Source organism: Onychomys torridus, chromosome 12, assembly GCF_903995425.1.
Source record: "Onychomys torridus chromosome 12, mOncTor1.1, whole genome shotgun sequence".
NCBI lineage: Eukaryota > Metazoa > Chordata > Mammalia > Rodentia > Cricetidae > Onychomys > Onychomys torridus.
Window position 1 is genome coordinate 35,824,552 of NC_050454.1, and position 72,089 is coordinate 35,896,640.

At 40.5% G+C, this 72,089-nt stretch overlaps 1 protein-coding gene across 1 annotated transcript; it reads right to left on the reverse strand.

Moving 5' to 3' along the window:
- Positions 1 to 278: 278 nt before the first annotated feature.
- On the reverse strand, positions 279 to 40,029 carry LOC118593847 (transmembrane protein 45A-like). The gene is made up of 6 exons (XM_036203436.1): positions 39,988 to 40,029; positions 9,580 to 9,772; positions 8,170 to 8,376; positions 6,565 to 6,749; positions 1,930 to 2,075; positions 279 to 372 (listed from the first exon to the last, which is right to left on the reverse strand). The coding sequence occupies exons 1-6, from the start codon at positions 40,027 to 40,029 to the stop codon at positions 279 to 281; spliced, it is 867 nt and encodes a 288-aa protein (XP_036059329.1).
- Positions 40,030 to 72,089: the final 32,060 nt, after the last annotated feature.

A 72,089-nucleotide genomic window follows, 5' to 3' on the forward strand; every position in this document is an offset into this window, starting at 1 on the left:
AAAAAAAAAAAAAAGAAGAAGAACAAGAAGAAGAAGAAGAAGAAGAAGAAGAAGAAGAAGAAGAAGAAGAAGAAGAACAAGAAGAAGAAGAACAAGAAGAAGAAGAACAAGAAGAACAAGAACAAGAACAAGAACAAGAACAAGAACAAGAACAAGAACAAGAACAAGAACAAGAACAAGAACAAGAACAAGAGCAAGAGCAAGAACAAGAACAAGAACAAGAACAAGAACAAGAAGAAGAAGGTTTATTTAGAGAGACTAGATGCCAGTCAAAAAAATCACATTTCATCTTCTGATTCTTCTTGCTGTTCATGATTTTTCAGAAGTTGAGTTTCTGAGGTGCATAGCTTACTAAGTCTCCACTTAACCAACCTGAGTAGAAAAAAAATGATCTCTGGTTAGGTGAAATCTAAAATTAAACCTTAAGGCAATGTAAATCTACAGTAAAAACAACTTCAGATTATTTGTATACCTGGAAACACAACTCTAAAAGGAAAATAATTTCTTTTTAGCTTTGAGCTATTGAAAAATTATATAGATTAAAGTAAGGTATAAGTAAACAGATAAAATATGGGTTTTCAAATTTATCACATCAGAATATAATTTTGATTATTTCTAAAACAAACAGGAGAATCTATAATCTGTGCAAGTCCAGATGAATCTGATATCAGTGGAGTTCCCATATTAGGACCACAACAGTCTGTATATTACAAGAAGATGGCTTTTTCTCCAAAGAATGTACATGGAGCCATTAGCTTCCATATAGCTGATAGCCCAAGTTAACTTAAACTCCACAACAAGTCTGGGCTGGATTTCAGCTCTTCCTTGTAACTTCAAAGAAGTAATTTTGTAAGCAGGGCACTCATATACATAATAAATCAAGAAGTTGAGAGAGATGGCAAGCTCCTTTCCAGTAGATGGCCAATCATCTAATCCATGGGCACATGAAGCAATAATTAGACTCAGTGGTGATTTAAAAAAAGAAGAAGAAGAGGAGGACATGGGATTGGGAGAGGGATGTGTCTGAAGAGGTTTTGGAAGAATTAGAAAAGTGGGGGTGGCGATAATCAAAATGTATTATATATACATATGAAATTCTCCAAGAATCAATCTGTTTTTCAAGTACACAGAAGTGCTCTCCAACCTATGCCTATTGGAATACTTTGAAACAAACTCAAATGGAGGCTCAGAAGTGGTGAATGCAATGACCAACTCTAGAAGAGCTAAAGCTTCTTAGTGGCCAGAGCTGAGCAAGTTCTCTACATTTATGATGTCAGATATATTTATGTGAACCACACACAGTTTTTTCCTATATATGATTACCATAAGGGCATTGTATACTGTGACCATGTAAGTAAAACATAATTTCCATAAATTAGGAGATATATGCAAACAAATTTGGTAAATGAAATTACCAAAATTATTCTCACTTTATGAGAAACTTCTCTAACAACCTACATTTTTATTTTAACTTTCTGCCTTCCATCTTTAGGTGAAGTTTGGGTCTGTCTCAAACAGAATCCCATCAGGAAGACAGACAGGAAAAAGATGTTTTAGTGGATGAATGTACTTTTCACTTAAATATTTAAGATGAAAGACTTCCTATTGTTTTCTCCTTCTCCAAGACAAAGACTTGGTGGGCCTTTTTCCATCAGAGGGAACTGTTTGAGGCCTTTCAAATCTCGTACTAGGGAGGTGCAGGTGAATGTGCTGCAGGATAATACATGTGTCAGAGGGACATCACAGACAGCGAATCACCATTTACTGTTTCACTGGCAATCCCTGTGTTTCCAGATAATTTTATACTATACTACTTTGTCTTGTGGGACAGTGGTAGAAGAAATTAATTCATGAAAAGGATTTGAACTTTAAGATTAACTCAGTTGAGTCTTGATGATCATAGTTGATGAATGAAAGTCATTAACTTACCAGGTAACAAGAGCATAATTAATTCCAATGATGGCATAGGTCAATGCATAGTACAAGCAAAAGCATACGGTGAGAAACATAGCATTGCTATGATCAGACAGGTCCCATGCATGGTCTCTATTTTTAGGATACAGGACGAAAGCAATCTGTTTCCAAAAAAAAAAAAGCACATAGAATAACCAGACACATTATCAAAAACATTTATTCAGAGTACTTGATAACTAGATGATTGCCAGTGTCAGAGATAGCAAACATAAATCATATTTTCTACCTATTTTAATAACATAGACAATATTTACCTAGTTGCCTTTCTAAACTGTCTCAAAAGAGTGCTAAATGTACCATTGTTATTAACCTCCTCACTTGTACCAGTTCCAAGGCTCAGGGAACATCTCCGAAGAGGAGGCAGAAGGAATATAAGAGCCAGAGGCTAGGAAGGAATGCTATGAAATGCTGTCATCTGAATATGACATGGCTGTCCCACTCATAAACTCACAAAAGATGTGGTGGTTTGTCCAAAACTAGCCACAAAATCAAGCCAAACAAAAGTCTGGTGTATATGGAGGAAGTGCTTCCAGGCCCTAACATTTACTGAGGAGTTGATAGTTGTAAAAGAAGAATCATTGTCTTTAGAGGGTGTGGCCACCAGTAGATTCCCCACATGGCAGTGGATGATCCCATGCCTGTACACTTAAAATGGGAAGCACTAATTTGACTCAGTAAGTTTTCAAAAGGGAAAATGTGAAGTTGGGAGAAAGATGGGCTGGGGAGGGACTCAGGGACTAAGAGGGATGAAATAGGATAATGATATGAATATATGATGAATTATATGATAATCATTGTATACATAAATGAAATTCTCTCTCTTTTTTTTGGGGGGGGGGCACGGTTCAAGACAGGGTTTCTCTGTGTAACTTTGCGCCTGTCCTGGAACTCACTCTGTAGCCCAGGCTGGCCTCGAACACTGCCTCTGCCTCCCGAGTGCTGGGATTAAAGGCGTGTGCCACCACCGCCCTCGAATGGAGAAAGTTGTTTTTAATATGTAAATGATCAATAAACAAATGGAAGATGAATGTCATCATTGAAGAAAGTCAATCAATGGCAGTGGGATATAACTTGCTGCTCACTAGAAGGGCAATCATAATAGTAAATTTTAAAAAATAGCAAATATTGGTGAGAATGCAGAGGAACTAGAATCCTTAAGCCTGTAAAATGAAACTGGTGAAAAAGATTGACAGTTTCTCAGAAAGTCAAATTTCAAATTGCCATATTACTAGCATTCTACCACTAGGAATGCCTCCAAATATGAAAAAAAAGTGTGCATAAATGTCCATAACAGCATTATGACTTCCAAAGATGAAAAAGAAACGAAATATTAATATATGTGATAACATGGATAAAACTTGAAGATATTATTTTGAGTGGCAGTGAGCAGAAACAATAGGCCATGTACTGTCCCATTCTCTTTCATATAAAACATTCATAATAGGTGGGGTTAGAAAACAAATTAGTAGTTGGCAGAGCCTGGCACCGAAGAGAAGGAGAATGACTGCTAGTTGGGTGCAGAATTTTCTGTGGTGGTATTGTGTTCCCCAAAATATTGTGCACCCTAATAAACTTATCTGGGGTCAGAGAACAGAAAAGCCACTAGATATAGAAGCCAGAAAATGGTGGCACACACACCTTTAATCCTAGCATTCCAGAGGCAGAGATCCCTCTGAATCTCTGTGAGTTCAAAGCCACACTGGAAACAGCTAGGCATGGTAACAAGAGCCTTTAATCCCAGGAAGTGATGGCAGGAAGCAGAAAGGTATTTAAGTTGTAAGGATGAGGACCTAGATCCTGGTTAGGCTTTCAGGCTTTTGAGTAGCAGTTCAGCTGAGATTGATTTGGATGGCAGAGGCTTCCAGTCTGAGGAAACAGGATCAGCTGAGGAATTGGTGAGGTGAGGAAACTGTGGCTTGTTCTGTTTCTCTGATCTTCCAGCATTCACCCCAATACCTGACTCTGGGTTTGTTTTTATTAATAAGAACTTTTAAGATTCCTGCTACAGTTTTCTTTGCATGAATGAGAATGTTTGAGAGGTCATTAGAGGTAGTAATGCGTGACAGTATAAATAGAATAAATACTGCTGAATTTTATCCTTTAAAGTTGTGTGTTCTGTGAACTTTATCCCAATAAAATGATGGGTGAGAGACCGATTGAATAATTTCAGGTCTCTAGAGTAAAATGAAATATAGGTATTTGGATAATTATACAAATGATATGGTAAGTTGGTCATGTATCCATTGCAGTGCCTACAAGTCCCTTCCAAGGGCCTTTTCAGAATTCATTATCACCTTTAATCTATTATCTTCATTTCCCAAATAATGAATTTTTTTACAGAAAAAATAGGCACAGTCTATATTGAGTAAAGCCTTAATTTCATTTCTTCCTTAAATTTCAAATAGTCTGTAGAAACTGAGATTTTTTTATTTTTTGCTTTAATTAGTTGTCCCATGTATAGATTCCCCGAGGTTGGAATGAGAACTACGATTTTTGTTATCTCATATATCTGATCAAATGACTTATACCATGTGCTAGGCAGTTTATCCTCATTTATACATGAGCTCTTTGCAATAATCTTTAGTCTTAAAAAAAACTTCATTAGGGAAGTTTAATTACCTCTCCTAATATAAAGGGAAGTCTGGAGTTCAGAAACTTCCATAATTTTGACAATGATCAAAAACTTGTGAATGACCCAGGCAGTATTCCTCAGTGGGAGTGTGTGCCTTCTGTCTCTACTGCACACTCTCCATCAGTATCCATCCTCTGTATATTGGTCAATATGGAAACATAGTGGACTGAACAACCAGGTCAGTCTGAGGCATTTCAGCACTTTGAACAATCACAGCTAAAAAGGAAGTTGGTCCCATGAAGACATGTTACTATATTACCCCTAAAACACATATTTCCTACACTGTTGACCATGATACTTGAAATACTTGAAATAGCCTCACTACCCAAATACCTGCTTTCTGGTGGCTAAAAATCACTAGACCACCCTATTTAAACAACATACTGCTTCTATCCCAAATACTATTTAAATCTTTTAGTGCATATCAAAGTACAATTTATCAGACATCATAAAATATGTAATCATTGATTGAAATTCTGCTTTCAACATAAAATTGATGTTAGAGAGTTGATATCATCAAATTGAAAGAAGTGAGAGTTGAGATCAAACAAATCCAGACTTAGATCCTTGTTCGAGTTTTTTGTTTGTTTATTTTTGGTCTTTTGTGAAATAATGTAAGCCCTAAAGCAGTGATTCTCAATCTGTGGGTTACAACCCCTTTGGGGTCAAATGACTTTTGCACAGGGGTCACCTAAGACCATCCTGCAGATCAGATATTTACATTATCATTTATAACAGCAGCAAAATTACAGTTATGAGGTAGCAATGGAAATAATTTTATGGTTAGGAGTCACCACAGCCTGAGGAACTATATTAAAGGGTCATAGCATTAGGAAGAAGAATTAGGAGAACCACTGCTGCGGATGAATGAGAGCAGTAATACGACATGAGGACTTGCATTAAAGTGTTGCAGCATTAGGAAGATTGGGAACCACTGTCCTAGAGCCAGTAATTAATCTTAGGTAGAGATAAGAGGCTGCTTGACTTTCCCATTAGTCTGATGGCCAAAGTCTGAGTCTGGTACAGATTTCATTCAAAACAGAAAAATGCATGTCAGTGCTTTTGTCTTCAGCATTTAACAGTTTTCCAGGCCCCACATATATCGATGGAATTGGCAAATAGATAGAGTGAAGATGCTGGTTTTGGTAGGGGGCATATGTGTTGTTTCTACCATGTGTCAAGCATATTCACCTCTTGGTCTGTGCTCATCCAGGATTCCTGTTTGAATTCCCATAATGTCCTGTATGTTGTGGCATTATCTTCACTAAGCCTGTTAAGCTAAGTTTATATGGAAATACTTAGCAGAGAATTGCCTAGTTACGTTATTGTGTGAGCCTTGCAAAATAATTTAATCTTTTAGAGTCTTCCTATTGATAAGTTAGAGATGATAATACCTAACTTACATTATCATAAACAAAGTGAAATACAATGTTCATAGAAATCCAATAAAAGATAAACATGGCATATACGTATAATCACAGCACTAAGGATGCTGAAGCCTTAAATTCTAGGATGTTGAGTTCAAGGCCAACCTGGGATAACTAGTGAGACACTCTCTCAAAAGAGTTTTTTTTTTTCCAGTACAATGGCAACTATATACTTGTTTCTCAATAAATAATAGGTTCCTCCCTTGCTTGCTTTCCATATGTTTCTGGAGCTTACTACTGATAAGGCTACTAGCCATTTTATTATCAAGAACTGATGATGACGAACACCAATTCAGAGTTTCTACATAGTGGATAACCAGATGTGATAACAGTAACATTCTACTTCCTGCTCAGCTGCTCTACCAGTGTTCCCACTAGGAAGCCTGAGGTCACATTACCTCTTAAAGACCAACAGTTTCACTATAGACAGCATGTCATAGGAAAGTCTCTGGACTCCATAAGAAACTACCTCATCAACAAAGGAGAGAAGCCACAGGTAGAAACAAAATAGAGCTGGAGGCTTCAACTCACCTGACAGAACCACATCCCCTGTAGCATGGTGAGGCTTGACCTCAGGAGCTCCAGAACTACATTGTTCTTTGTGAGGAATTCTATGAAGGCAACCAGACCTGCCAAAAATACTGCAAAGCTCAACAGTTGGTGCCCAAAGATGTCCACCAATAACCGGCCATGTGTGTGATTGTGGAAAATGAAAGCTGATAGGGTAGGAAAAAAAAAAGGGTATTTTTAAATAAAAAAACAAAGATAACCAACTCACTAGTTCTCTCTCCCACCTTCTTTCCCTCTGGAGCCACAGAATTTTATACACCTATACAACTGATTAAAGGATGAGGTCCCAGTGAGTCTCACAAATGCAACTTTGCAGCTTTTGTCCATTATTACCGTCTATTTAGAATGGAATCATTGAAATTCAATCTTCCTTTCCCTTCTCCAAACTTTATTTTCTCCTCTAACGTGACACTTTCAACTAACTGTATTTAAAGGCATTATTATGCAGGCTGGTGAATAATAAACATGACAGGTCAGGGAGCTACAATTCACATGAATATGCAGATAAATAAACTGAAGCCAAAGCCTTGCCTTAAGGAATTCAGTGCCCTAAACTAAGTAAACACACCCATAATTCACACCAGAGAAATGTGTCAGTGCTGTCTTCCAGAACTGATGACTAATATCAATTCAGTTTCTACATAATAGATAACCAGATGTCATAACAGTCACATTCTGTTATCTATATAGGAAATGTATATAATAACTGTAATGTTTCATTCCATAAACACATTCCAGTTTCACCTTAATAGTTTTCACTAAACTAAAAGAGAAGGATGCTCATTAAAGATATAAGAACCAGACTATTAGTTGTTGCAATTCTTTTTTTTTTTTTTCCTGGCCCTTGTCTTAAAAAGCGACCATCAAGCACTACTTTCTTCACATGGGACTAAAGGGGAAGGTACCCCTAACCACTTGTAGCTCTCAGAGGTCCATAATTAATCTACTTTTTCACGTGTATAATAAATGAAGAAAAACCATTAAAGACCTTTTTCTCACCCACCTCGGTAATCTTGGAGAAAAAAAATGAACAAAACATAGGATTTATTTTTCATTAATTTCTCAAAATTAGGACTTCTACTTCTAACGTGATTGAAATTTGCAGACTCGGCAAAGTGTCACTGTATCAGTCATTTAAGAGCTGGTTGTCAGGAGGCGGGGTCTAGTCTGCTGCCAATAGCTAGCTATCCCATGTAGCTACCCCAGTTGAGCATTCACACTCCCATTCCTCTCCAAGTTTAATTTTCATTATTAAAAGTATAAAGAAGATAATTGCTAAGAAAACAAAGAAAGGAGGTGATTCTTCAGGACAGATATGAAACATGAATAAATCACATTAAATGGTTGTTGTATCTGCCCAGTCTTGAGAATGAGTCAGAGAAGAATGATCCTTGGCATCCAACAGAGAATAGCCAGGTGTCTCAGTATTCCCCAGATACTTTGCCTTGTCAACCAGGACTGCACTAAGAAAGCAAAGATATTTTATTTTACAGGGCTACTCAGATGCTTACTATGAGATAAATACAGAGAGAAAAAGAAAAGAAAACTCTACTCCCCACTACTTACCTTCCACAAAGAAGGCACTTGATAACGTTAACTTGACCAAAGAGACTGGAAGTGAACTAATGATGAAACATAAGATCTTGGTCCCACCTAGTATTGCAAAGAAGACATACATGGCAAGATGATGCCAGTGCAGGATTAGGGCCAACTTGTATTCTTTATCTGAGAACTGATATTTCTTCACAAGCATAGTATATAGACCAATTATTCCTGTAGAAAATCATAACACAGTTTTAGCAACACTCTACATGGTTTTACTTAGCACACACATTCAGGAAGATATGACCATTGCTTATTCAATCTACTATGTCCTCTTACAACATTACTTCCTCTATGGGTGGTTCCCTACAGTTTTGCAGTGACACTTTAGACTTTCTTAGAGGTTCAAATGCTAGTTGACATAACCAATTTTATACTCACAATCAATGCTGATCATTTTGGTTCAAGTATCTATTCCAACCTAAATGTCCAAGGCTTATGAGACTGACCTCTAGAGGCTGACTTTTCATTTCCTAGCTACCAGACCTTTGGATAGCCACTAGGTAAAGGATTGGCCTTGGTTCCTGGGTTCAAAACAAAAATTCTTAAGATTCTGTTTCCTCCAGCTAAGGATAAACAAGGATCCCCAATGGATGCAGCATGTGGTATAGTCAGTTTAACAAGCACTTGAACTTTCATAGAGATGTTGGCTTACTTACTAATATATAGAAGTTTGCAGATAAATTCTTTTCTTTGGAAAGAATTAGTGTGAGTCCTATCAAAAACCTCAGTCCATGAATAAAGTACAAAAAACTTAATTGAAAAACAGAAAGCTTTATCTTTTATAAGAGGCTACAGTGAAACTAAAAACAGACCATTTTAATGGAATCCTCTAAAGCAATGGAAAGGCTTTGTAAATTATCTAGCCAAACTGCTTTCTTTAATTCAGGAAATTAGAAAAAAAAAAAAAAAAAAAAGGATGAGATCATAAAGCAAGGCGTTCCTCAGCCCTGACCCTCCTCCATAACCTCCTTGTAATGATTTATTGAAACTTTCCAATAATCACTTGATTATTTTGCAAAACCTACAAATAGTTTCTAATAGGGTTTATTCTCTCAAGGATCAGAAAAAAAACTGATATGAAATTATTTCAGAAGATCCAACCAATTCCACAAAGGAAATTCATCATGATTGAGTAGGTAAATTAAATACTACAATTAATTTATTAAGAAATAGGCCTTCATATATACCTAAAATACCATATTGCTAACAAATTATATCATATGGAAATTGAAATCAAAATATTTAATAAATATTTGAATAAAATATTCAGCTCTGGGATTTCTTGATTTTGTAAAAAAAGAAAAAGAAAAAACTTGTCTATGCATATAAAAATACCAAATTGAGAAAATACAACACAGTAAGTCAACTCACCTAATGATGCCATGCCAATAATCATAATTCCCTCCAAAAGTTCTGCTCGAGAGAAGAATTCTTTGGTAATAAGGGAGGAAGACCTCTTTTGCTGTTTACAAACATGCTTCAGAATACTCTCTATACTCCACCAAAGAGCCACGATAAGGAAAAATGTTCCAGCAAGGACATGACCTGAGAAATCCCCCGGGACCTACAAAGAAAAGAATATTCAGATGATACTTATTTCATTTCTGGAACATCACCAAATCATTTCTCATCCCCAAACAGCAGACTAGCTAGAGTCTGGTGGTTATTAGCATATAGTAGATCATATTATAGTATCAGCCAAGCCAATGAAATTAAAATTCACCTTGACACTTGATAGTGTACATTGTGTGAGATGTTTTAAACGCCATCTCTAGCCTAACCTTCACAGAATACCCATGAATAAGGGATTAATATTCCATTTTTCAGTTGAGGTATGTGTTTACAGGAGTTAAATGATGTTCCCAGATCTCACAACTATTAGGCAAAAAAAAAAAAAATTGTTTTTTTTTTTTTTGTTTTGTTTTTCGAGACAGGGTTTCTCTGTGTAGCTTTGTGCCTTTCCTGGAACTCACTTGGTAGCCCAGGCTAGCCTCGAACTCACAGAGATCCACCTGGCTCCGCCTCCCGAGTGCTGGGATTAAAGGCATGTGCCACCACCGCCGGTCCCAATTCTGTTGGTTTTCAACACAAATCTCAAAATGGTTTCTTAAGAAGACAGTATGCACTTCATTAACCACTTGTTCTTTAAATACAGAAGAAAGAAACCCTGACCTGATTGTTTAGAGTTTGAAATGATGTGAAATTGCCCATGAATTTTTCCCACATATGTGATTTCAAAGTATCAAGGACCAAGTGTGTGAGAGAGATTTTTAGCATTCATTTAACATTTGTGTGTTTTTCCACACACCTTCTCACCCTCTCATGTGGGTGGATGGAAACTATTGTTCTAGTTCTAGCTAGCTGACTGAGTAAGGAATTGGCACGTATCACTTCTAGGTTGAGTCACTGAAGTCTACATGATTCCCTCAGCTCTCTCTTCTGCATTGGCAACTTTGGCATGCCCTGACTGTAACACAGAAGATTGTGAACATACAACTTCAGATTTCCAAAGAAATACCCTTTCATTGGTCAATGCTATAGGAAAGATGGTCTTGAACAGTGGGATTTTCTTTTCATTTTGTGTGCAGCCCTTTGTTCAAATGTATTTTGCCCTCAACGGAACAGTGATGACACAATCTAGAATCATTCTATGGGCCTAATACTAGGTAAGAGCTAAGCACAATTATGGAAGAGGATTTTAGGATATCCTCTGATCAGAAAACGAGGATTCCCCAGTTCAGGGCAGACCTTGTGGGTTATTCCTCTGTGATTTAAAGGAAGCTCTGGGAGAAACTGTAAAGCTGACACAAATACTGTGAAGTATCATATCTCCAATTGCCATGGTCCACAGCATATTATAGCAGATGGCAATTAATAATTCAGACATCAACCCATCAGATGAATAACTCTTTGATGGAGGACGCTTATCAAGCAAGGCTTATGAGGCCATAGAACCTGAAAACTGGTTGTTTCTGTCTGTAATTTTTTCATGTGCTATTCTAACTCAGCCTAGATTGGTAGTGTATTTTCTCCATGAATATACTGGGTACATTTATCTGTGGATGGTCAGGAAGATGATTTCTTTTTAAGCTCTATAATTTTGATGAATAGAATACTAGGATATTTCTTATAGCTCAGTCTGACATAGGAAAGCAATAGTATTCTCAGTTATAAAGACAGCTTTTTATACAATTAATTGACGTAAGACCTCAGAGCAAATTCAAAGTAGATTAGTTGTCTCTACAAATTACCCTCAAAAACAGCTTTCTGTTGTAATATGCCATGGACCATGGCATCTTGTGATTTCTTTTTTACTTCATCTTGAAAATTCTCTCTTCCTTTTTTTTTTCCTTTCTCTTTACACAGTTATATACACTCCCAGCAGAAAGCTCTTTTTGAGGGTCACATTACATTTCTTGAGGAATCAATAAGAAACAGAATCATTCTGATAACACACATGAAATCACACAATTTCTCTCAGATTTGGAATGTTATGTTGACCGGGTAGCCAGTATGGCTGGGAATGGCTGTCACCAGCTAAGCTACCTGGTGAGCAGACGAAAGGCACATAGCACTTTAGTGCCTCACACCTTCTCAGGGGACAATGACCTTGAAAGCATCCTAGGACCTAACATAAAGTTAGTTAGCTGAACCTTGAGTCTTGTATCATAAAACTGAGATTAGAGGTTTGGAATCCACAAGGTTGACCCCACCTGGGAGTGCTGGCAGTGGTCCAGAGAGTGCCTGGACTGGTCTACTCTGTTGACCAGTCTAGTGAATACGCTAACCATCATCATAGAGCTTTTGTCCAGTGACTGACGGAGGTAGATGCAGAGATCCATGGCCAGGCGCCAGGCTGAGCTCCAGGAATCCAATCGATGAGAGAGAGGAGGGATTCTGCAGGTGGGGGATGTTGAGATCATGATGGAAAGACATGCAGAGATGACTGGCCACACTGGTAGAAGCCCATGAACTGTAGACTAGTGGCTATGGAGCCCCCATGGGACTGGACTAGACCCTCTAGATATGGACGATGGTTGTTTGGCTCAAACTGTTTGGGGGGCACCCAGACAGGGGAATCAGGATCCATCCCTGGTGCATGGGCAGGGTTTTGGGAGCCTAGTGCTGGTGGTGTGATGCCTTGTGCAGCCTTGGTGCAGTGGGGAGAGGCTTGGACCTGCCTAGGCTCAGTGTGCCTGGCTCTGCTGACTCCCCATGGGAGACCTTGATTTGGGGGATGTGGGGTGGCTTGGGAGGGAGGGCCGGGGATGGAAGGAGGGAGGAGATAGGATCTGTGGGTGTTATGTAAAGTGAGTAGAACATTTCTTAATAAAAATGAAAAAAATTTAATTAAAAAAAAAGAGGAGACCAACCCCCAGCTCCCATCCACCCTAGAACTCCCATCTGGACCAGAGGTGAGTGCCTGGGGTTATAGCCAGAAAGGCAACTGCCCTTGGGTCCCACTGCTGGACACAGGCCACTTTGGGAGGACCTGACCAACTTGGCCCCAGTTTCCTGCCAATCTGCGGGCCCTGTGGGAAGGCTCCCCTTTTCCAAGACTGCAGGCAGACACTACAGTCTCCACACCCTGCCCCCACACCCATCTGCCCTAGACCCCAGCCACTTCCTGAGAATCAGAGACCAGCTCCAAGCTTCCATCTTGCCCTGGAACTCCCATCTGGACCAGAGACCAGAGGAACTCCCATCTGGACAAGAGGAGCTCCTATCTGGACAAAATAAGGAGACATCAGGGACTTCTGGAGACATCAGGGACTTCCCGAGACTCAGAGTCCAGCTCCCCAGCTCCAAGTACACTGATAAGACCAAGAATGAACACAAGAGGAGATGGGCAGACGTCAAGGCAGAAGTACATACAACAAAATAACGAGCAATGCAGCATCACCAGAACCTAGCCCTTCTCCAACAGCTAGACCTGAACATCACAGAATGGAAGAAGAAGAAGAAGAAGGAGAAGGAGAAGGAGAAGGAGAAGGAGAAGGAGAAGGAGAAGGAGAAGAAAACAACCTTATAAGTAACATCATGAAGAGGCTAGAGCCTTATATAGAAGAAATCAAAAATAAAGTAGAGGAACAGACAAACAAAAAATGGGAAGAACGCTAGAAAAAAAACTAGAGGAAAGGACAATTAAAGCAGAAGAAAACAAAAAATCATTGAATGAAAATCATGAAAAAGCAAGGGAGACAATCCAAGACCTGAAGAGGGAAATAGAAAAAATGAAGAAGACACTAGCAGAAGGAATGTTGGAAATAGAAAATCTGAGTAAACAAGCAGGAACTTCAGAGGCAAGTATAACCAACAAAATGCAAGAGATGGAAGAGAAGATCTCTGGTGTTGAAGATATGGTAGAAGAAATAGATTCATCAGTCAAAGAAAACACTAAAACCAACAAAGTCATGACCCAAAATGTCCAAGAAATTTGGGACACCATGAAAAGACCAAACCTATGAATAATAGGGATAGAGGAAGGAGAAGAATACCAACGCAAAGGCACAGAAAATATATTTAACAACATCATAGAAGAAAACGTTCCCAACTTAAAGAAGGAAATGCCTATGAAGATACAAGAAGCCTATAGAACACAAAACAGACTAGACCCCCCAAAAAAGTCCCATCACCACATAATAATTAAACAACTAAACGTACAGAATAAAGAAAGAATATTAAGGGCAGCAAAGGAAAAAAGGCCAATTGACTTATAAAGGCAAACCCATCAGAATAACACCCGATTTTTCAATGGAGACTTTGAAAGCCAGAAGGATCTGGGCAGATATAATGCAGACACTAAGAGATCATGGATGCCAGCCTAGAATAATATACCCAGCAAAATTTACAATCATCATAGATGGAGTGAACAAGACCTTCCAAGACAAAACCAGATTTAAACAATACTTATCCACAAACCCAGCCCTACAGAAAGCACTAGAAGGAAAATACCAACCTACAGAAGACAGATACACCCTCGAAAACACAGGCAATAGATAACACCACAGCAGTAAACCCCAAAGAAGAGAAGTATACACATGCTACCACTAAAAAATAAAAATAACAACAGGAACGAACAATCACTGGTCATTAATATCCCTTAATATCAATGGACTTAATTCACCTATAAAAAGACACAGACTAACAGAATGGATACGAAAACAGGACCCATCTTTCTGCTGCATACAAGAAACACACCTCAAATTCAAAGACAGATACCTCCTAAGAATAAAAGGCTGGGAAAAGACTTTCCAATCAAATGGTCTTAAGAAGCAAGCTGGTGTAGCCATTCTAATATCCAGCAAAATAGACTTCAAACTAAAATCAATCAAAAGAGATGATGAAGGACATTACATACTCATAGCAGGAAAGATTCACCAAGATGAAGTTTCAATTCTGAACATTTAGGCCCCAAACACAAGGGCACCCACATATGTAAAAGAAACATTACTAAAGCTTAAATCACATATAAAACCCCACACATTAATAGTGGGAGACTTCAACACCCCACTTTCACCTCTGGACAGATCAGCCAAATTGAAACTTAACAGAGAAATAAAGGACTTAACTGATGTTATGGGTCAAATGGACTTAATCGATATCTACAGAACATTCCACCCAAACAAAAAGAAATACACCTTCTTCTGAGCACCCCATGGAACCTTCTCTAAAATCGACTACATACTTGGCCACAAAGCAAATCTCAACAGATACAAAACAATTGGAATAACCTCCTGTGTTCTATCAGACCACCATGGTTTAAAGTTAGATTTCAAGAACAGAAAAAAACTACAGAAATCCTACAATCTCATGGAAACTGAATAATGCTCAACTGAATCAACAATGGGTTAAGGAAGAAATAAAGAAAGAAATTAAAGACTTCCTAGAGATCAATGAAAATGAATACACCACATACCCAAACTTATGGGATACTATGAAAGCAATGCTAAGAGGGAAATTCATAGCACTGAATGTCCACATAAAGAAGCTGGAGAAATCTCATGCTAGTGACTTGACAGCACACCCGAAAGCCCTTGAACAGGAAGAAGCAAAGTCTCCCAGGAGGAACAGATGCCAGGAAATTATCAAATTGAGAGCTGAAATCAATAAAATAGAAATAAAGAGAACAATACAAAAGATTAATGAAACAAAGAGTTGGTTCTTTGAGAAGATCAACAAGATAGACAAGCCCTTATCCAAACTAACAAAAAGAGAGAGAGCATCCAAATTAACAAAATCAGAAATGAAAAGGGCGACATAACAACAGACAATGAGGAAATCCAGAGAATCATCAGGTCATACTTCAAAAACCTCTACTTCACAAAACTGGGAAATCTAAAAGAAATGGATAATTTTCTGGGTAAGTACCACATACCTAAGTTAAATCAAGACCAGATAAACCATTTAAATAGTCCAATAACCCCTAAGGAAATAGAATCAGTCATTAAAAGTCTCCCAACCAAAAAAAGCCCTGGACCTGATGGTTTCACTGCAGAATTCTACCAGATCTTCAAAGAAGACTTAATACCAATACTCTTTAAATTGTTCCACACAATAGAAGCAGAAGGTATATTACCAAACTCCTTCTATGAGGCTAAAATTACCCTGATTCCTAAACCAAACAAAGATGCAACAAAGAAAGAGAACTACAGACTGATCTCCCTCATGAACATTGATGCAAAAATACTCAATAAAATTCTGGTGAACAGACTCCAAGAACACATCAAAACAATTATCCACCATGATCAAGTAGGCTTCATCCTAGGGATGCAAGGGTGGTTCAACATACGAAAGACCATCAGTGTAATACACCATATAAACAAACTCAAAGAAAAAACCACATGATCATCTCACTAGATGCAGAAAAGGAATTTGACAAAATCCAACACCCCTTCATGATAAAGGTCTTGGAGCAATCAGGAATACAGGGAACATACCTAAACATAATAAAGGCAATCTACAGCAAACCAACAGCCAACATCAAATTAAATGGAGAGAAACTCAAAGAAATACCACTAAAATCAGGAACAAGGCAAGGCTGTCCCCTCTCCCCCTACTTATTCAATATAGTTCTTGAAGTTCTAGCCAGAGCTATAAGACAACATAAAGAGATTAAGGGGATACAAATTGGAAAGGAAGAAGTCAAGCTCTCCCTATTTGCAGATGACATGTTAGTATACATGAGTGACCCCAAAAATTCAACCAAGGAACTGATACAGCTAATAAAAACCTTCAGCAACATTGCAGGATACAAGATCAACTCAAAAAAATCAGTAGCCCTCCTACATACAGTAGACAAACAGGCTGAGAAGGAAATCAAAGATACATCACCCTTTAAAATAGCCACAAATGATATAAAATACCTTGGGGTTACGCTAACTAAGCATGTGAAGGACCTATATGACAAGAACTTTAAGTCCCTGAAAAAAGAAATTGAAGAAGATGTCATAAAATGGAAAGATCTCCCATGCTCATGGATAGGCAGGATTAACATAGTAAAAATGGCGATCTTACCAAAAGCAATCTACAAATTCAACGCAATTCCCATCAAATTACCAACACAATTCTTCACAGATCTGGAAAGAATAATACTCAACTTCATATGGAAAAACAAAAAACCCACGATAGCCAGAAGAATCCTGTACAATAAAACAACCCCTGGAGGCATCACAATCCCCGACCTCAAGCTCTACTATAGAGCTACTGTAATAAAAACAGCTTGGTACTGGCATAAAAACTGACATGTGGACCAATGGAATCGAATTGAAGACCCTGACATTAACCTGCACACCTATGAACATACGATTTTTGACAAAAAAGCCAAAAATGTACAATGGAAAAAAGAAAGCATCTTCAACAAATGGTGCTGGCATAACTGGATGTCAATGTGTAGAAGGCTGCAAATAGATCCATATCTGTCACCGTGCACAAAACTTAAATCCAAGTGGATCAAAGACCTCAACATAAATCCAGCTCCTCTGAACCTGACAGTAGAGAAAGTAGGAAGTACTCTTGAACGCATTGGCAACAGAGATCACTTTCTAACTATAACACCAGTAGCACAGACACTGAGAGAAACAATCAATCAATGGGACCTGTTGAAACTGAGACGCTTTTGTAGAGCAAAGGACACGGTCAACAAGACAAAGCAACAGCCTACAGAATGGGAAAAGGTCTTCACCAACCCCACATCTGACAGAGGGCTGATATCCAGAATATATAAAGAACTCAAGAAATTAGACATCAAAATGCCCAACAGTCCAATTAAGAAATGGGCTATAGAACTAAACAGAGAATTCTCCACAGAGGAAGTTCAAATGGCTGAAAGACATTTAAGGAATTGCTCAACATCCCTAATTATCTGGGAAATGCAAATCAAAACAACTCTGAGATACCACCTTACACCTGGCAGAATGGCTAAGATCAAAAGTACAGAAGACAGCTTATGCTGGAGAGGATATGGAGCAAGGGGAACTCTCCTCCACTGCTGGTGTGAATGCAAGCTTGTACAGCCACTTTGGAAATCAATATGGCACTTCCTTAGAAAATTGGGAATCCATCTCCCACAAGACCCAGCTATAGCAATCTTGGGAATATTCCCAAGGAATGCTCAATCATACCACAAGGGCATTTGCTCAGCTATGTTCGTATCAGCTTTGTTTGTAATAGCCAGAATCTGGAAACAATCTAGATGCCCTTCAACTGAAGAATGGATAAAGAAAATATGGTACATACACACAATGAAGTACTACTCAGCAGAGAAAAACAATGACATCATGAGGTTTGCAGGCAAATGGATGGATCTAGAAAAAATCATCCTGAGTGAGGTAACCCAGACTCAGAAGGACAAACATGGTATGTACTCACTCATAGGAGGATACTAGATGTAAAACAAAGATGACTAGACTGCTACACAACTCCAGGGAGGCTACCTAGAAAACAGGACCCTAGGAAAGACCCAAGGATCACCCAATGACAGAGAAATGGATGAGATCTACATGAACACCTTGGACGACAGTGGGAGTAATGAAGGACAAGGTTTGAGGGAAAGAAAGCTTAGTGGAGCAGGAGATCCCAGCTGGATCAAGAACAGAAAGGGAGAACAAGGAATAACAGACCATGATAAATGAAGACCACATGAGAACACGAATAGGCAGAGTGCTCGAGAGGTCCCCAGAAATCCACAATGATATATCCTCTGTAGTCTGCTGGCAATGGTCTAGAGAAAGCCTGATCTGACCTAGTCTGGTGATCAGATGACTAAACACCCTAACAGTCGCCTTGGAACTCTCCTCCAATAACTGATGGAAGTGGATGCAGAGATCCTCAGCCAGGCCCCAGGTGGAGCTCCAGGTGTCCAACTGTCGAGAAAAAGGAAGGTCTGAAAGAGCGTGAATTGTTGAATCCAAGATTGCAAAAAGCACAGGGACAAATAGCCAAATGAATGGAAGCACATGAATTATGAACCAAAGGCTATGGAGCCCCCAGCTGGATCAGGCCCTCTGGATAAGTGAGACAATTGAATAGCTTGATCTTCTTGGGAGGCACCCAGTCTGTGGGACCAGGATCTGTCCTTAGTGCATGAGCTGGCTGTTTGAAACCTTGGGTTTACACAGGGACACTTTGCTCAGTCTGGAAGGAGGTGACAGGACCTGCCTGTACTGAATCCACCAGATTTAAATGAATCCCCAGGGGTGCCTTGATCCTGGAGGACATGGGAATGGAGGGGAGGGACTGGGGGGAAGGTGAGGGTGGGGGCGGGAGGGGGGAGGACAGGGGAACCCATGGCTGATGTATAAAATTTAAAACACATAATAATAAAGAAAAAAAAGGAAAAAAAAGATTCTTAAAAATAAATAAATAAAACAAATTTAAAAAAAAAGAAAAAGAAAAAAGTTTATGCAGAGTCAGTTGGTGAGAGAATCTGTGCAGGGAGTTATGTCTTTAACGTTATCAGCCAGACTTTTGCAAGTGAAGAACTTGCACTAAAGTTGCTTCATGCCTGACCTTGGTTCAACAACCAGACACCTGGGAATGTGTCCTTGTGTGGTTCATCTTCAGGGGTAACTGGTCTGCTTTGAGTTTGCTGAGGTCTTAAGTCAGCTAATTATAACTGCCTTTATAACTGAAAATACTGTTATTTTCCTATGTCAGCCTGAGCTATGAAAAATATCATCATACTATTCCTATTCATCAAAATTATACAGTTTAAGAAGAAATCATCTTCCTGACTATCCACAGATAAATATGCCCAATATACCATGGCAAAAATACACTACCAATCCAGACTGAGTTGTAATAGTACATGAAAAAATCACAGACAGAAACAACCAGTTTCTAGATTCTGTGGCCTCATAAGCCTTGCTTGACAAGGTTCCTCCATCAGAGTCTTACTCATCTGATGGGTCGACATCTGAATTAATTGCCATCTGCTGTAATATGTCATGGACCGTAGCATCCAATAAAGACCCCAGATGCTTCAGTCCACCCTTAAATCATCCAAATCATCTAAGAGTCAGATTCAGTGTATCTCACATCAGTAAGCATAGGTTCTTGTCCTAACTCTATGGAATGGTTTGGATCCCATCTTTTGGCTTCTCTGAGCACTAGTTTTTAATAAATAAAAAGAGAAGTTATCCCCTGATAATATAAGTGAAAATTGGCATCATTTCTTTGCCCATTAATTTGACAGTTAATAGAATAGTTGAGAGTCCACTCATCCCACAGTACACATATTATGTTTGTAGCACATGCCCTAGAAATTATACAGGTCCACTTCTCTTGCGTATATGTGAAAAAACAGCATCACTACATGAACAGTGGAAAATGAAACCACAACTAACCTTAATTTAACTCACCCATACATGAATTAATAAATAATATGCTATAACATAGATACACTGTGATTATGGTTCAAGTATTTTTTAGACAAATGAATGGCCCCTTCAAACTTTGGCAGTTGTGAATATAACTGCTATTAACACTCATGTACAAGTTATAGTATGACTAAAATTTCTTAATTTATTTCAGTAAATAATCACAACTGTTAATATATAGTGATTCTTCATTTTAAGTGTTTTATATTTTTAATATAATTTTTAATTTATTATTTGAGATTTTTATATATGCACATAATGCATTTTGATCATATTCGCTCCCCAATGCCCCTCCAAATTCTCCCAGACACTTCTATATCCCCTTGGCAACTTCAGGTTCCTGTTTTCAAATAGCTCATTGAGTCCAGTTGACGAAGCCCATAAATGCATGGGCCATGCACTAGAGCATGGCCAGCTCACCAAGGCAGATAAACTAAAAAAAATTGGCTTTTTTACCTGGCAGCATTGACTGTCAATACCCTCTACAGGTAGGGTGGAGCTCATGTGCTTCCCTACCCTCATGCAGAGATTTTTTTTTTAATTATTAAGATGGAAGGAAAATTCAAGTTTCAAATAATGGTATACTTTGGTGTAATTTACATACCATTAAAACACCTGAAATATAATATGATTTCTTTATAGCAGTTTTCCTACAAAGTAATCTACATATTCATTGTAATCACCATGAAAATTCTAATACAATTCTTCACAGAAATCAAAAAGATAAAAAGTGGAAATATATGGGCAGCAGTGGTGCATGCCTTTAATCCTAACATTCAGGAGGCAGAACCAGGTAGATCTCTGTGAGTTCGAGGCCAGCCTGGTCTACAGAGCGAGATCCAAGACAGGCACCCAAAACTACATAGAGAAACCCTGTTTTCAAAAAAACCAAGTCTGAATAACAAAAACAAAAACGAAAAAACAGCTGGAGGTATTACCATCCCCAATTTCAAGTCATAGCATAGAATTATAGTAATAGAAACAGCATAGTACTTGCTGGCATCACAAAAAGAGGTTCATTGATCAATTGGATATAATCAAGGACCTACATATAAACCCACACTCCTTTTGCCACTTGAGTTTTGACAAAGAAGACAACAATATGCATTTGAGAAAAATCTTTAATAAATGGTGCTGGCCATACTAGATGTCTGCTTATAGGAAAATGAAATAGATCCATATCTATCACCCTTCACAAAACTCAACTCCAAATGGGTAAAGGACCCCCACATAATACCTGATCCTTGACTCCCATAGAAGAGAAAGAAGGGAATAGGCTTGAACTCACTGGTACAAGAAATGACTTTCTGAATAGGACCCCAATAACATAGCAGTTAAGACAATAAGCTAGACCTTAGAAAAAAAAAGTTTCTGTACAGCAAAGGACACCATCACTCAAGTGAAGAGACAGCACACAGAATGAAAAATAATCTTGACCAGCTTTACATCTGATAGAGACTTAGTATCTACAATACATAAAGAATTCAAAAAATTTAAAAATGAAGAAACAAATATCTCAGTTTAAAACTGTAACATAGAACTAAACAGAGTTCTCAAAAGATTAAATACAAATGTCTGAGAAATATTTTTTAAATGTTCAATATCCTTAAACAGCAATGAAATACAAATTGAAACTTCCTTGAGACATTCATAAAAATAAAATATTTTACACTTGTCAATACAGGGTGAAAAATAACAAAAATGGAAGTAATACTCTAGTTTAGACTCTTGGATTCTAAATTACTGTAGCAGGCAGAAGAATTGTGTTGTCTGGTCTTAAAGGCCAGCTGCTCCATTAGGAACCCTTGAAGAGCTCATTAAAAACAACCAATATCATTGCCTACTAGACCATACCCTGACCATGCAACATCTAAACTCCAGGCCTAGCCAAATTGCATATACTGTCCTCTGGTCCAGTCTGGTGAGCTTCCTGAACCCTAACATGCCTTCACCTGCCCCAACCCCCAGGTCACATGACCTTCGAACCAGCTCAGTCCCACCCTCAACCTTCCCACCCTACAGGCTTGAACCTAGTCTCATATCCTGCGCACCATGCCAGTCCAGTGAGTCCCAGACACTAACATACCTGACAGATACGCAACGTCCAGACCTAGCCCAGGACACACTTTTGTGTGCCTGCCCAACCTGGTGAATCCCTAGAACCAAACCTACCCTGAGTATCCCCAACCCAAAGGCCTAGCCTAAGTTGCATAGCCTGTACGCTGGCCTACCCTGCTGAGTGCCAAACAGGCTGGCCCACTCAAGTCATCCTCATACCACCAGGTAAAATTTGTACACTTGTCCCATTTGTATGCCTTCTGGCTTACCACTGAACTGGAATCACCCCCATTCCTCCAATCCAAAGTAAACAAAGTATCTGAAGAATTGATCTACCAACTCCTCACACTTATCTGAAATTAACTAAGCTTGGTCAACAAAATAAGCAAATTTCCTCTCAATAGAGTCATCCTAGAATCTCAAATCGGACATCCCAGTGAAAGAGGTCCACATGTCCAGGTCTCATCACAAAAACACAAACAGTATGAAAGACCAAAGCACTATGTCTCCCCCTCAAATTCACCATCCTATAGAAATGTTTTCCAATGAGAATTAACTAGGTGAACCTGAGTGTAGTAATATCTTTTTCTGAAAATACCTTTTACTTCCAAGTAGACTGAACTTCTACCAGACCTTACAATTAACTTAATAAAATGCTTTGAGATCATTTAAAGCTATTCACTCCATCTTTGATCCTGCTGTGTTCCCAGCCTGTTTGTGTTCAACCTACTTTGAAGAAAATGCAATAAATTGTCCTATGCTTTGCATTTCCCATGTAACCAGCTTTTACAACCTACGTGGCAGCAGTGCAGCCTTTAATCCCAGCAGTCAGGAGGCAGAGACAGGAAGATCTCTGTGAGTTTGAGGCCAGCTTGGTCTACAGAGTGAGAGCCAGGGCTGTTACACAGAGAAACCCTGTATTAAAACAAAAACAAAAACAAAAACACAGAAAATGCATAACTCTATAGTGGATACTTGTTCCATCTATGACCTTGGGGTACCAGGCCCTAGGGTGTGGCCTCTTGGCTAGCTTAAGACCTGAAGAGCACATACTCTTGGATAGTGGTCACACTGAATCTGGTTTCATGAAGTAATGCGAGACCAGTCCTCAGCCTTCCAGGACCCTGTGACAGATTAGCCTTATTCTGCGTTAGTGAATATCTCCATATAATTTCTGGAAATAAGCCTAACCAAGAAGGTGAAGGACTCTACAAGAAAAACTTTAAATGTCTGGGGAAAGAAATTAAGGCATATACCAGAAGATAGAAAGACTCCCCAGTGCTCATGGATTGTGAACTAATATTGTGAAAATGGCCAATGTACAAAAAGCAACTTACAGCTTCAGCCACAATCCAAATCAAAATCACCATGACATTCTGCTCAGAAACAGAAAAAAAAAAGTCTTAAAATTCATATAGAACCACAAAATACCTCAGAGAGTCAAACCAATCCTGAACAGAAATAACAATACTCTAGAGATTACTATACCAGATTTCAAGTTATATTACAGTTATAGTAGGAATAACATGATACTGGCAAAAGCACAGACAACAGAACAAAATAGAAGACCCAGAGAGGAGTGCATATATCTATAGCAATCATATTTTTATTTTTATTTTTTTGGTTTTTCGAGACAGGGTTTCTCTGTGTAGCTTTGGACCTTTCCTGGATCTCGCTTGGTAGACCAGGCAATCAGATATTTAACAAAGATGCCAAAACAAACACTGGGAAAAAGATAATATCAAATGGTGTTGGGAAAACTGTAATATAGTGAAATTTGTCCTGAATCTATCACCATGCACAGTAATTAACTCCAAATGGATCAAAGACCTCACTATGAAACCTGCAATGCTAAAACTCCTAGAAGAAAATACAGGTAATACCCTACAAGATGTGGGTATAGGAAAGAGCTTTCTAAGAAGGACTCCATTTGTCAAAGAATTAAAGTCAGCAATTGGCAAGTGGAGTTGATAAAACTAAAAAACTTTGTACAGCAAAGGAAATAGTCCACCAAATGAAAAGGAAGCCCACAGAATAGGAGAGAATCTTTGCCAGCTATATATCTGACAGGGGATTAATATCCAGAATATACTAAGAAACCTAAATAAATAAATAAATAAATAGTTAAAACAAATGACCCAACATATCTGAACATAGAGTTCTCAAAAGAAAAAGTGTCCAACAGAAGTCTTTAAAAGTGTCTGCCATGCCCTGCAATTGAGAAAGTGCAAATGAAAACTCTGTATCATCTCACCCTAGTCAGCATGGATAAGGTCAAGAAAACTACTGACAACAGATGCTGGAGGAGATGGGGGAAAGAAGAGCCTACATTCACTGTTGGTGGAATTACAAACTGCCACAGCCACTCTGGAACTCCGTGTATTGAATTCTCAAATGGCTAAAAATCAAGCTACCATATGACCCAGCTGTACCACCCCTTGGCCTGTGCCCAAAGGACTCAACATCCTGTTCCATAGATACTTGCTCAACTATGTTTGTTGGTACTCTATTCACAATAGCTGGGGAGTGGAAACAACCTAAACATCATTCAGCTGATGCCTGGATAATGAAATGTGCTACATATATACAATGGAATAGTATTAAGCTGTAGAAAATGAAATAATGATATTTGTAGGTAAGTGGACCTAGAAGATATTATACTGATTGAGGTAACCCAGACCCAGAATTGCAAATGCCATGTGTTTTCTTTTATTTGTGGATCCTAGCTATGAATCTTGATACATGAGTATACCAACTGGAATAATCACAGAAAAATGGAAATTAAAAAGAACCAATGAGTGGAATAAGAGACTCTAAAGAGATGGATAGTGGAACATAGCTGCTCTGAAGAGGGAAATGGAAAAAGGGGGTAGAATTTTCTGGGGATGGAGGAGGAAAAATAGTACTGAGGAAGGAGAAAGGGACAAGGAACACTAAGGATGACTGAAAAATCCATAGGGGAACATATTACTTTCTGTTGACTTAAAGAAATATAAATATGTATGTACATGTGCATAAATAATTTAAGTGAAGTTATGCCACTTGAGGTGATAGTATGCTCCAGAAGACATAGACTATCTAAAATTATCTCCAGTACCAGGCTTGGGGAAACTCCCCATTGAGTTGTTGGCCAGGAGAGTCCAAGAGATTCCCCCCAAACAACATAAGCTTCTGTCAGTGCCCTTGGTTGCCTCCAAGAACTTGAAAGTAAGACCCTATTGCTGAAGACACCACACACTTCAGACACAGGACTTAGAGGAATGGAACTGTAACTGATCTGAAAGCCCCCTCCCCAAAGACTAATTCACAAAGTATCCCAAGATGCTATGCATGCTTCCAAGGGAGAAACGCACTCAATAATCCTACCCACCAGTAAAACCTACAAACCAAAACAATGACAAGCATGGCAGGATATCCCCAAAAGTATAGAAGTAGCATGTAGTATATCTTAGAGTAGCCAAAAAGCCATCTAATTGGACTTAAAACACACTAACTAGGAATAAATTCATGTACAGTACTGTAAACCTAGGCAGGTACCAGTGACTGATGAGGTCACAGATTCCAGAAGAGAACCTACTGCTTCCACCATGATAAACCAGTTTAATTCCTACTTGCATTCTAAATAACTATCCTTATATCGACAGATAAGTGCAGCACTCACCCCTCATTGAAGAAGCTTCTTTCTATAGCAGATGGAGATAACAACAGAAAGCGACAACTGATTGAAATGCAGAGAACTGTCCTTGGGAGGCCCCCACTAATTGATGCATATACAACACAATTCCTACACCTAAGGCTCATGGAACGTTGTGGAAAATTGTAAGAGCTGAAATGTCCCAAGAGCCAGAGGATCTGGAGGTCTGCTTTTAGAAAGTGTTTTCTGTGTACAGCACAGTAGGTATACTCAGAAAATCTTAACAATATGGTCACCAAAAGAACACCACCACAGTGACAACACCGGTTGACATGCCAATGTAGCTGAGGGAAATCTCACAAGGTCCATCCCACCCCAGATGAAGAGCTACAGGAAATAAATGGCTGCCAAGAGAGGAAGAATCAGTCTTCTCCAGGGAGGGGCCACCTGATGGGTTATCCAATCCCAAGTGTATAGGGGGCTCAGAGGTCTCTGCGCTCACAGACATGCACCAGGGGAACCTGGAATGTTAAGCACACATGGTTGTTCCTTCAAGGGAAGGAATGCAAAATCTGCTTTCCACCCAGAAGGCTGGAGCTGATGTGCCTTCTAGCCTGGTGACCCTTGTGTAACCTGGGTAGCTGGAGAGACTTTCTGGCACCAGACCCTCCTCTAGACCCTTCTAGTAAGCTTGTTTTGATCAGTCCATCTCTAGAACCTACCTTTACAAAGACTTTGGATGTAGTCACATCTGATCTGTGTTTAGCTTACAAATACAAAGATTAGGCATGCTTTGTTGTGCATGCAGGATTGAGTTCATCATTACAAGAATAGTTTCCATCCGATGGTGCTGTGTTTAAATATATCTAAAATAAGCCACCTGGGGTCAGACTCCCCAAGTTTGAACCAACACTGGGCACCAAGTCGTGTGGTGCTGAATCACCTTTTCAACTCCCACTCTGCTGCCCGGGAAGGTCACAGAGACCCCTGCACAAGTGGTCAGACTGAAACACATACACGAATGAGTGACAATAAACGTCATTGAGAAGGTTGAAGTTATGTATACATATGTATCAATATATATGTAATAATAATAACAAAGCAGACATAGGAAGAGTTGGAGAAGAGGAAGGAAGAGAAATGATATAAGTATACTACTCATGTATGAAACTCTCAGCCAAAAATGTTAATGGTTAGCATTAATACACACACACACACACACACACACACACACGCACACGCACACGCACACGCACACGCACACACACACACACATCAAGACCACAATCCTCAAAGATTCTGCTTCAGTCTAGACAGGCACAAACATGAACACCGCCAAATCCTTCCAAGGAATCTGTTAAGGTGCTGTCTAGAATAATATGTATATACTAGGGTCATCTCTTCCTCAGTTACAAAGCTAAAGACAAGCAGGCATAACACACAGTCTTGCACCATAGGAGAGACTGCCAACCATCAGAGGTGCTTTCTGCTTCAAACCCAAAACTCTCCAGGAGGCTGCCTCATTCATTCTCAGGCAAAGATCGAGGTGGTTTCTGTGTCTAGGGTACAACTGGAGGATCTGAGAGACACTGAGGGCAACCTACTCCGCTGAGCCTCATTGAGGTAGGGCACAGCATGGTTTCCCCAGTGTGGACAGGGGAGAGGGTAGCATTGTGAGCAAAGCTGTAATTCTAGAGTCAACAAATCAGAAGACTGGTAAGAAACTGGAAAGGCTGGAACTGCCAGTGGAAAGTTCTGGTGTGTTGTGTAGTTTAATACTGATCAGAGCACTGGTTCTCAGCCTGGAAAAACTATATTTTGAGGCCATGCACAAAATATCCAGAAAGCCATAAAAGTACCTATGATATCTAATCTTCACCCACATCCTAGTAAATCAATTTCTAGGAGTGAAACCTAGGACTGACTAACTTACTCACTCTGTCTGCCTTCCTTCCTCCCTTCCTTCCTTCCTTTCTTTCTTCTCCCAGTCCAAGTCCTCCAGTACTAATACTTTTGCAACTTTTTCTTCAGACAGTTTTGTAGAGCCCAGGCTTTCCTCCAACTTGCTGTATAGCCAATATTGGCCTTGAACTCTTAGTCCTCCTTCTTCCACCTTCCAACAGCTTAGATTATAGGTATGCAGCACCAATACCTATATTACCCCTCTTTTCTAAGTTTGGTTGGGTTTACCAGCTGCATCACTAAATGAGGGGAGACAAGATAACTACATAGCAATTGTCTTGGTTTGTTTTCTATTGATGTGATAAACACCACAGCCCAAAGCAAGGGGAGGAGAAAAGCATATATTTAGCTCATCCATCCTGATCATAATCCATCATTGAGGAAAGTTAGGGCAGGAACTCAAGACAGAAATCAAAGCAGAGCCCACGGAGGAACATTGCTTCCTGACTTGCTTCTCAAAACTTGTGCTCAGCTCACTGTTTTTATAACTCAGGACTATTTGCACCATTCCAGGTGGGCTGGGCCCTCCCAAATCAATCATTAATTTTAAAAATGCCACACAGACTTTCTTACAGGCCATTCTGATGGAGGCCATTTCTCATTTGAGGTTCCCTCTTCCCATATGATTGTAGCTTGTGGTAACTTGACAGAAAATTCACTAGCACACAAGGCTCTTATTGCCAACAGGTTTTACATGTACTAATTAATTTCATCCTTATAACTATTGTCCTTACCTTAAAGATAATGATGCAGGCCTGCATATCATATATTTCACCACATATCTCACAAGTCTTGTTGTGACAAAACTAAGTGACAACCTAAGTGTGTGTCCAAAATGGATAAAGGAAGGAAATTGGTATTTTTGAGCACCTACCACCCAATTCCATGAGGTTACAATTTTTCTCTCCATTTTTACATTTGACATGAGAAATTCAGATAGACTAAGCAACCTGCTCAGGTCAACTGACTAATTGCCTGCAAGACAGAGATGTGTCTGTCTTTAGATCCTCATAATCTCTCCCGTCATTTTACCCTTTCTTCAGAAACTCATTGTCATAATTATAGTGAATACCTATTGAATGCTACCTCTATAGCAGACACATCACTGAGCTTATTCTATAAAATATCTAAAGAAAAATTCAATATGAGGTTTTGTGTCATAAAGACAAAACATCTAGTTGTTTAGACTGCAAGGACTCAATGCCCCATGTGGCTGGGGATCCATAGAAACATCCTCAAATAACGAGCCACATGGCAACTTACAGACTAATAGAAATGGGTTAATTTAAGATATAAGAACAGATAGCAAGAAGCCTGCCATAGCCATACAGTTTATAAGTAATGTAAGTCTCTGTGTGACTGGTGGGTGAGAGAGATTTGTCCTGACCATGGGCCAGGCAGAACCAGAAAAACTCTAGCTACAAATGGCGCCCAACAGGTTGGCAAGAGTTTCCACCTAAAACCTGAGAAAAAAGATTCTAAAACAGAGTTAAAAACAGCTTCCTAGTTGTCTCTCTCAAGTTAGCAGCAGCCTGCAGGTTTGAGCTACTATGGCGGGTTCCTGGCATTTGAGCTTGACCAGGAGTATGGCAGGAATGAGGTGTCTACAAGCAGCACATTACGCTGCATGGTGGATTTAGTCTTTGCTAGTACAAAAAAAAAAAAAAAAAAAAAAAAGAGAGAGAGAGATTTCTGGGCTACACACTGCTTTGATAGAAGCATAGAACCATTGTTTCTAAGAGTTGATGGCTCCCAGAGCTGGCGGTAAACTGTACCACCACCATGTTGGGAAGCTGAGGTAGGCGGAGGCAGCAGCCACAGCAGCTGTTTCAGTCTTAGAAAGCTGCAGTTTAAAGCAATAGATTCACAATAAGACAGATTCATATGGAACAAGACTTTAAATGCTTTACAATGTGTGTAAAAATGTATGTAGGCTCGGAAGAGGAAAGTATATATTATATATACAGTTATATAAAGAAATATATAGTTTTTAAAAACAAAGTCTTTAAAGAGATAGTAAAGGTAGTATAAAAAATAAGCCACATAAAGATGGATATTACACAGAGAATCTGGATTGTGTTGTCTTTGGGATTTTTAACTGCAGAAAAACATTTAATCATAAAAACTGTTGAGTTAAACCAATATGTATATTTTAAAGGTACCTTGACTTCAAAATTTGGATGTAAGGATGTGTTGCTTTGGAAAGGAGGCTCTGCTTTTGTTTCCACAGAAAGCCAGAGACTATGGATTTGTTCCAGATTAAGATACATCAGGTTTGACCAGCCAAGATCCCCTGAAAGTTCTCCAATGACACCATGGCCCAGATGATCCAACATCCAAAATGGTTTCAAGACAACAGGCTCAGACAATACACCCTCATGGACTACTCCATAATCCTAAAATTTTCTTTGTGTCCCCATAAGATACAGTGCCCCCTCCAGCAGGAAGTAGTAAGAGAAGCTATGCCCAAATTCCCAAATATACCAAGCTGGCTTTGGAGATGGAATTGGTCAGCTCCTTCTCTAAACCCAAGCATATTCCTAAAAGAAAGGGTTAAGAGATTCTTATGTCCCATATCAGAAGAGCCCTCTGGTGTGGGACAGAGAGTTTGCATTTTCCTTTTAACAATATGCTTTCTCCATGCCAACCTGTTGGGCGCCATTTACTACACAGTGCCTTGTCTGGTCGTCATCCAAGAGGCTTCTTCTGGTAGCAGATGGAAGCTTGTGCAGAAACCCACAGCCAGACATTATGTGGAGAGAGAGTCTCAGTTGAAGGCCTCTATCCAGTCCCTCTCCTAGGAGATAGGGGAACCCCAAGGAAGAGGTGGGGAACAAATTGTAGGAGTCAGAGGAGTGAGGACACCAGAAGAACACCACCCTCAAAATCAACTAAGCAGGCAGGGCTCACACGAGCTCACAGAGACTGAAGCTGCAATCACTGGGCCTCCATGGGTCTGCACCAGGTCTTCTGCATGTATGTTATGGCTGTTAGCTTAGTGGTTTTGTGGGATTTCTAACAATGGGAGCAGATGTGTCTCTGTCTCTTTTGCCTACTCTCGGGACTCTTTTCCTCCTATTGGGTTGGTTGCCTTGTCTAGCCTCAATAGGAGGGCTTTTATTCAAACCAAAATCCACTGAATTGTTACCTGGTACATTGTGCTATTTCCTCTAATTAACCTTGTTAATTAAAGCAGCACAATTTGCACCTATCATGGTGCTAAATACAAATGCTAATTGTAGCACAGATTATTGGTTGAACTCCAAGAACATAAGAATCCCATCTAAATGAACTAGATGTCATCTAAGTGAACTAGACATGCCTATAATATTTCTTAATCATTGTTTAAGTACTAATACAGAGTTTTTTTTATCATAATTAAAACCCTGTAGATATCTGCCACCCATAATGTAAGACCATATCAGCAGACTCCCTGGAAATTATTGACTTCAATTTGGGAAACACTGAGATAAAAACATTAGGAAGAAATGTGTCCAGATAACTAATGAGAGAAAATTCCTTTTATAGGAATATTTCAACTAATAAATATGAGACAAAATGGTAGAATATAGAACTTAACAAATCTTTAATTTGTGACAATGTTAATCAACAGTTGTCAGGCTATAAGAGAGATACAATCAAACAAAATGTGGACAAAAGTATTCTTCCAGGAAGGAACTTAACCTCAGACCCAATCTGTCTAGATAACTATGAGTTTATAGGAATTAGAGAGACTGAGAATACTATTGAATAAAACAAAAATCATTCAATATTTTATTTTATGGAGATAACCATACATATTCTGTTTAAATTTTTTAAAGTAATCTGTTTTCTTTTGTTATGATGAAGTAAAGAGAAGCAGTTACTCAGCTCGTTATGGACTGCTGGCTTTTATGTATGGTGTGGCCTTCTCACTTATGGTTACCCAACAGATACCTGAACAAGATTTGGCCCATCCATGGAAGGGGTGGGATATCCTAGTCCTCTCTGTCCCCAAGGATACATAGACAGTTAACAGTTGGTAGGAATCATTTCTTTGATTTTTTTTTTTTTTGCCAGGCCTGATGGGGCTATCCAGACTCCAGTTCCTGGCCATCCAGGAAGTGTTAGGAATGGATCCCTCTCAGGGTGTGGACCTCAAGTTAAAATACACGTTGTTGGGCCGCTCCCAAAAGTTCTGTGGTCACAATCCCAAAGTTATTGTGGGGAGAAAGAAAGATGTTTTCTCTGTTGGTATTGCCACTCATAAGTTGCCAATCCTCCTGTAAGTAACTCCAATTAAACTCTTTGGTTCACAGGCTACACAGGTAAACTTGTTTCTATAATCCTTTTGGTACCCTATATGAGGTAAATAGATGTCTGTTTATGTCTCCTCAGAAAGAGTTCATGTGGTGGTATTATGATCCCCCAAATATTGTGTGACCCTAATAAACTTATCTGGGGTCAGAGAACAGAACAGCCACTAGATACAGAGGCTAGAAAATGGTGGCACTCACACCTTTAATCCTAGCATTCCAGAGGTAGAGATCCAGGCGAGTTCAAGGCCACACTGGAAACAGCTAGGCATGGTGACTCACACCTTTAATCCCAGGAACTGATGGCAGAAAGCAGAAAGGTGTATAAGGCATGAAAAACTAGGAACTAGAGCTGGTTAAGCTTTTAGGCTTTTGAGTAACAGTTGAGCTGAGATTCATTTGGGTGAGAACACAGAGGCTTCCAGTCTGAGGAAACAGAATCAGCTGAGGAACTGGCGAGGTAAAGTTGGCTGTGGCTTGTTCTGCTTCTCTGGTCTTCCAGCATTCACCCCAATTACTGGCCTCAGGTTTGATTCCATTAATAAGACCTCTAAGATTCCTGCTACAAGTCCACACAAGCTCACATGTTTTTAAGGTATAGTATCAGTCAGTCCCATTTTGTTACATATGGCATCACAGGTAAAGTAAAGTGTGTGTAGGAGGGAAAGATTAAGAGGAGGACTATCCTTTGATAATAACCCATCTCTCAGAAAGTGCTGGAATTCCATAATGTTCCATCGAACTCTGCAGAGAGCAGTACCCGTGATGATCAAACATCTTTGCACCAGGTCCATAACTTCTCAGCACTGGGCACTTCAATCTGGGTAATTTAAGGTTTTTAATCCTTCAACACTTAGGGCTCAAAATTCATTCAAACCATAGTAACAACTGTTGTCGAATATTATTTTAAGGTGTGTTACTTTTGTTTATGTTACATTTGTTTAACTCTGTTAAGCTGTGTTACTTTGCCTGTCTAAAACACCTGGTGGTCTAATAAAGAACTGAATGGTCAATAGCAAGGTAGATGAAAGGATAGGCGGGCCTGGTAAGGCAGAGAAAATAGATAGAAGGAGAAATCTGGGGAAAGGAGGAAGTAGCCAGAAAAGGAGGAGGACATCAGGAGCCAGCCACCCAGCTACACAGCAAGCCACAGAGTAAGAAACAAAGTAAACTTATAGAAGTAAGAAAAGGTAAAAGCCCAGAGGCAAAAGACAGATGGGATAATTTAAGTTAAGAGATGCTGGATAGAAACAAGCCAAGCTAAGGCCAGGCATTTATAATAATAAGCCTCCATGTGTGATTTATTTGGGAGCTGAGTGGCAGAGGGGAGAGGGGGACAAAAAGAGCAAAAACAACCAACAACAAACACCCAACCTACTAATGTAACAACTCAGTAGCACAGTGCACCACAGAGAAAACTTTGAGATCACATGGATTTTGCATTCTATAACATCAGATAGTATCACAACATATATTGATATTTGGGAAATTCGAAGTAATGTACCTATAGAATGTAAGTATGTCACTTCATACAATCCAAAAGTCAAAAAGTTTCAAGTGCAGCCATCATAACTTAAAATTATTTGTAGACTGTGGATATTGCAGAGGGCTTGGTTGTGTTTCATCAAACACAGACTTAAACAAAAATTATTGTGGGGAGAAAGAAGTGGATGAGAGGATAGATAACATTAGTGTTGAGTTAGTTAGTGGACCAACTATGCTATTTGCTGTATTTTTAAATTTGCTTAAAATTTTCCTTTGAAGGAAAAATAAAAAGATGGAAAAATGAAGAGGTCTTTTTTTCTGCAAAAGGCCTGATGACAGAGCAAAGTATCAGAAAACAAGGTCATCACAAGATAAAAAGCTTTACCCCCAAGGCTTACAAGGGGGCAGTTAAGGCTACTAATGCTGATGTTGACCTTGAGCTTCCAGTCTTACTAGAACTATATTGCCTCCACTTCCACCGCCCTTAGCATTTACACATACCACATTGAAACAATCTGTCTCATGGTCCAGCTCTTCTCTCAAACTAGAGTTCCTTAATCATCAGTGCTCCCAGTCTGCATGTAAACTGTTCTGCATGATTTGAATAAAATCTTTAATTTTTCAGTTAGACTAAAGAATCCTAGAATATCTTGTTTATAAATTAAACACATGGAAAAATTACTTCAATGCCATCTTTCCTTTGAAATCAAGATTACACACCAAAAAAAAAAAATGTGTAAAAAAAAAACAAAAATAAAAAAGGGACAGATGTGTAGGTGCACACCTCAATTTCAGATATGAAAAAATAAACAGCTCCATGAAAAATGGCTAACCCAAGTACAGAAAAACAAATGGATTTACCAACCATCTTTTCCATTCCCTGATACTGAAAGGCCATTGTAAGGGAAACAAGGCCCCCCCCCACTAGCTCTGCTAATTGTAGATTCAGTGGAAAATACTGCACTCTGCCCCCACGCCCCATACCAGAAAAGTTAGCCCATCATGCTGTGCTAACAGGATGCTTGCAGGATGACCGCCTGCGGTTGTGCTTGCAATATAAATTGCTTGAGAAGAATGCTTGCAAAATAACCCCTTGCTAGATAAGCTTGGAATTCGTTTACCTACCCAGACTCTGAGAAAGACCGCGGAGACATCTGGTCTCCAGATGTCTGCACTCTGGATGACCCCGCTCCCCCGCCCTGATAGAACCGCCTCTTAAAAGGCCTGCGAGCCTTAGACTCGGGGTCACCGGCTACTTCTCGCGCTGGTGGCCCATGAGCTCGTGCTAATAAAGCTTCTTTTGTGACCCGATATCGGAGTGAAGCTCTCTGTTTTGGACGCCGACCCTAACAATACAACACTTAAAGTCATTATTTCAGCCCTACCAAATCCCCACCTGGGATTCTTTTCCTATTGTATAAAAGGTCAAATACATAAAGTCATGACAAAAAACTTCAAGGTCTATGCAAATGAACAAAGGGAACCAAAAGGAATCACTAACCCTCTCTAGTCTGCTGTTATACAAGTTGTCCTCTGGGCATTTCCAACCTGGCTACCTGTCTATGAGGAAAAGCAAGGGTCTCCAAGAATACCTAATATAGAGATCTGCAAAGTTCTCAGAAATGGGCCTGCTGTGGGCTGCAAGTATATGAAATAAACCTAGAAGAGTCAAGGAATTCTTCTAGAAGAAAATCAAATATCAGGGGATATTTGTTGTTATTTGGCTTTTAACTTATCAGCTGTTTTCTACTATCAATTTCTTGTGCACCCATAACTCCTAGACCATAAAACAGCAAACAGTATAAGCTTCTCAGACCTACTGCTGATCTGAACTAGGTAACACCCCTACAGAGACAATGCCTGTCTCCTAAGATAGTAGACACGTAGCTTTGTTTCTTGTGCAAATGAAGCTCAGACCATCCCTTTCCTTCAGGCTTAGTGACATTCCAGAGCTGTTGACTCAGGACAAAAGGGTTTTTTGGATAGCCAGGTGCAAGTGAAGGCTGGGGCAGAATTCCTGGTCTGAGCAGAGTTGTGTGGTTGGAGAAGGGAGTACAGGGTAGAGATTTGGTGAGTAGGGACTGGGTCTGTCAGGAGAAGAGGAGGAAAATAGGGAGGACAGAAGGATGGAGGAGGAGGAGGTCCAGAGCATAAGAGCTTAGTTATTACTAGAGCTATGAGAGGGCAGAAAAGAAGGGACAGAGAGGAACTGAGTGTCAGAATGGAACTGAAGCTGTGTAGATAGCATTTTGTCTTAGAGCAATAAAGTGGACAGACAAAAGAGCCTGGTGTACTTAGATTCCTTTCCTTCAGAAACCCCCATGCCAGCCATAGTGTCTTCCCCAGGACCCTGAAAGGAATCTTCTCAGGGAAGGCCCCTGGGAAAATTCCAACATGTGCCAGAATAAATGTGACATCTGCACAGGAATTTATGTCACTACCTGAAACTGGAGTGAGCTGAGGAACAACAGGGCTATAAGAGTATAGGAAACCTGGTGACATTTTGTGCTTCATGTAAGCAATTAATAATTAGGTAATTGTGGTCCATGTAAATTATGCACTATTTGACATTCAAATGTCATGATTCATTCTATATTTTATCTGGCAACCCACAAAAGGATTTCCATGGGGCGATGCCTGTTTCAACACTTTTGGGTGTGGACAGGAAACCTGTATGTGGTTTTAACACTTCTGCCTCAGCAAAGATTAACTCTAGGAGAACCTTATGAGGGATGACTAGGAATATGAGAAGAGCTGAGATGTAACTAGATGAACATATGTCCTCAGCTTCAATCCCTTTTTACTATACTTCACTGACAAATAAATAAATTAATAAACAATAGACATTTAATTAAGAATGACAAAAGGCAAGTGATATGCAATCAGTTCCATAACTTAATGATGGATCAGAGAACTACCTGAGCAATAAATAGATGACCCACAAAGAGCTACAAGATTTTCAAATCACTCCCTGTGTCTACAGTACACACCCTAAGGGACTTCAGAGATCCTCTACAGAATGGTATCTAGAAGTTCTATCCAGCTCCACTATTCAGTGTCTGCATCCAGTATTTCCAGACAATAGCCCCACTGTTCAAAAATTGGGCCACAGCCCAATAATAATTAAGAAAATGGCTAACTGAGATTAGGGAGGCAGAAGAAAGCCAGAAGTCCCTGTATGCACATTAATTGATCTATTAATCAATACACAGGGCATTTGATGCTTATTTAAACAGAGGTTAAGGACTAAGAACTCACTGTGGACTAGGTACTTACAAAATGTTTTATGTGCAATGTCTTATTTGTCCAACTTGAAAGGTTACAAATTTCTACTTGCCTCCTGCTATTCAGAGATAGTGAAACAATAAATTCTGAGGAAAGTCCCCATGGCTCATTTAATGGCAGAGTGGAGACTTGAATCTGGTCTGATGACTCCAGAGCCTAAGCTGTTTTCCATATGTTCTCACACATTTCACAGAGACAGAGCAGTCAGCTTTCCGGGACAAAGATGGCTATCATGCCCGGGCAATACAGGATAAAGACAGAGTGGCTAGAGGTTGGGACTGAAAGTCTTCTGTACCTCTGCTAAGGATCTTGGCTGCAGGGTGTGTTTCTCTACAAACTAATAAAAGACAAAAAGAAGAAAACGAAAGAGGTATATCACCTCCCATTGAACTGCTCCTCAGCCAGGACGGTGTTAAGAAAAGCTTCAGAGCAGAGAAGCTATGTGGTCCAAATGGCATTTCATCAAGATTAACCTGTCAGCCGTGCCCAGAATATATGGCAGGGAGAAAGAGCCAGCAGGGAGAAAGAGCCTGCAGGCGAAGATGCAATCAGGAGGCTATTGTAGATGCTCATTTCTCAGTCTGAGTCAGAACAGCATGATGTGAACAGAAAATAAAGTGACAAACATGAATGACACTTAATACCAAGCTTAAAGGAAGAACAGGCCCGCCCTAGGAACCTGTGTGATCAAGACTGTGGTCTTTGATGGCTCCGAGAGGGAAAAGAAATGGGTAAATGCATTTCCAGGGCAAGTCAGTGACCCTCCCTGCTCTCCAAGGTATGTGCCTCACCTGCCTGTTTCTTGGCCAGAACCCACACTTGAAGGAGTCAGGAACCTTTCATGGGTCTGTCAATCCCACAGGTTTTCTCATTGTTGAGCAAGGGTTTGGTGTTGGGTGAATCAGTCAGTAGGCAGAATCTGGCAGCCTGTCTCCACTTCCCTGGATATTCCACACGGGAAGAGGCTCTGTCAAGGCTCAGCACTAGTGTGACTACCTCAAGAGGCTTTCCTTTCTGAGATGTTTGAAATTACATTATTCTATGTAATATCCATAGAAACTTATCTTCACAGTATATATTATAATATGGAATTTTATGTTTTTTCTTTAACTTCTGTTGTGTTTTTACCTACCTCTTCAGGACTGCTAAGCTCACCTATTTTCACTGTGGAATTCCCAGCAGCCAGACCCACAGTACCCAGCAGAAGCAAAATGCAAACTTAAATTCTCAGTAACCCAGCTAGCAAGATGGCTTAGTGAGTACAGGTGTTTGCTTGCATCCAAGCCTCATCACCTGACTGCCATCCTAGGAACTAACATGGTAGATGGAGAGGGTAGACTTCCAGAAGATGTCCTCTGACTGCTACACACATGCCATGCACATCAAGGTGTGCATGTGCACACACACACACACACACACACACACACACGCACACACACACGAAATAAATGAAATAAAAATTAAATTCCCCAGTCACCACATTCCTTTTATGAATTGTAAAGTTAAGTTTAACATTTTTGTAACCAAATATATTTAAATATTTTCATAGAATAGTTTTTATTCCTTTCTTCTGTTTTCATTTATTCAACATTTCCAAACTACTATGAAAAATATGACCACAGAGTAGTAAATTGAAAACAAAACACTCATTCATAAAAGCATCACTGCAAATTAAAAAAAAAAAAAAAGAATTCTCACCAGCCAGAGACTGAAAACCACCTCAGAAATCACCAAACTCTGGCTTTCTATAGAAAAATTCTCTACAGACTCAAAAGTGTTCTACTATTCTGGTTTTAGGAAGAAATTCCATGGGGATAATGGTTTGGGGACAAGGCAGTGTTATTTCACACTGGGAACACATCTCAGATGAGATGTCACATTTCAAACAACCATGTGGGGGGTAGTGGTTGCTTACCGCTCTTATGGGGGGGTTCTGGTATGCCTTACATACTTAACAAAGACTTGAATAAGAGAGGAAAGGGGGAGCAGAGAAGCTAGCACCTTGTAAACACACACGGGTCTACTCCTTTACAAGAGTTATTCCATCTCATTCTCGTACCCCACAAGGGAAGGAGGTAGGAGAACCACCTTCATCGACAGACGTGTGCGTGAAGTGGTCAGGAAACTTACACGTGATCACATTATCCATGGAGTAAAAGAAAGATTCAGAACGCAGCCTCCCTTCTGCCTCTCCCTACACCCACAACAGCCATTCACAAGTCAGCTCAACACAACTACAAATCACATTCTCTCTGCTGCTTTCTACTTTGCTTCAGTCGGGCGCAGCCCAGAGGCAGTCTAGGAAGAGACCTGGGGTTCCAAGAGTTCCAACAGTCATCAGTGCAGCCATCCATGTCTCCAGTGCCAAGGCCTGGGACTAGAAAAAGGGCCGACAAACCCAAGATAACCAACTTTGCTTGCGTTCTGCCGGGTGACAGGCACTCCATTTCTATCATTGTGTGGAGCGTTAGATATAACCAAGTTTGGCTCCGTGGAGTCTGTGCTTCCCTTTCCCCATCCCTGCTCTCCTTTGCAGCTTACCCTTCTCTTCTCTCTGCCCTCATGTGACCCGAGTCCTTTTGCCCTTGCCCCTCTGCTCCTCCTCCTTGGACACTCTCCTTGGCTCTTTTATAGCTTTTTAGGCTTTAACCACATGGATAACCGCTTATGGATGGACACATATGCCTTACACAATTACAAGATCTGCAGATAAGTGTGAAAGAATCAGTTTGTTACTTGGAGCCAAATTTTCGTTTTTTTCCTCCCAGTGCTGAGGAGTACACCAAAGGGCTTTATGCGTATTAGGTGAGCATTCTGTCAGCTGAGCTATATCCCCGGCATGACAAGCACTCTTCCTCAACATTATCTCCTAAAACTCTTACCACCCCCAAGAAACTAGTGTTATTATTATACCCCTTTTCTAAAACAGAACTGATTTTCAGAGAGATTAGATTATTTGTACTGCATCTCAAATACGCAGTCCAGTCTAGACTCAAATACGAACCTGTAATCCCAGCACTCGGAAGGGAGAGCAGGAGGATCAAGAGTACAAAGCTAGCCTCACAATACAGTGATTTTAAGGCTAGCCTGAGCTACATGAGACCCATCTCAAAAAAGGAGGTGGTAGGCCACAGGAAACACATTCTCAAACCAAAAGTTACTCCAGAAATAGAAAACTAACCGTTAGGTGTTTGAGGACAGTTCTTGCTTCTGAGCTGTTCATCTTGCTTAGTGTCGATAGATCAAGCACTTTAGAATTGCCACAGCAGGGAAAAGAAAGAACCAGCTACGACTGCAGCTTTGTTCCTCACTTAAAGCTGAAATTTTCTAGAATAAAGAGGAAAACAATAAGCGAAAACTTGATACCTCAAAGACAGTTTTACACAGCCATGCATCTGTGTACATACACGCCAAAAGCAACTAGCATACAATATTAAAACTTATCACACTTTTACCTTAACCCATTATTCAAATTCACCACATTTTTATACTTGCCCAAGTCCTCAGTACTCATATTTGCCGAAGATGCACTATGCTGCTGCTCACAGTCCTGCCAGATGCTGCTCACAGCTCAAGAGGAGTCAGTTTAACCAACCTCAGCCTTGCAACAGCCCAGAAAAAATGACATACCCTACTCCTACTCACCTTTCTCCCTGGAGCCTTTATTCACTTCCTGGGGCCTCCACCCAACACATAAAAAGTTCAGGCCCGCAAATTAATATAATTAAACATAAACTTCTTGTCTACTCATGAAGCAAGGGCTCAGATTACCTCACTATCCTGTACAGTTGGGGAAGCACTATGTAGTTACTAACATCAGGGGCATTTTCCATGATTGTGTGGTAAATTATTTGTTTATTTTCACTCTCACTAACCCCAACATCTGTTCTGTCATTACTGTGCCTTTGTTCAACCTACCAACTCTGCTGACCAGAGAATAAGACTTCCGTGGGGAGTTGGTCCACCCATAATCTTGCTTCTCCTGGCCAAGCCAACCTGCTACCCAAGCATCCACATTTACTCCAACACCATCAGAAGAGCAGGAAAATGCTGAAGAATACCTCCCTCATCTGAGCTGTTCCTATAAGGAACTTAGGAAGCCAATGAGACTACCTGTTTGTCCTCCCTTCAGAAATAAGCCCTATTGGGGGGGGGGGCATTGTGGCAGAGGCATTTAATCCTAGCACTCTGTGGGTGGGGGACAGAGGCAGGTCTTTGTGAGTTTACTTGAGGTCACTCTGGTCTGTATCCTGAGTGCCATCCTAACCCCAGGATATAGAGTGAGACCCTGTCTCAACAAATCAAATGAACAGGAAAGCCCAAATGGAGTGAATATGGAGTACATAAATAAAATTTAAGGGTGTGATGTCGTTGTAAGGATTATGTCCTTAATTACATCACTAGCCTGCGACAGCGTCCCAGCCTAAAAAGTGGGTGTTCCCTCTGTGTTCTCTTTCCACATTCTCTCCTTCCGTATTCTCCCCCCTCCGTGCGGTCTCTCTCTCTCTCCTCTCTCTCCTTCTCTCCTCTCCTCTCCTCTTCTCTTCTCCTCTCTCTCTCTCCCTCCCTCTCCCCCTTTCTCTCCCAATAAAGTTCTAGAAAGGTAACCATGGCTCGTGACTCTTCCACCACCACAACATCCATTGGCATGGCCACCGCTGGCCAGCCACGAGTGCTGCCACTTAACCAACAGTCATAGTACCAAAAACCAAAACAGTCCAAGGATATTAGAAAACAATTTCTTTTCAGGGCTTTGCTGTAGCTCACACCACCCTTTTATACACTGCCATCATGTAATCAAATAGCTACATATATAAAGTCAGTATAAATATAAAGTAAAATCAACACGTTAGCCTTACCTGCATTTCAGTGCATTTCTCTCCCAAAACCAACATCTTGACCTTGCCTAAATCTTCCTGGTAGGCTAATGAACCAAGAAATAGCCAGAACTAAAGGGACAGTCCTGAGCTCTTGAGACACAAGTGTCAATTTCTCACCTGCATTTCTTTCATTTACTTGTGAAATCATATTCTTATCTCAGAATATTGCATACAATATATTTTGACCAGATGCATATCCCCAACTACTTCAAGACCCACCCCTCCACCCCTACCTCACTACCCACATCTTCTTCTTCTTCTTCTTCTTCTTCTTCTTCTTCTTCTTCTTCTTCTTCTTCTTCCCCATTAAGTTCAAGTTCTCCCAGGTGTGACTCCTGCCCAGAGTATGTTTGATGTACCAAGGATCACACCCTTAAAGAAAACTGACACTTCCTATCCTGGCAGCCATCATATGTCAACAAGTCCTGCATTTCTCAACCTTCTCTGTGTCTTCCTCACTGGAAAATTCAGAACTGAACCCTCTCCAGTTTGCGTTAGCACCAGAAAAGTATTATTGTATCTGCTATGTATTATTTTATCTGCTATGTGGGTTTTGGTGGTTGCTGTTGTCATTATGAAATACTATAAGCTAACCTGATCTTGGAACTTAAAATGATGACCAAGATGATACTAATGAATATCTACCTCACATTCCTTCATTTAGTCACTCAACCTATAGTAGTGACACCTGAGAATTGGGTAAAGTATTCCAGGACCATTGATAGACAACATTCTTTCTAGGTTAAAAAAATAAATGATTTGAAGTGGCCCTTCTCCACATGAAAAACCAAATTAAAATTTCTCCAAAGACTTTACTTCCAGCCATATCTCCCAAAGAAAGCAAATAAATAATGGAACTGATATCCTGCAATGATTTTGCATACAATCCTTAACATAAATTGATACAGGCAAAATTTTTAAAGAAATTAATATTTTTCCCATAACCAAGAGCTTGATAAACTGCATGAAGAAAACCAAAGCATAGGCAGAATGGAAAAGAACCTCTGGATGCTTAGTACCAGCCAATCTGATGGAAACTTAACACTGGCAACAAGTGCCTAAGATATGCAGAACATGAAGTATCAGAGTTGCAGGGGTGGGGGCGGGGCAGATAAACATACCTAGGAAAACACATTAAAAACTGTCAGAATTGCCAGGCGGTGGTGGTGCACGCCTTTAATCCCAGCACTTGGGAGGCAGATGCAGGTGGATCTCTGCGAGTTTGAGGCCAGCCTGGGCTACCAAGTGAGTTCCAGGAAAGGCACAAAGCTACACAGAGAAACCCTGTCTCAAAAAACCAAAAACCAAAACAAAACAAACAAACAAACAAACAAAAAACCCTGTCAGAATCACAGAAGAGACAGCCAGGCTCCAAGTGCAGAGCTTGGTAGTAGTCTGCAGGAGCCATTTTCTGTTCACAGTCCCACATAGCCTCTGACCTCACCTCCAGGCTCTGGCGTTAAACAACATTGGGACCTTCAGACTCTACAGGTGAACATGGCTCTCTTCACTTAGCACATACTTCATGGGGATTCAAAGGCTTCCAGCTCTGTACCTTGACATCTCCAGTTCTCCAACCTGTCTGAGATCTTGTCTCTCTGGTGTGGTACCACCCTCTAAGACCTTTTTTATTTTGAGTCATTCACTAGCCTCAGAAAATTAGTATCTTTACTATCCCTTATTCTGAATTCCACTAGCAAGCATCAAGTCACTGGATAATACTGTAGCTTGGCTCAGCTTCTTATAATATGGAGGGACCAAACATTTTTTAAAAATGCTTAAATAGTAATGAGTATCAATGACCACCTAAGAAGCCAAAGAAGTATCAACACAGATGGTTTATTATATACAAAATACTATACTGAAGGTGTTATTAAGCATACATGTGGAAATATTTCTCCAGAACAGCTGGGGGTAATATACTTCCATTTTATTTTTTAACCAGTTTTTATTAGTTCTTTGAGGCTTCCTGCAATGTGTTTTGATCATATTTATTCCTCTCCAGGAACTCTTCCCAGGCCCACACTCTCTACTTACCCAACTTTGTGCCTTCTTTCTTTTCTTTGTATACCATTCAAGACCAACATTGTGATGACCAATGTTCTTGGATGTGTAGTCTCCCATGTTGGGCATACTGGGTGCTACACTCTTGGAGAAAACTATCTTTTCTTCTCCCAACATCTAACAACTGCCAAATAGCTCTATGGTTAGGGGTGGGACTGTGTACCCGACTCCCCTCTCCATGCTGTCCGGTTTAGACTTAAGCAGCCTAGTGCAAAGTGTCACAGCCACTGAGAGTTCACACGTGTGGCTTCCCTGGCCTGTCTAGAAGACACTGTTTACACCTAGTCATCCACTGCCTTTCATCCTTACCTCTTTCTTGCAATGGTCCTTGGACCTTGGAGGTTGTGGGGATGAAATATATATATATATATATATATATATATATATATATATATATATATATATTCATTTTAGGGTTGAGCTTTCTGTGGTCTCTTATTCTCTGCACCTTGACCAGTTATGAGTCTCTGAATGAATCACCATCCACTGCAAATAGAAAGGTCTCATATGCGAGTTGAGAGATGCATTGATCTATGTTACAATAATAAGTCACTGGGAGTCAGTTTAGCAGTGTGCATTTAAGCAGCATAGTAAATATAACCGCTTTACTATTTTGAGGAGCCAGACATTGTGGATTTTTTTTCTGCTTGAGTACTGGGTTTTATTTATTATTACAAGTGTGTAATTTTATATATATATATATATCCATACATACACATACATATAAAACACTCTCTTGTCTTTTAGTGGGGGGAGTTTGACCATATAACTCCAGCTGACACTCAACTTCTGACTCTACTGCATCAGTCTGCCAAGTACTTGGATTACAAGTGTTCTCCACCTAGCCTCTTACAAATAGTTTTGAACACTGTTCTAAAATGATATTAAGTGACTTTGTAACAGCTTAACCATTGACAAAACTGTGCAAAGGCAAAAATAAACAAATAAAATGGGAAAAGATGAAAAGATTGCCCGATAATGAGAAAAACGTAAACAAAATTAGATAAACACATAGAGGAAGGAAAGTAAAAAGAAAAAAACCAAAAATATGAATTTTGTGAATTATGGGGAAGGTTTTGAAAAGTGCACAGTCTGGTGTTAATTATTCTGGATTACTAGATCTTTGTGTTTCTCTAATATGTATGTCTACATCGTGTGTAGCTAGTATTTGTGTGTTACCTATATTCTGACTTTTCCAGTTTGCAGGGAAGAAAAAGAGCATTTGCATCCCTGTTTAAGAGCTGTGCCCTGTTCTTCTTTCCCCTTTCCCAACCCACCTTATGTTGCTGTGACTGAATTCTTAACACCGAGGAATTTATAATGACAGAAACTTTTTACAGTTTGGAGGCTGGGAAGTCTGAGAATTCTGGGAAGTCCACGGCATCTGCCCAATGTGAAGGATGTCCTGCTGCATGGTAATCAAGAAGGCATGGGATAGAGGCAGCTCAAATCCCTTACTCTCCAGATAAAGCACCAAATGCCCTCTTTAAGACCTTTCCCTCATGACCTCCTTAATTCCCGCTACTTCCTAAAGGTTCTGCCTCCATATACATCAGTATATAGAGTTGGTGGTTAAGACTGGACACATGAATTTTGAGGGACATATTCAAATTGTAGTCGGTCCCGAATCTGCTTTTAGTCGTTTCTTCAAATATTCATGCTGATCAGTATGATGATGAATCTTCAAGGGGTCCCTCTACAGGTACCTGAGGTCTTTTTTGTGTGAAGTTCCCTTGTTTCTGATACTTTGTCCCTATTGCTGAAAACATGACAAACTTCGTTTACAGAATACAGAGAAATCAGTCTGGGACTGAGCTGTGAGTGCTTGCTCCTCTGAGGAGCATTCACATTGCCTTAGGTGTTGAGTGGGCCATTAAGGGGAAAAAGGCGTTATAGCTAGTTAGGATTTCTATTGCGATGATGAAGCACCATGACCAAAAAGCAAGTTGAGGAGGAAAGGGTTTATTTGGCTTACACTTCAGCATTGCTGTTCATCACTGAAGGAAGTCCGGAGAGGAATTCAAACAGGGCAGGATCCTGGAGGCAGGCGCTGAGGCTGAGGCCATGGAAGGGTGCTGCTTACTGGCTTACTTCCCCTGACCTACTCAGCCCACCAACAGCCCAGTAATGGTACCACCCACCATGGGCTGGGCCCTTCCCCACATTGATCACTAATGAGTAAACGCCCTACAGCTGGATCTCATGGAAGCATTTTCTCCAGTGAGACTCCTTCCTCTCTGATGACTCTAGCTTGTGTCAAGTTGACACACAAAACCAGCTAGTACAGGTATTAACCAGCTGTGGGACCTGCATAACAATACTGACATATCAGTCAAGTTATACCCAGCGGTGCAATTGTGGTATGACTGTTTGGGTGGTAACCAACCACTGTCTGATTGGATTTGATATATACACTGCAGGAGGAGATACATGCCTGATACTGCAAGACTGGTCAAATGCCTATGGCTTAGAGGCTCACAGGCTCTAAGCAGGAGTCTGCTACTGATGCTCTGCTAAATAGACATGTTGCCAAGCTGCCTTCATACTACTCATGTCCATGCCCTTTAACTTCTAGTGCTCTCGACTTTGAACAGTGAAGCTTCTTTCTGTAAGGGCAGCAGTTAATGAAAAGATTCTTAACTGATTAAAGTCCTGAGAATAAGTGACTGTTTGGTGGCCTCCCTAGATAAGATACCTATATTATCCCTGCTAATGTCCACAGAAAATCACATGAGAGATGGCTGAAAATTTGTAGGATCTGGAGGTTGAGGATGACTGTTTTGGAACACATCCTGATATCTCATGGTCATGGCAATCACGAATACACAGCTGCTTCAGATACCTACACAGATAAGCACAAGATTGGGATCTTCAACATACCATTATAGATGAAGAAATGTGTTTATGAGGTCCCACCTCCAGCTGAGGAGCTATTGGCAATTAACAGTTGCCAAAGAAAGGAGTGTCATTTTCTTAAGTGTTGTAACCACTGGTAATCTGCCTGTGATCTGGTGCTACGGGATGCAGGAAAATATTACGAGAACTCAGCTGGTTTTGGCAAAGTCACTACCTGAAGGGATCAAGGATTCCTTCAGAGGAAGCCAAATTCCAAGGACTAACAGAAATAACAGTCCACATGTAAGTCTCCTGATTAAAGATAAATTCCACAAGGAGACACCACCTAGGTCAGGTGGATGTTAAGTAATAGCTTTACACAATTTAGCTCGGACCCTCCTTTCTTACAGCCTTACTAACTTTATAGACCCCTAACTTCTTACCTAACCACTCCTAGGAATACAGATTGAGCACATAAATTTCCTTTTTGATATATGAACTGATGTTAGCTCTCAGCTGACCGCCTCCCTTCACCACTCCATTTTCAGGACGTAAAAGAACGCCTGACACTCACTGTCTGAGGAAACACTTACCTGCCTTCATGACCTTGCAGGAATTCAGGCCTGGTAACCTGGCTGGAGGGGAGGATTGTGACAGTTTGGTTATATAACTGAAAAGCTAGAGACGGAATGGTGAATTAAAGTGAATGGAATTAAAGTGAATGGACTAATGAGCTCAGTGTGATGAGATCCTATTTTCCCAAAAATAATCCTCACTGATCGTAGTTTCTCTCCTGAGCCCCTGGGATGTATAATATTAAGGCTGGTCCCTCTAATACTATAAAAGAATCTAGTCACAACTCCCTACCCATGTTCATACCAACAATTTTAATTAAACACAGTGGATCAGAACAAAAGCCAATAACGCAGAAGAGGAATCAGTTGGTAAAGGGGGAAAAAAGGATTCAAAGGGAGTGGGAGGGGAAGAAGAGATTTTGGAGGGCAAATATAAACAGTGCACTATATATGTGCACACATATAGGATATTGTCAAAGATATGTGTGTGTGTTGTATGAATGTGAAATGTTCAGATGTGGATGTGTGCACACTTGTGTAGGTGGATGTACACATTTATGGGGAAGCCAGAGGGTGACATTGAGTTTCTTTCTAAACCACTCATCATATGTCGTATGATATTTTGTTTGTGTTCTGACAAATAAAGCTTGACTGGAGATCAGAGGGTGGAGCTAGCCACTAGTTAACCACAGAGGCTAGACCATGGGGGCACACACTTTTAAACCCAGCATTTGGGAGGAGGAAGCAGGAAGACCAGGAGATCAAGGCCACCCTGAGCTACCTGAGATTGAACCAGTCTAAAAGAGAAACAGCCAGGCAGTGGTGTCACATACCTTAAATCCTAGCACTAGAGAGGTGGAGACGGGAATATAAGGTGAGTGGAGACAGCATCTCAGCCCCCATTCAGTCTGAGGATTCATAGAGACAGGAGTGCCCATTCAGTCTGAGATTTCAATTTCGAAGAGTTATGAAGTCTCTGGTGGCTGCTCTGCTTCTCTGATCTGTCAGCCTCCACCCTCGATATCTGATTCTGGGATTTTATTTAATAAGACTAATTGGGATCATGCATCAATCTTCTTTGTGGTGTATATTTTATGTATGTGGCATTTGCAAAACTTCTTTCTGCAGTACATGGCCATTAACACAGATGCCCATACTTGGTCTAGTGCAGAGAATAAGTGAATTCAGAACACTCTGTCCTCTGTGCCACACCCTCCCAAGGCTCAGGAACCATTGCAGAAGAGGAAGAAGAAAGAATGTAAATGTCATAGGTGATGCATGACTTACAAGGAAACTTTTCCTGGCACAATAGGACAAATTGCACAAATGAACGCATAGAAATCATGACAGCCTGCACACAACTTATGGTACAAAGTCAAGCCAGCAAAATCCAGGCACAGAGGGGGCAAAAGTGAGCATAAAGTCCCATCTCTAGCTGAGGAGATAGTGGTAATTGATAGCTGCTAGGAAGAAGAGAATTAGTTTTCTTTTTTTTTTCTTTTTCTTTTTCTTTTTTTTTTTTTTTTAAGCTGAGGATCGAACCCAGGGCCTTGTGGTTGCTAGGCAAGCATTCTACCACTGAGCTAAATCCCCAACCCCAGTTTTCTTTATAGATGTGGCCCCTAGTAGGTCTAACATGCTCCAGGAGATGTCTACACACCAACAGTGTATAAGCAGCACTAATTGGACTTGGTAGGTTTGAAAAAGTTTTGATGAGGACACAAAGTTGGATGGTAGGAAATGGATCAGGATGAATCTGAGAGAAGTGCAGGGAAAAGGGGACTAACGGGTAGGTTATGAAATCTTCAAATAATTAATAAAAGAAACTAAAGGTACAAAGTTAGAATTTCAGTCATTTGCTTTACCAGTCAAAAATTCCCGTCATACCAAATGTCAGTCACCTGCACTGTATTTTAAGCTTTCTTTGTCTTTTGGTGTCCAAAGGCCGGGTTATCATCTTCCTGCATATGTCCCTTTAAATACACTAGAAGGTCACAAATATTGCTGAATATTTACTTTGCTTAATAAATGTGTGAGAGTTTTCATAGGAGATGTTAACAGTGCTGTTCTTTGTATTTGAAAGTGTTAGTGGCCATTTTTTCTGTAGTGAAACACAGAGATCATCTGGCCGACACTTAGCTCAAGTCGGCCCCCAGGAGTTCAGTCACTGGAGTGTTTTGACTCCAGTGCTGAGTGGTCTTCCTAAACCTTCCTGCAAGATTGTCATTTTACATTTTGGATGCTTCTGCATTACTTGGAAGCATATCAAATACTTCTATGAGCAACTAAAGTTTTCATCTTATGAAGGAAATGTTAACAATAAGTACAATTTCTTGGGCTGGAGAGATGGCACAGCTGTTAAAGGCTGGGCTCACAACCAAAAAGAAATAAAATTTCTCATTCTAAGAGTAATATATGATCATGGCTTGTGTAAAATAGGCAGGATTAGACAAAGTTCTTGGGCTCTGGCTCTTTATTTCCACCCATGTCTAATTTAGTGAACCAGGGAGTTTATTGGTCCACAACTGTGTGCCTGTCAAAATGGAAGCGCTTATAAATACACATTCAGTGGATAGGCAAGGTCCAGGACCCAAGAAAGCAAATAGTTTGCTTTGTTTTGTGAGTGATTTTTGTAGATCAACTGAAGCATGACTGAGGAGTTACTTATAGGTGGGTGAATGGCTGAAAGGCAGCTGTATCAACAAAAGACCTGCCCTGACACAGGTACCACAGGTGTTAATGTACAGAGGCAATATCCCTGGAGCTCTCTGTATGACTGGCAGTGGCCAGCTTCTCTGTCTCTCTGTCTCTCTCTGTGTTTCTCTCTGTCTCTCTCTGTCTCTCTGTCTGTGTGTATCTCTGACTGTGTCTCTGTCTGTCTGTCTGTCTCTGTGTCTCTCTTTCTCCCAACTGTTACTGCATATATGCATACATAATCTTAGATAGGCCTTGTTAATGCTGTAACTTCCAGGAACTCTGAACTTCATAAGTTTCATTCATTTCCTGGGACTTGCTAGTTTTACTTATACCCTAAGTCTGAGACACCTTCTTTTCCTCACCAGGAAGGAATGTTTTCATTTAGAGGAAATGGCTGTATAACACCATTTATACCAAAGTAACACCTAGGATAATTAAATTATAATACATTTATGTTTAATAAAATATAAAATAAAATTTAAGCAATAGAGAGTCTTGGAAGTTAATCAGGAGATAGCCTGGAGCTGTCTAGTAGAAATACTGTGTAAGATACACATTAAGATTCATTTTATAGTAGCCACATTTTTAAAAGAGAAAAAGGTAGACTATTTTAATAATACAATTGATTTCAGGAAATGTGTCTAAAACAGTATTGCTTCTTTTTTGTTATGTAATCTAGGCTGACCTGGAATCACGATGTATTCCAAATTGGCCTCAAATATTTGGCAGTCCTCATGCCTCAGTCTCTCATGTGCTGAGATCACAAGTGTGAGCCCCTATATCTGACTTTTATTGCTCCTTTTATCAGAAACAGAATGAGATCATACTGAGTAAGTTCAAGTGTCATTGAAAGGCACTTTAATAACTTTAAAGACGTTAATGGTTAACTGGACAGAGAATGAAAGAAATTCAAGCAGCTTCAAACCAAGCAAGTATATATGTAAGCAACAGCTAAGTAAGCAGGCAACTTTCACTACAAAATACATTGGCAGACAGGGCAACGAATACTAAGTTCTCTTTTCCAAGATGAGTTTCAGATAGACTGAACCCACAACAGAGTTGAGTGACTGAGTTGAGAGATAAGGATCTGGCATGAGCATGTAGGAAGGCAAGATGCAATTATCTGAGGCTCTAGATAACACAAGCAGGCAGAGAGAAAAGGGAAGTCCCCTCGTGGGAGCCCAGCTGGGAAACCAGCTTCCACATTTTATAACAGAATGCTCTTGAGGAATGAAGATAAGAGATTTAGATACCTCATCAAAGACCTGAGAAGGAATATAATAATACCTGAGAAATGGGAGAAGGATGCAAGCAACTTTCGGGAGTCTTGCAAGAGTAGACAGAGACAGCTGGCAGCCTGGACAGTCACCTAATGTTTCTCAGCATCGTTGGTGCATTCAAATTGGCTACAGGCTTAGAGTATCTGACAGACCATTTTCAGAAGCAGGAATTCTGAAAGACCATCTTACCCTGTCTTGGCAGAGTACAGTGGTCGCTTTCCTTGTGTCCCGCTTGTCCAGAAAGGACAGCATTTGTACTGTCAGCAGTTGAGGCAAGGGCAGTTCTTTGCCCAGTAGGCCATTTTGTGCCAAGAAGACAAACTTCCAAATGGAAATGTCTTAGAAGCCCAACATTCTCTCGGGATAAAATTGGTGCTGCCAGGAGCAATTGTGTCTCACATCAACAGAATTCTAAGTTATTTAAATGCCATATTCTCTAGGTCCATGAAGTGTTTGAAGATTACCTGTCCATCTGACCTATGTATTTATAAATCTGGATAACCTAACTAACATAGAGATGACAAGCATAGGTGGCAATAACTCTATTAAGTCTTATCTACCTAAACAACCTAAGGACTAAGGCTTCCTATAAATAAGGCAAACAGTCTGTAAGCCAATATACAGTAAAAGGACAATGACTTTAAATTGTGACAATACACAAAATATCTTTAACAGAGGTAGGACTGTGTAGTGCAATATGCAATATGATAATAATCCTAAATATATATCAGTTACAACTTAGTATATATACATATATAATATCTTAGATAGAATATATTAAGTATTAGACTCAGGTTCTTTAGGATAGGACACCTTTTAGAATGATCTTTGTAACATGCCACCTACCCACGCTCTAGACTTCCCTGGATTTTACTATGTGGTTTTTGCTTGATATTGTTTGCACTTATTGTAATTCCAACTTATCTAGGTCATTATCCCTCATTACTCCTGGAGAATATTTGATAACCATCTCTTTGTATATAGTCTTGTATTAGGTTAGAACTTTCTTATTTAGATAAAAGGGGGAGATGTAGTGGGTAGCCATGCCAGCATTGGCCTGGAAGTTCCAACCCCCATTGAGGCTTAGGTAATGGTCACGCCCACAAGGCGGGGCAGAGGAGGAAGCGGAAAACACAGAATCGAGAAGAGGTCTCTCTCTTGGTTCTGGGATGCTGGACGCAGGAGGTAGACCGAGCAGAGTTCTCCAGAGAACGTTGCCAGACTGCGCCATACCTTTGCCAGACCCTACAACCTATCCCTTCATTTGTAAGTTACCCCACAAAATAAACCTCCCTTTTAACTAAAAAAAAAAAAGAGAGAGAGAGAGAGAGAGATTTAGATAGAAGAATAGAGGGGACAGAAACAGATAGAAACATAGAATAGCTTTGGGAGGGCCTGGATCATTATCTACCAGCCCCTCCTGTCTCTTCTAAAGGGCTATTTATAGGAATGCCAAGGGGTAGAGCAAAAGACTTCCCCCTAGCTCAGCCAAGTACAGACCCTTCCAATCACCTAGTAACCATGCACCTGGTCAAGCAATCCACTCATGCAGCTCTGAGGGGGTAAAGCAAGCTCAGATCTCTCTAGGAAACCTTTGTTGGTCTCCACACCCCCTGTTACCCTTTTAGGACTGGGATATCCTGCTCTTTCAGCCTTTGGACTTGGGTCTTATTTGGATTTGGCCCCTGCCTGCAGACTCTCCTGTCTTCGGCCTTGGAATGAAATTTACACCAGTAATTGCCCTAGTTCCAAAGCCTTTGGACTTGGCATGAGTCACAATACTGATTTTCCTGGTTCTCCAGCTTGCAGATGACATGGGCTTCTAGGTTTGTAATCATGTACACCAGCTTCCTTAGTAAATCCTCTCTCACATGTTTACATCCTTTTGATTCTTTCAGGAGAACCCTGACTATTGCAAGGCTCATTTCTGAGTAAGGAATATTATTTTAGTATTGCCTAAGACATTCAGGGTAACACATAGCATATTAATTATCAGTTCTTGCTAAGTATAGCTATGAAACATATTTAAATAATTACTTCAAAAAGGAAGATAGCCTAAAGCGGCACATCACAAGATCAATGATAGACAGATTCACAGAGCTGATGCAGGAAAACATTTGATGAAGATGTAGAGGTAGCTCCCTAAAAATCTTTTTTTTTTTAAACATTTTCAGAAAGTCTATTTAAATACCTTTTGTCTTTTTGTTCCCAAAGAGGGGGGGATAAAGCAGATTATACTCTCAAGTATGATGCTAGGAGCAATTAGAATGTGACGCTAGTCATCCTGAGATCCAGCCATCCCAACCACCTACTCCAGTCACTTAGCATCTGTGGATGCCTTTTTATAGCTACCATCCTGTCCTCTTGCTGACAGGTCAGGAACTGGGGCATAAAACAACTGGTGGCACCCATCCTCTAGATGTAGAACATGATACTGTCCCTGCCCTTACTCAACCAGGCAAGCCATTCATACTTCTCAGTGTTCTTCTTCTGTGGCATTTCTTCTTCTCTATACATTCTTGTGGGGCCTCGTCTCCATGCTCAGGTGCTCGCTCTCATTCCTTCCCTTTCTGTTCTCAGATCTCTGAAAGGAGATGGTCAGAAGAAGGCAGAAATGTACCAGAAGCTGAATATGCTCCCATGGTTCTCCTAGCAACCAGACAACAAAGCCCAGGCCCTGTAATAGACTTCCACATTGTAGTGATAATTCCAATAACTCCATTTACTGTATAGTAATGGCTTCATTCACAGAGTGAAGAAATACATAGTCTTGAACATCACAGTCATTCTAGGACAGATGCTCAGTCTTCATGTGACTGTGACTCTCAGTGTCTCATATGACAATAGGTATGACTTCACAGTACAAATCAATAACTACTATCTTGTTGATTAAGAGATAACACTTGGAATGATTCTTATTTCTTTGAGATTGTTCCCACTAATAATAAACACAAAATTATTAAATATTATTGTCAGGCATATGTGAAGAATGAAATTGAAGAATGAGATCCAATCTGGCAGGCATTTCCAAGCGTATTGCTTGGGGTGGGGATGGGAAAGCCATAGGTATTCACTGACTTTTTGAACACAGACTTTTCCTACAACCAGGATACAAAGCCTTAAACAGATTTTATGTTGTAGATATTCGATCTTGTGGATTCATGATAGAGTCAAACCGAGGATAGAAAACACTGTGCCTATGTTGAAAATGTACAAACTGTTGTTATTCCCTAAACAATACAATCCAAAATGATTTATATATCATTTGCATTGTATTAGATAGTTTAAGTAATATAGAGAAGGTCATAGACAAATACCATACCATTTTATATAAGACAATTGACAGTGTGGATTTTGATACACTAAGGTGGTTACTAGGATCAGTAACTTAGAGATACTGAATATGTATATTTTAATACAGTTATAATTTCCACTTTTTATTGTAGCTAGCTTTACTAAAGTATATAAATATATTATACATGAAAGGTTTAGAAAAATTTGTACATAGTGCATTTTATTTATTTATTTTGTTTTTTTTTTTTATTTTACTTACCAATCCAAGTTCACCCTTCCTCACCTTCTCTCACCTTCTCTCACACCTCCCACCTCCCCATATCTCAACCCCATCTACTCCTCAGAGAAGTTAAGGTCTCCCTTGGGAGATCAACAAAATCTGGCATACTAAGTTGTGTCAAGGCTGAGCAAGGTGTCCCACCCTAGAGGATGTGTTCCAAAAAGCCATTTCATGCACCCAGGATAAGTCCTGGTCCCACTGCTAGGGGCTCCCCAAACAGATCTAGGCACATTACTGTCACCCACATTCAGAAGGCCTAGTTCAGTGCCATGCATGTCCCAGCTGACAGTCCAGCTTGGGTCAGCTGTCTCTGTGGTTTTCCCCATCATGATATTGACTTCACTTGCTCCTGTGATCCCTCCTCCCTCTCTTCAACTGAAATCCAGCAGCTCAGCCCAGTGCTTGGCTGTGGGTCTCTCCATCTGCTTCCATCAGTCACTAGATGTAGGTTCTATGATGACAATTAGGGTAGTCACTAATCTGATTATAGGGAAAGGTAAGTTCAGGCACCCTCACCATTATTGCTAGGAGTCTTAGCTGGTGTCATCCTTGTGGATTCCTGGGGATTTCCCTAGCACCAGGTTTCTCCCTAACTTCCTAATGGTTCCCTCTACCCAAGATATCCCTTTCGTTGCTCTTCTTCTCCATCCTTCCCTCCACTTGACCATCTCAGTCCATCCTCTTCCCATCCCCCATCCCTTCCCTTATACCCTGCCTCCTAGTTTACCCAGGAGATCTTAACTATTTTCCCTACCTGGGGCCCTCCATGTGTGTCCATCTTTAGGGTCCTCCTTTTTACCTAGTTTCTCTGGGGTTGTGGATTGTAGCCTGGTCATCCTTTGCTTTGTGTCCAATATCCATTTAAGAGTGAGTACATATCGTGTTTGTCTTTCTGGGTCTGGATAACCTCACTCAGGATGATTCTTTTTAGTTCTATCCATTTGCCTACAAATTTCATGATGTCATTGTTTTTTTACCACTAAGTAGTACTCCACTGTGTAAATGTACCACATTTTCCTTATCCATTCTTTGGTTGAGGGGCATCTAGGTTGTTTTCAGGTTCTGGCTATTATGAATAATGCTGCTATGAACATGGTTGAGCAAGTGACCTTGTGGTATGATTGAGCATTCCTGGGGTATATGCCCAATAGTGGTATTCCTGGGTCTTGAAGTAGGTTGATTCCCAATTTCCTGATAAACCTCCATGCCACACTGATTTCCAGAGTGGCTTTATACGTTTGCACTCCCACCAGTAGTGGAGGAGAGTTCCCCTTTCTCCACATCCTCTCCAACATAAGCTGTCTTCAGTGTTTTTGATCTTAACCATTCTGACAGGTATAAGATGGTATCTCAGAGTTGTTTTGTTTGCATTTCCCTGATGACTAAGGATGCTGAGCAATCCCATAAATGTCTTTTGGCCATTTGAGATTCTTCTGTTGAGGATTCTGTTTAGTTCTGTACCCCATTTTTAATAGGATTATTTGGTATTCTGATGTCTAGTTCTTGAGTTCATAGTCTACATTTTAAATTTTTATCTTAATGTAAATTTTATTAAGATAACCTCTAAATGTTGATGCAATTTATTTAACGTCCAATATCCATTTAAGAGTGAGTAGATACCATGTTTGTCTTTCTTGTTTACCATGTAATTAAACATTTTATATGTTTATTTGTAAATTATTCATCTTAAACTAGGTTTCATTTTCAAAGCATTAATCCCTCTAAATTTGAATGCAAATGCTAAAATTATGTTTCTCAAGCTTGGAGAAGACAAGGACTTTGGGGTTACTTTCATGAATATTTCTGTTACATAACACAGGGTCTCAAGTGTGCTCTTAAAGCACAGTTTCTACCCAAAAGACTAAAAATTCCTAAATTTTTAATGAAATCCTTTTAATTGCAGCAACCCCCCTTCAGTCACCTACCCACTAAACATTTTCTGTGATGCCTCATGTAACTATGGTTTTGGAATTCCTATTCCTCACAAGAATAGCTGCTAAGGCAACAGACAGCTTATACAATTCTGGGAAGTACATGAAAGAATGGGGTTTTTTAATTATGGCATCAGTGCTGAAGAGATGGTTTATATCCTACTCTTATAGAGAACTCAAGTTTGGTTTCCAGCCTATGACAGGTAACTCACAACTACCTATAACTCCAAATCCAGGAAATCCAACACCTTCTTCTGGCCTTGTGTGTACTCACACACATGGGGTACACCCACACACACACATATACACAAGAATAAAAATAAAGAATAAATCTTTCAAGCAACTTATAAACAGACTGGATAAAATTAAATGAAGAAATGTTGTAACTATAAAAACTTTAACTAAACAGACTTATATTTAAGTGAAATGGTATCTTCTTCATCAATAAGAGCATCCCTCTACAATGAAACCACAAAGTTATTGGTTAAAATATTAAACAGAATATACCAAGTCTATTTTTTATTATTTCTCCATAATACCACAGTAAAATTGAGATCTCCAACCCTTAAACTGATATGTCAAAATTAACTCCAATATAACCCTTTTAATTTAGTGAGATAATAAATATTTAAGAAGTGACCTAAAGATGAAATTTTGTTATTTGTAAAGATGTATTTTTTACATGTACATGTATGTATGAATGTACACCATGTGTACGCAGCTACCCACAGTGGCCAGAAGACGGTATTAGATTTCCTGGAACTGGAGTTACAGGAGGTCATGAGCCACCTGTTATCAGTACTGGGAACCAAACCTGGGTCCTGTGCAACAACAGCAAATGTTCTTAACTATTGAGTAAGCTCTCCAGCTCCATTGTTTCTTTTTAAAAAGCAATGGAAGAAGTTGTATAGAAAATTAGTTTTATGTAAAAATGCATATCAAAAGATACATAAGGGCTGGGAAGACAACTCTCTTAGCAAAATGCCAAGGGCTATGGGAGTATACAGCAGGTGATGACTAGTGTTTGTCAAGTCGACCCACCCCCACCTGGCAAAGCCATGGGGTCACTGGCTATGGAAGATGGTTGTTTTCTGTCTGTGACTTCCCCGGGTGTCACTGCTATGCCTCCCTAATAAGAATAGCTGTGGGTGCTTTCCACAGCCCATTGGTAGTGTGTTTTCCATCTTTGGGCACACTTTTAGCTAATAATGCAGACCATGAGAGACCAGCTCCCATTATCCACTCAGGGTTATAAAAGGAATGCCTCAAAGTAGCAAGGGGTAGGAAACTTTTTTATCTGAGGGTATTTAGGAACAAGTTTAATCTGTCTGTGACTGGTGAAATATGGAAACACACATGTTTTCTGGTGTTAACTTTCTCTTTAACTTCATCTTAAGAATGGTCTCTGACTCTGTCTCCACACTGCTACATATCTCCACACTATTCCACACAGCTATACATCTTTACATACATACATTTTTTTCACATGGCTACACATCTTTCTTTTACATACATTTCTCTTCTACATCTCTTTTCTATACAACCTTATCTTTCTTGTCTCCACACAGTTACAAATCTCCACACGGCCACGGCTATCTCATTTACACAGCTCTCTCATCTTACAGCACTTTACACAGTTCCCAGGCACAGCTCCTCTACATAGCAGCGGCTTTCACACAGCGCTCTCACACTCACACACACACACACACACACACACACACACACACTTCTACATCACTCACTCTTTCACCCACTCACTTCCTCACACTTCTCTCATGCTTCTTCATCTCTCACCCAGCACACACACACACACACACACACACACACACACACACTCTGCAGCAGCTCTCACATAGCTCTATACAGTCATCTCTGTCCACACCACCACTGCTGCTGCCTCACAGCCAAACTCTGGACAATTATAAGTTACATTTTCAGGGCCCTACCCATTCTCAAATCACAAGATAAGTCACGTAGTTTCTCTTAGGCTACTAATGTCACACTGACCCATGCACGTAGCTCTAAGTTAGTGTGGGGTCCCAGACAGTGAACAGTTGACTGACCTTGAGCAGTCAAGGTATGTGCAGAGAGAGAGAGCTACTGTAAGGAGCCAATCTCAGTGTAAACAGCCTGGCCTTGATTTAGCAATAAACAACACCTGGGAATTAGTTTTGTGTATTTTCTCTAGGGGCAGCTTAGTCTGTTTTGGACTAGTTCTAAGGTCTTTGCAAAATGTGTAAAAGGCTGTCCTTGAGACTGAGAATGCTGTTATTTTCCTGTGTCAGCAAAGAAGAATATTCTGGTAATATTTCTGTTCATCAGAATTATACAGCTTAAACAGAAATCCACAGCTAATGTGTGTCCAGAGATGGAAAACACACCACCAGAGGTCTTTGGAAAGCACCCACAGCTGTTCTTATAGGGAGGCATAGCAGTGGCACCCAGGGAAGTCACAGACAGAAAACTACCGGTTTCCACAGCCAGTGACCCCATGGCTTTGCCAGGTGGGGCTGCCCATCAGGGAGTTAATGTCTGGTGGGTCAACTTGTCACACACTAGTTGTCACCTGCTGTATACTCCCATGGCTCTTGGCAGCAAAGTGTTTCCCTCACAAGCACAAGTCCCAGAATCCATGTTTTGTTTTGTTTTTTAAACTTAAACTCTGCATAGTGCGTTGTAATCCCAGCACTGAGAAGGTAGGGATAGCTACATTTCTGAAACTCACTGGCCATCAACCTAGCATGTTTGGTAACTTTCACATCTATGAGAAACTGTGTCCCTCAGATAAGTGGGGAGGGGTGGCAAGATAGCTCAGTAGGTAAAGGTAATTGCCACCAAGGCTGACAACTTCAGTTCAATTCCCAGAACCTACATGGTAGAGAGAGAACCTGTTCTCCAAAGTTGTCCTCTGACCTCCACCACACATCACCCCCACACACATTCATACAAACAGAAATAACGAAATGAATAAACAAACAAACAAGGTAGATCTCACCTGAGGAACAATACCCAAGACTGTCTTTTGGCCACCACGTGCACACACACTCACACACACACACATGCAAATGCACACCCAAAGAGACAAAAGAAAGAAAACATTGGGCAAAAATTAAAACAATGCCATGCATTCCTAATGTCTAATATATGTCCTGAACCTGAATAAGTACAGATTATGCACAAAATTTAGACAAAGAGAACAAATAATACTGTGGCACCAGTGTTAAGATCACAATTTGAAAGTGAGCAGAACATAGACAGTTCACAGAGTCTAGAGATTTTGAAAGAACTGGGATGTTCCCTTGACATCCCTGGCTCTCACCTGGGCTTCACTTTAGTGTCATGGCCCGGGAGGCTCTGCAGTTACAGTCTCAGAAATTGACTGAGGCTTCCATCACACCGCTTTCCATGAAGAAGGCTGTAATGTAAGACTCCCCTGGGGTCCAGGTGTCCCTGCACAGCCAGGCACATGTAGAGGTTTGTCTCTGAGCTCTATTACACTTCTGGCTTGGGCTGGGGTTCCAGTGCAAAGTCCTGTGATGAGCCCCATGTGTCCCTGCCCAGGAGCAGTGTTGCTTCTATCTCTGCTTCTCACATTCATAGAAGGGGTGGTGGAGCAGTCCCTTGGTCATCAGGATAATGTGATTCCAGAGGTTTTATCTTTGGTACTGGCACAGAGACAAGGGATGTCAGCACCAAGACTGACAGTGGAGACGTGTTACTGGGTCTGAGGTCCAAGGCCTGAATTTAATTCTTCCCTAACCCTCAAATATAAGAGTCTTTATCTAGACTCACATTGATTTGAGTTAGAAGAAGTACTTTACAGGCAATTTTTTGTCCTTCTGTCTTATTCAAAAGGTTTTTCCTGTTATGCTAAAACCAGGTACCAGGTCTCTCCTGGCTTCTTTAGCTCTTAGGAAGGTAGTTTTGATGCATGATTAGCTGTACGGTGAAATCCTTGAGCTGAAAAAAGCAGCAGATTTAAAAGGACAGTAGAAGGCATCCACAGCAGAACAGATCAAACACGAGGAAAATTTGGTGACCTTAAAGATGGGCTATTTGAAAACACTCCATCAGAAGAGTAAAATACAGACTAAAGTGTCTTGGGAAAGCTTATGGGAACTCCAGGGCATATTTAAAAAGCAGATGTTAGGCTGGGCAGTGGTGGCGCACGCTTTTAATCCCAGCACTTGGCAGGCAAAGGCAGGCAGATCTGGCCAGCCTGGGCTACAGAGTGAGTTCCAGGAAAAGCACCAAAGCTACACAGAGAAACTCTGTCTTGAAAAACCAAAAGAAGAAAGAAAGAAAGAAAGAAAGAAAGAAAGAAAGAAAGAAAGAAAGAAAGAAAGAAAGAAAGAAAGAAACAGAAGAAAAAGAAAGCAGATGTTCAAGTGTTTCAAATGCCAAAGTGGCAGAAAGTTTGTTAAAAGGAATAATAACAAGGTTTCCTAAACCTCTATGTTTAGGAAAACATACAAATATTCATATATAACAAGACCAAAAGTTACAAATCAGGTCCTACTCAAAGCATGATAAGACATGTTCAATTCAAGCAAATCTGCCCTGTGGCATGTTACAATTAAGCCTTCAAAGGCTAAATGGTGTTGGAGAGATAGTTTAGCAGTTAAAATTGCTTGTTGCTCTTGCAGAGGACCTGGGTTTGATTGCCAGCATCCACACAGTGACTCACATCTGTCCGTAACTCCAATTCCAGGGGTATGACACCATCGTCCAGGTTCTTCAGGCACCAGGCATGCACAGGGTGAACACACACACATGAAATGAAATTGAAAAGAAACCTGTCAAGTTAAGATGATAAGAAAAACAGTACATAAGGATGTTTTAATATTCATCAGACTTCTCAACAGAAATCTTACAAGCCATTAGGGAATGGCATGAGATCCCCATAAAGGAAAAAAAAAGCTGTCAACCAAGAATAATGTACCTTCAAAGCATCTTTTTATATAAAGATAGACACTCACAGATAAATAAAAGCTGAGAGAATTAATTGCCATCAGACATGTTCTACAAAAATAGAAAGTTCTTTGAGCTGAAAGAAACAAATACTAATGAAAAGAAGGAAACATTGAAAGGTCTAGAACTTTCTAGTAATGAGACAGGAGTTAGCTTCTGTTGAGCATGACACAGCCAAGTGGACCTGTTAGGACATGAACAATAGATCTAAGAAGTAAGGTCAGTGTCAACAGACTAGCTGGCTAGCTTTCATGAGACACCTGTTGGCTATGAATGGTCTTTTATGTATTTTTGTTTTGAATGTAGATGGATTTTACAAAAGCCCCCACTTTTTCCAGGAAAGAGACCCAAGACCACCCTAAGGACAAAGAGTTAACTATGAACAAATGCAGCTACTTCTAAAGAACAAGCTGGCCACTAGAGGTGGGAACAAAGAGACCTTGGTAAGTTCACTGCACTTCAGATAGATGCAAGGTAGAAGGATGGAATATGCGGGCCAGTGACAGTCAAGGTCAACAACTAACAGAATGGGAGACGGGGATGGACAGAGTGGAGCTTGATGTAGACTAGGTTTGAGTTTAATCTGATTTGTGGCTCTTTACCTTTGTATACCTCAGGAAGGAGGACTCCAAGTTTGATACCAGGCTGAGCTCTGTAGAGAACCAAAGCCAGCCTGAGCTATATAAAGATTCTTTGACTCAAACAACAAAAGGGAAATCAGAAGGGAATGAGAGAGAGGGAGGGAGAGAGGGGGGATTATTAATTTTTTTCTGTTTTTTAATCTATTTCTTGTTCATGTTCTATTATTATCATTTTGAAAGTGATCATTATAACCAAATGATATACTTTTTATTTTATGGATAAAAATGCTTCCAAATTCTAAAATGGAAACTAAAGCCAACTGAGATCTCTAACTTTTTTGACTGTGACAGGTCTTGTTTTTTCAGAACACTAACTCAGGAGCTGCTGTCCATACGCAGATGTACAGTCAGCAGGCTACACCTCTTAAGCATTCCCTTTCTTTAAGTCAAGTTACATTATTGTTACTGCAGTCACAGCAGTGGTTTCCTAATACTACCTTCTCAGGAGCAAACCCCCTGTATCCATTCCACCTCCTAGATTCATTTGTTTTGTGATTCCCACAGCAGACACCATAGTTAAAATGATAACAAGCTCATTCCTGTTGCCTTTGCATTTCGCATGTCTTCCACTCAGTGACAGCCTCGGTTTATGGGCTCGTTAGTTTCATGTCTACTTGATATGAGCTAGAGCCATTTGAGAAGAGGGAACCTCAACTGAGGTTGGATTGGCCTGTGGACAAGTGTGTGGGACATGTTCTTGATTGATAATTGATGTGGAAAGACCCAGAGCTTACAATATGGAGTGCCACCTTGGATGCTATACACAAGCTAAGTAGGCCATGAGAAGCAAGACAATAAGCACATTCCTCCATGGTGTCTGCATCAGTTGCTATCTTGAGTTGCCGCCCTAACTTCCCTGAATGGTGTTCTGTAAGTTACAAAATCAAATAAACCTCTTTCTCCCAGGATGTTTTTGGTCATGGTGTTTTACCACAGAAGTTGAAACCCAAAAAGACACAATTCTTAGTTAGTGCCTCCAGCTCACTTCTGCCCAGACATGGAGACGGGAGACCTTTCTACTTCACCCTCATTAGCCACCACCACCTTTCCCCTGCAATGGCTGCAAAAATTACTGATACCAAGATGAAATCCTCCTTGCCAAGCTCAAACATTGCAAACCAGAGAAAGTATAAGGAACATAAGTTCATGCTCTGCCTGTCCCAATAAGAACTGTCTCAAAGAGAAAGAACATGAAGTTAGATGGGAAGGGAGGTGGGAGGGTCTGGAAGGGGTTGAAGGAAGGGAGAAATATGTATTGTGTGAAATATATATTGTTCAAAATACCTTGGGTGAAAAAAATTAAATAAAAAATTAAAATCATAAAGCTTTCACACAGAGACACACATTTTGTTCAACTCAGAAAAGGTATTTGACCAGCAAGGGCACTTCTGCTAAGGAGCAACAGTCAACCTCCACCTGTACTCTCTAAACCAACGGACTTTGTACTAAGCAAAGCAGGCTGTGTAAACTTCTTCCTTGTTATTAATAAAGTCTTTCCTTTCCTTCCTTCCTGCATACTTCTGGCTTGCTATGATATGCATTCTACATTGCAAACTTTTTACCCAAATTTTCTCTGTCATTTTTGTATGTAAAGTTTTTCTGTCCCAACTGCCTGGTCCCAAATAAACACACACAGGCTTATAGCAATTACAAATGCTCAGCCAATAGCTCAGGCTTAATACTAACTCGCTCTTACATTTAAATTAACCCATTTCTATTAATCTATGTATTGCCATGTGACTCGTGGGTTTACCTGTCCTCTAGCACATTTGCTTCCTGAGTGGCCGGCTCACATCCCACCTTTCTTTCCTCCTCCTCCACCACCACATTTTCAGTTTTTCAGTTTGGCTTTTCCACCTAGCCTTATTCTGTCTTTCTATAGGCCAATCAGATTTTTTATTAACCAATGATAGTGATACATATTCACAGCGCACAGAAGGATTATTCCACAGCACATTTCTTTGCAGCTTTAACAGGGCTGGTCATTTATTACTCTCAGCAGAACCTGCATCTCTCCCAAAGCCTTCGCCTTCCACTCTAATTGCTGTAGGTGTTGTCTACATCTAATAGATGTTATCCCAGGATCTTGCATTACTCACTTGTAACATTGTATAACTGCAATCAAGAATATGGGTAATTGTGCCCAGTGTCTCCCCGTGGTCAAGAATATGAGTAATTGTACCCAGCATCTTCCTATGTCATTAGAATGTGTGTGCAAGCACATCAAGGGCTGTATTTCACTGACAAGTATCCAGGCCCTCCATGAGTTTTCTAATGTATATTGAATGCATGGATGCATACAGTAGGAAAGAAAGGGAAATTCCAAATGGTAAAATTGCTTGTGCTATTCACACCACCAATGGCTCCAGACTGGCTTTGCTTCCTGTATTATCCTAAGAAGCTACATGCCACCTATGACACAGCAGGAGGGTGCTGCCTGCAGCCCTGGGCTGCATAGCAGTGTGGTGCCAGGGAGTGCTAGCCTGGCCAAGGCAAGTACATCAGATCAGAATAATGCTTCGCATCAAGCTGCTGGAAAACATGAAGCTGCCCATCAGCAGCCAGCCTTCCTTGTCAGTCTTCATGGTCCTTGGCTGCTCCATAGCTGTAGCCTTCCTGGCCCTGGGCTTTCTCTTCAAATAAGGAGACTAAGTTCTCTTAAATGGCAGAAGATTGGGATCAGAAAATTAGACCCTGAAGCATTTGTCCAACTACACTTCACACACACACACACACACACACACACACACACACACACGCACACACACGCTCATACACAGGGGGCAGGATGACCAGAAAGCAAGCCAGAGTGCTGCCTGTCCCTATCACCACACACACACACACACACACACACACACACACACATCAGGCCTGAGAAAGCTTTCAGGGGTCATCATCTTGACCCTGGATCCCCTCATCCTTTTTGGAGGGTGCTCTTTCAAGGTCATCTGTACTCTACTATCCTAGGATAGTGGTTTGGATGTTCAGGCAACAAAACTCACCAAAAGTCAGCATCACCTTCACCCTGCCTGCCACCTGGTGCTCCAGTGACTGTGCCCTATACAACTGTTTCGAGCAGGTGGTGTTCACAGCCTCCATTTCCCACACAGCCTGATGTGTTCCTTGATACCATACAGACACCCACTGTATTCTAGACACTATAGCAATGCCATGCTCTGGGAAAAGATCTTCACAACCCCCAGAGATGCCAACACAAAATACACTCGTGAACCACCAAGATGGCTTAGTAGGTAAAAGTGCTTATCCATCAAGCCTGACAACCTGAGTTCATTCCCTAGAATTCAAGGTGAAAGGAGAGAACAATTCCAGAAAGTTAATCTCTGACTTCCAAATGCACATCATGGCAGGAGCACCTGTACTTCACACATAAAGACACACATACACACACATGTACCTAGACATCCACACACATGTGAACACAAACATACATATACATCTGCACTCTAAACAAATATCACAGCAGGAGCATGTGGTGATATTTTGTGTATGCTCTAACAAATAAAGCTTGTCTGAAGATCAGAGGACAGAGCCAGCCACAGAGTTAGACATAGAGGCCAGACAGTGGTGGCACATACCTTTAATCCCAGTCCTAGGGAGGTTGAGACTGGAAGTGATATGGCTGGGCAGAGAAAGGCATATAAAGTGGGAGGAGACAGGACTCAGGGGCAATCAGTCTGAGGATTCATAGAGACAGGATCTTCCCCTTTTGGCTGAGGAGCTGGCAAGGTGAGAAGTGGCTGTGGCTTGTCTCCTCTGATCTTTCAGCATTTACCCCGATATCTGGCTCCGGGTTTTTATTATAAGAACAATTGGATTCATGCCACAGGAGTACCTGTACTTCACACACACAGACAGACACACACAGAGACACATACACACACAGAGACTACACATGCACACACATACACACACATACATGCACACACACATACATAAACACACAGACCCCCCCCACACACACATATATACACATGCATGCACATACAGACACAAATATGCGCACACACACAAATACACACAGATGTACATATATGAATATATGCACATGCATACACATATGCACACAAACATACACACACAATAGAAATAGGTAAAATCATGTTTTTTAAATGGACTCAAGACTATAATCCTTTCCAGTGTTATAATGTGGGCAATCAAAAAAGTCCAACACATTTTCAATCCCTAACTCACCATTATTGTTCCAGGTGAAAATCATTCATTAATAAATTAGCATATCATGTCCACTAATTAGCTCCTCTTCATGACAGTGATAATAATATTTTGATATGCTGTTATCAAAGAAAAACTCAGAAAATTGCAATCCTGAATTTTGTCCCAAGAAAATGGCTTTGGTTGAAGCCTAATCCCACAACTCTCCACTTTCTGGGACTGAGAACCATATTCATTGCCTGCAGAGCCAACCAGGGCCTTGTCACTGTGTAAATACTTAATCTTGAAATGCCGGGTTATTCTAGCCAAGGCATTTCAAGTGCCTGTGACTGGTCTGCACATAGGTATAAAAACTGACCTGGAAATCGGTCTGATGGCGCAAGTGCTTCGCTCTGGATACACCCTGAACCCGTCACCGCACAGGGCTTTAGGGCGAGTGGGGGCTGCGGACATTTGTTCTTCCGAGTGGTGCTGGGGGCATTGAAAGATGGCTGTCCACTCAGGGGCGGGTGCGTGTGTGTGTGTGTGTGTGTGTGTGTGAGAGAGAGAGAGAGAGAGAGAGAGAGAGAGAGAGAGAGAGAGAGAGAGAGATGAAGTCTTAGAAGATGGCTAACTTGATTTTTAGTTTTCTCTTTAAAGACTTTCAGACTCTTGTGATAAGATTGAGAAAAGAGCCATTTAGCTTGGCCTTTAGAGACACGTCACTGGAACCACCAGATTTCAGATTGAAGCCACTACAGTGTTAATAAAGTCCCAGTGAAGGGACTGGAGAAATCACTTGGCAATTAAGAGTACAAACTGCTCTTACAAGGACCTAGTTCAGTAGTTCAGTCCTAGACCTACATCCTGCAGTTCACAGACTCCTCTAAAGCCACCTCTAGGGGATCTGTTGTTCTCTCCTGCCCTCTTCAGGCTCTGCTCTCAAATGCACACATCTCCCCACCACCATACAGACATACATGTAGAATAAAACCTTTTCTTAATCCTAATGAAGTGGGGTTACAAGATGAGACCTGTAGATGAGCAGGCAGAGTGACGAAAGAGGGAAAAGATGAGCAACAGTCGCTTTCCATGCACGGCTGAGTCTAGAGGGCTGCTGTTGGTCAGCCTGGTTTGAATCATGGACAACGGCTGGAATCCATAGCCAACAGGAGGAACACTGTAGGCCGGAGGAGAGGAGGAGCTGAAGTGCTCAAACAGTGTGATTTATGCTGAGCTCATACACACACATTAGACAGCATTCACCAGGAGGTGAAAGATAGACCCCCAAAGCCCCGGGCAATGGGATCAAGTAACTAAGGAGAATAAACACCTGCTGCTATTTGGCTGGTGAAAAGTAATTGTGAATTTTACATTGGTAAAATTTGCTGTTTGGTATTAGAATACATTCTCAACAAATATGACTGCACTATACATCATTTTAATGCATATTTCTTGGTTTATGTTTGGGCTATATCTATTGGCTATATATTTACCGTATTTATTTTATACTGTGCTAATAATATTAGACAAAAAGAAAATCTGAGCTATTTTCTTCTTTGAGTTCGAAATGGGCTGCATAAACATTAGTGACAACTCTCAGCATCAACAATACATGTGGGCCAGCAACTGCTAACAGATCTATACTTCGGAGATGGGTCAAGTTCCGCAAAGGAGACAGGGACCTTGAAGATGGGGATCATAGCTGCTGGCTGTGGGAAGTTGACAATGACCAGTTGAGAGCAATCATCAAAGACAATCTTTTACAACTACATGAGAAGTCGCCAAAGAACTCAACATGGACCATCCGAAGGTTGTTAGCATTTAAAATACAATGAAAAGATTTTTTAAAAAAGGTCAGTAAGTGTGTCTCATGTGACCAGACATTTTTTTAAATTACCATTCTGAGCTTTTTCTACTGTTCTATGAAACAATAATGAGTCATTTGTCAATCGAATTGTAGTATGTGACCAAAGTGGATTGTAAAGGATAACCAGCAGCATCCAGCTCAGTGGTTGAATTGGGGAAAGGTCCAAGGCATGTCCTAAGATCAAGCTCGCACCCAGAAAAGTCATGGTCACTGTTGGCAGTATTCTGCCAGCCTGAACCATCACGCATCCTAATAAAGCTGTGATGTCTGAGAAGTATGCTCAGCAAACAGCAATGAACATTGCAATGCCTGTAGCCAGCCAGCCTCAGTCAACAGGAAGGGCTGAATTCTTCCCCTGACCAAACTCTACACAACCAGTGCTTCAGAAGGTGAATAGACTACAGAGTTTTGTCTTAGTGCCATGTCCACCCATCCGCTAGCACACTGACTATGATATCTTCAAGCATCTGGACAACTGTTTCCAGGGAAATCACTTCCATAACCAATAGGATGCAGAATGGTTTGAAGAGCTCATTGAGTTCCAAAGCATGGAGTTCTACATTACATGAATAAACAAACTTATTTCTTAATGGCCAAAAAAAGGGAGGTTCATTGGGGGCTGAAGAGAAGGCTCAACAGTTAAGAGCAGTCCTGATTCCTAGCACCCTCATGGTGGTTCACAACCACCTTTAACTCCAGTTTCAGGAGTTAAAGTTCCGGTGCCCTCTTCTAACCTCCATGGGCACCAACATGCACATGATGTACATTCATACATGCAGGCAAAATACTCATACTCACACATGAAATGGATAAATCTAAATTTTAAAACTCTTTAAAATGTGTTGATTATAGTGATCCCTAATTTGGTTGATAAAGATATTTGAGCCCAGTTATGGTTTAAAATTCACGGTCCAAAACAGAAAATTCTTTTTACAAACCTAAGATTTGGGTGTGTACACAAGGTCCAGTCCTCAGATCTTCCTTGCTAGTGGATTCTAATATTAAAATGCCACAGGCCAGTCTGTTGGCCATTCAGGGATGACCTCTTCCACAAAGCCTCGCCATCACCACCTCAGGTAGCAGTACTGGTTCATTCTCACACTTCTTAGACTGGAGGTCCAGTCAGAGGTCAGCAACCTACTATGATTCACGTGGGTATTCCAAAGCCTGTTGGTCTCTTTCCTTTTTATTTCCACTATAAGATATGCCTTGAGTGGAATTGGTTTTGATTCCTTTTCTAAGTTTTTCTGATCACAGAACCTGCCATTTCTGTTGCATTTTCCTCAGCAGTGAGAAGTACTCAGGTTCTTGGTATTGCAGCATATTGTGGGCACTGTGAGGTGCTGGGGCAGCCTGCCCATCTCCTGTCTCCTTGCTGCATGACCACCACTAGCTGTTCTGTGATGGCATTTCCTCTCTCACCCATTTCCCATGTTGAAAGTATTTGTATATGTATTTTACAGAATAAAATATCTGTTTTTCAAAAATGGTTTGTACATATCAGTATTCAAAAAATCTTACCTTTTGGTTTAATTTATACAGTTTTCTTTCCTTTATGTTTTATGACAGGGTTTCACTGTCATAGGCTGACCTCAAACTCCTGCACTCAAGCAGTCTTCCTATATCAGCCTTCCAAGGACCCCAAACTGATGAAAAGTTCTTTAATGATACGAGCACAGTAGGAGTACAGGGAGATGGGAGCCACCATCCTTGACTAGTGGGACTATAAATATGTACGGCATTCCTAAAAGGTCTGGCAGTAGAGGTCAAGAAGCTTAAAATCCCCGCCTGCTTAAATCTGTCCACTGGACATTGTCATGAGCAGAGCTGTAGTCCCCAGAGGGGACTTCCTGTAATGAAGGCCCAAGAGCACCGAATGTGAATGTGTTTAGCTGTAAGGTCTTTACAGATGTTAAGTGAAATTTACTGATGTTTTATAAGAAGAGGAAATTTTCATGACATAGAAACAGCTGATACCTGCTCCCAATGGAAAGACCATCTGAAGACAGCAAGGCAGTATCCTCCAAAACAGGGAGAGTGCTGAACTGGAGGATTTCTGGGCTGCAGAACTTTTTTTTTTTTTTTTTTTTTTTTTTTTTTTGGTTTTTCAAAACAGAATTTCTCTGTGTAGCTTTGTGCCTTCCCTGGAACTCACTGTGTAGCCCAGGTTGGCCTGGTACTCACAGAGATCCTCCTGCCTCTGCCTCCCGAGTGCCGGGATTAATGTTGTGTCCCACCACCGCCCGGCCAGGCTGCAGAACTTTAGGATGCTGATTTCCATTGCTTCAGCAACCCATTCTGTGGTAGTTATGGCAACCCTAGCTAGCTGATTCACGCAGACAGATATCTTTATCATTAAGAAAACAATGGCTGAAGATTTGTAAAACTACTACATTCTCTGAGGTAAATCTGTGAGTCCAGTTGCTGTTGGTCAGCCATGGTACTGGGTCCTGTGGACAAGAGGGGAGCAAAGCAGGCTCAGGTCCATTTCTCACCACTGGAGACACATGTGTACCAGGGTTCTGTGAAGAACTGGCCATTGAGTTCCAATCTGAGGGGACTCAGTCAGGAAGGCTGGCTCCCTGTGGAGCAGAGCCCCTGCCATGGAAGGAACTTCGCTGGCAGGAAAAGAGGCCCTGGTGTGGAGGGGTGTGTATGTGTGTGTGTGTGTGTGTGTGTGTGTGTGTGTGTGTGTGTGTACTTTGCTGTATAGTGAGCACTATTCTGTAGTGTAAGTACTCCTGTTTTGTGTGGATCCTGGTAGAGAGGATCAAAGTGGGGGTGCTGGAATGGGGAGACACAGGGATCTCCAGAAGAGCCATACCACAGATTGACAATGGCAAGACAAACCAAATCATCTAAGGTTTTCTTTGTCATATAGGAATATTTTCTTTCTTCTTTTTAAAATGATTTTTCCAGTTCTCTGCAGTGACCTAGTATCCAGGGTGGGAGTGGGGGATACCTTAAGTATTCAGATTAGGAGTAAAATAGAGATATTCATATAAATGTGCTCTTCCATCAAGAAACCTGAAAATATATGCCAAGAGTTTTGGTCACAGTATAAAACATATACTTAATATCACCTTATATCACTGATTTTTCCATTTTTGTGCTTTGGTGTGTGATTTTATGGAAAATGGGCATAACAGATAGCTCTAATTAGTGACAAGGGGACACTTCCTTCTTAAAAAATATTTACTTGCTAGTAAGACATGTTGGAATTTTTATTCTCTTCAAATATATGCCTCCAAAATGTCATAAGACCATATCCTAAGTAGCTTCAAACAATTTTATCCCTTTTTCCTTCACACTGTGAAAGGGCCCCAGTATTCAGGCCAGGATCTTTCCACACTCTGAGTTTTCCCTGGCCACTGGGGTCCCTGTATTCAGTAGATAGTGGCCACTGATATTGGCTCAGAAATAGCACCGGTTCCCAAACACAAGAGTACCCACACAATAACAGAGAATCCACAAAAAACAAGAGTACTTACACTACAGAATAGTGCTCACACTACAGCAAAGTACACACACACACACACACACACACACACACACACACACCAGGAGAGTACTTATATCACAGGATAGTGCTCACATTACAGCAAAGTACACATACACACACACACCAACACACACACACCAACACACACACACACCAACACACACACCAACACACACACACCAACACACACACACCAACACACACACACACACACACACACACACACACACACACACACACACACCAGGAGAGTACTTATATCACAGAATAGTGCTCACACTACAGCAAAGTAC

What these genes read in the sequence shown, in the direction of transcription:
- LOC118593847 (XM_036203436.1), bottom strand. Translation starts at nt 40,029, where the DNA reads ATGAACAGCTCAGAAGCAAGAACTGTCCTCAAACACCTAACG. An exon ending in CTGTCCTCAAACACCTAACG is followed by an intron (nt 9,773 to 39,987) that starts GTTAGTTTTCTA and finishes TTTTCTTTGTAG; the next exon opens with GTCCCGGGGGATTTCTCAGG. An exon ending in TATTGGCATGGCATCATTAG is followed by an intron (nt 8,377 to 9,579) that starts GTGAGTTGACTT and finishes GATTTTCTACAG; the next exon opens with GAATAATTGGTCTATATACT.